Here is a 63,872-nt window from a genome sequence, read left to right as displayed (position 1 = left end):
CCCCCTTCCCTGCCCCACAGCACTTGTGTATATTTGTACATATTTATTATTCTATTTAATTTATTAATGATGTGAATATATCTATGATTCTATTTATCCATTTTGATGCTATTGATGCCTGTCTACTTGTTTCGTTTTGTTGTCTGTCTCCCCTTTCTAGACTATGAGCCCGTTGTTGGGTAGGGATTGTCTCTACCTATTGCCGAATTGTACTTTCCAAGCACTTAGTACAGTGCTCTGCACACAGTAAGTGCTCAGTTCATATTCAATCATATTTATTGAATGAATGAATGAATGAATAAATGAACATTAGGGGGTCTCGGTTTCATACTAATAATAATGGTATTTGTTAAACACTTACTATGTGCCGAGTACTGTCCTAAGAGCTAAGCACTGTTCAGGGCTCAACATTCAAACTGTTGGTGTAGGCAAGGAGAGGAAGGGGTGTCCTTTTTTTAATGGTATTTTTAAGTGCTTACTAGGTGCCAAGCACCTAGGGCATCTACCTGCAGGATGGGGCAGATGACAAGGGCAATCCAGGTGGCTGCTACCTAACTCCCTGATACAGCCGGAAGAGCCCTGCTTCCTCCCACACTTCGCGACTCTCCGACCCGGGTGAAGAGGGTCAGGACGCCCTGGGCCAGGCCAGGCCAGGCTAGACCAGACCAGACCTGATCCGCCCGCCATTCGGACTGCTGCGATCCTGCCCCTGCCTGGAGGACGCCCTAGGCCTTCTCTCTCCCAGCAGCCCGGAGACCCAGCACCGCTGGCCGCATCCTGGCGCCTCACGTATCAATCAATCAATCAATCAATCAATCGTATTTATTGAGCGCTTACTATGTGCAGAGCACTGTACTAAGCGCTTGGGAAGTACAAATTGGCAACACATAGAGACAGTCCCTGCACCACAGTCTGGTCCAGCATCCCAGAGCCGGCCCCGGTGCCGTGGACGAGGACGGAGAAAGGACCTGGGAGGAGGAGTGGCCGCCCGCCCGCCGAGCTCAGGCAATGCGCCAGCCCCTGCACTGGCCATCGTACTCCCCGCTCCCTCCTGACCCCCAGGCAGCACCCCAACCTCCCCCTCCGTGTGTTCGTTCTCGTTCTCTCTCTCGTTCTCTCTCTCTCTCTCTCTCAATCTCTCTCACATACACACACACACACACACACACTGCCAAGCACACGCTCTAACATATGCATGCAGACAGATATACTCCTCAGCACACATAGCTCCTCGCGGATGACCACAGTCAATTGCCGTCGTTGATACTTAAGAGTACCAGACACGTGTCGGCCGAACATCCCTCCCAGCCTCAGCCCAGACAGACCAGCTTAAAAATCGTACGTCTGGTGTAGGGCGAAAGACCTTCCAATTTACACACTGAGGCTCACTACTACACATAGCCAGAGTAACCCACAGGCCCCCGCAGTTACACACACACGTGGACATCCTTATTGGCACACTCACGCTGACCAGCTTAGGTACAAATCCCCCAGACAATGACAGATGCATATATATGCGCACGCGCACACACACACACACACACACACACACACACACACACACACACACACACACACACACACACACACACACACACACACACACACACACACACACACACACACACACACACACACACACACACACACCCCTCCCGCGGCCGTGGGCCAGTGAAGAGGGGGAAGTCGGGGGAGGGAATCGAGGATGAAGGGGAAGGGGCTGGGCGGGAGGTCGGGGGGGGAAGGGGCCCAGGAGGTGGAATCGGGGCGGGGTAGGGCCGAGGGAAGAGGGAGGCTTGGGGAGGGGCAAGGTGGATTTGGGAGAAGGGCCCAGGAGGGAAGGAGTTTGGGGGGAGGCTGAGGGGATGGGGGGGTGGGGGGGAATATGGAGAGACGGGACCGAGGGGAGAGACAGGTGGGAAAGGGGGATATAAAGGGCGCCCGGGGTTAGAGGGAGGGGCTGGGGACAAGGTTGGGAGACGGATGGGGAGGTAGGAATCTGGGGGGATAGGACTGAAGGGAGAGGGGAGGCTGGGGGCGGGAGCGGGAAGGGGCAAAGCAAACCGGGGTCCGCGGCATACCCCGCCGCTCGGACCTGTGGGACAGCGTCGCCCGAGAAACCAGGACCGGCCACCAGCAGGGCCGGCGCAAGCTCCAACGCGTCTTCCCACTGGCTTCCCAGAGCTCAGGGGCCCGTCCCGTCCCGTCCCGTCCCCTCCCGTCCCCTCCCCAGCCCTGAAATCATTTCCGCCCGGAGCACCCGTGGGCATGGTACCATCACTGTCTGTCCCCAGCCAAGCGCCCAGCCCGTGTGCCTCCGTGCCCGACTCCGGCTTCGGCTCCACTGCCGAGGCCGCGCTCCAACTGGAGAGATGATTGATCCCGCGACTCCCAAGCCAAGCCTCCTTACTCCGGGGGCGCCGCGGCTGATGCCTCCAGGTTCCCACCTGCTTCCTCTGGACACCCGGGACGCACTCCCAGTCCAGCTGACCCCCGATTTTCAGCAAGTCCTGAGAGTTTCCGTGATGGCTCATTTCAATCAAAACTGGACTTATCTCACCCAATTATCTTCGAGGCCTGTCAGCTGCTCCTGATCCCTGACTCAATGGCTAGACACCCCCAAACGTCACCTCTGATGTCTAAATGAGATAGTGGAACCTTCACCTTCAGCCTCAATACGATCCAGCATTGCCTCCAAGGGTCTCTATGTTGGCCCCTCCAAGCCTGTCCAAGATCCTCTGTTCAGGGATCTATCCCTTAGAAAGCTTCCTAGGCAGACTCTTTGAGTAATAAAAGTAATTGTAGTATTTGTTAAGTGCTGGCTATGTGCCAAGCATTGAGTTAAGGTAGATACAATCCAAACAGATACTACAGTCCCTATCCCACACAGAGCTCACAGCCTAAGGGAGAGGGAGAAACGGTATTAAATCTCCATTTTACCAGATGAGGCAAGGAAGCACAGAGAAGTTGAGTGTCATGCCCAAGGTCACACAGCAGGTAAGTGGCAGAGCCAGGATTAGGACCCAGGTACTTCTGACTCCCATGCTCCTGCTGTATCCACTAGGCAACACCACTTCTCTGGAGAAGCAGCGTGGCCCAGTGGAAAGAGCCCGGGCTTTGGAGTCACAGGTCATGGGTTCAAATCCCAGCTCCACCAGTTGTCAGCTGGGTGACTTTGGGCAAGTCACTTTACTTCTCTGGGTCTCAGTTCCCTCATCTGTAAAATGGGGATTAAGACTGTGAGCCCCACATGGGACAACCTGATTACCTTGTAACATCCCCAGCGCTTAGAACAATGCTTTGTACATAGTAAGCACTTAATAAATAACATTATTATTATTATTATTATTATTATTACTTTCATTCATTCATTCATTCAATCATATTTATTGAGCACTTACTGTGTGCAGAGTACTATACTAAGCACTTGGGATGTACCAGCGTGGCGCAGTGGCAAGAACTCGGGCTTTGGAGTCAGAGGTCATGGGTTCAAATCCCGGCTCCACCATTTGTCAGCTGTGTGACTTTAGGCAAGTCACTTCACTTCTCTGGGCCTCAGTTACCACATCTGTAAAATGGGGATTAAGACTGTGAGCCCCCCGCCATGGGACAACCTGATCACCTTGTAACCTCCCCAGCGCTTAGTACAGTGCTTTGCACATGGTAAACACTTAATAAATGCCATCGTATTATTATTATTATTACAAGTCGGCAACATATGGAGACGGTCCCTACCCAACAATGGGCTCACAGTCTAGAAGGGAGAGACGGACAACAAAACAAAACATGTAGAAGGTGTCAAAATCGTCAGAACAAATAGAATTAAAACTATATGTACATCATTAACAAAATAGAATAGTAAATATGTACAAGTAAAATAGAGTAATAAATCTGTACAAATATATACAAGTGCTGTGGGGAGGGGAAGGAGGTAGGGCAGGGGGGATGGGGAGGAGGGGAGGAAAAAGGGGGCTCAGTCTGGGAAGGCCTCCTGGAAGAGGTGAGCTCTCAGTAGAGTTTTGAAGGGAGGAGGAGAGCTAGTTTGGTGGATGTGTGGAGAGAGGGCATGAGAGTAACAATATACTGCTACTACTAGCACCACTACTGCTGCTACTATTAGTGCTATTCTACTTCTATTGCTACTGCTCCTTCTATCAATCAATCTATGGTATTTATTGAGCACTTACTATGTGCAGAGCACTGTTCTAAGCACTAGGAAGAGTACAATACAAGAGAATTAGCATACACTTTTTGTGGTATTTGTCAAACACTGTTCTAAGTGTTGGAGTAGACAGAAATTAATTAGGTTGGACACAGCTCCTGTCTTATATGGGGCTCACAGTTTAAGTAGGAGGGAAAAGAGGAGAATTGAGGCACAGAGAAGTTTAGTGACTTGCCCAAGATCACACAGCAAGCAATTGGAACTAGGTCCTCTGACTCCTAGGCCTGTACACTTTCCACTAGACCATGTTGCTTCTCTATAATGTTCCCTGCCCATATCGAGCTCATAGTCTAGAGGAGGAGATAGATTTCAATAAAAATAAATAAGTAATTTGTAGTGTACAATTTAAAGGTATGTATACAAGTGCTGTGGGGCTGGGGGTGGGACTCCTCCTCTAGAATGTGAGCTCGCTGTGGGCAGGGAATGTGTCCGATATTATATTGTACTCTCCCAAGTGGTTAGTACAGTGCTTTGCACACAGTAGATGATCAATAAATATAATTAACAGTAATAATATCAAATGCAGAAAGGACACAGATTCAAGTGCATAGATGCTGAAGGAAGAGCCAGCCAGGGAAAAGAGGACTTAACAGGGGAAGTTCTCTTGGAGGAGATGTGACCTTAATAATGCTACAAAGGTGAGGAGAGTGGTGATCTGGCATAATTGGAGGAGGAGGGAGTTCCAGACTAAGGGGAGGATGTAGGAAAGCTGAAAGGGGTCAGAGGCGAGGTAGATGAGATCAGGGTACAATGAGTAAACGGGCACCAGAGGGGCAGAGTGTGTGCTACTACTTCTACCACTATTGCTAGTTCTACTGCTATGACTTCTACCATGATTGCTATTACTGCTACCACTACTGGTACTATAGTACCAGTACTACAGTACTGCACTACAGTACAGTGCAGTACTACTACAACTATTACTGCTACTACGTCTACTACTGCTGCTTCTGCTACTACTACCACTACTACCGCTGCTACTGAGAAGCAGCATGGCATAGTGGATAGAGCATTCATTCATTCAATCGTATTTATTGAGCACTTACTGTGTGCAGATCACTGTACTAGGTGCTTGAGAAGTACAAATCGGCAACATATAGAGTCAGTCCCTACCCAACAACGGTCTAGAAGGGGGAGACAGTCAACAAAACAAAACACCTAGACAGGTGTCAAAATCATCAGAATAAATAGAATTATAGCTGTAATAATAATGATAATAATAATGACATTTGTTAAGCACTTACTATGTGCAAAGCACTGTTCTAGGTGCTGGGGAGGATACAAAGTGATCAGGTTGTCCCAAGTGGGGCTCACAGTCTTAATCCCCATTTTACAAATGAGGTAACTGAGGCATAGAGAAGTTAAGTGACTTGCCAAAGTCACACAGCTGACACATCATTAACAAAATAAGTAGAATAGTGAATATGTACAAGTAAAATAAAGGATTAAATCTGTAAAAATATATACAAGTGCTGTGGGGAGGGGAAGGAGGTAGGGTGGGGGGGGATGGGGAGGAGATGAGGAAAAAGGGGGCTCAGTCTGGGAAGATCTCCTGGAGGAGGTGAGCTCTCAATAGGACTTTGAAGGGAGGAAGAGAGTTAGTTTGGTGGATGTGTGGAGGGAGGGCAAGGGAAGGATGTGGGCCAGGGGTCGTTGGCGGGACAGGTGAGAATGAGGCACAGTGAGGAGGTTAGTGGTAGAGGAGTGGAGGGTGTGGGCTGGGCTGGAGAAGGAGAGAAGGGAGGTAAGGTAGGAGGGGGCGAGGTGATGGAGAGCCTTGACGCCTACAGTGAGGAGAAGTAGACTAAGGCCGGGAGGCAGAGGGAGTCCAGGGCCAAGAGGAGGGAGGTGACCAGGGCAGGGAGGCAGAGGGGAACCCGGGCTGGGACGCAGGGGTGTGCCTGGGCAGAGAGACAGGGGGACCAGTGCCAGAAGGTAGAGGGGATCCAGGGCCAGGATGAAGAGAGACCCAAGGGCCTGGAAGTAGAGGAAAACTAGGGCCCGAAGGCACAGGGTTACCAGGGCCTGGAGGCACCGAGGGACCAGGGCCACGAGGCAGATGGGGACCAGGGCCAGGAGGCAGAGGGGTACCTTGGCCGGGAGGCAGAGGGGGACCAGAGCCAGGAGGCAGAGGTGCACCTGGTCTGGGAGACAGGGTCCAGGGCTGGGAGGCAGAGGGGAACCAGGGGCAGGAGGCACTGCGGTACTTGGGCCGGGAGAAAGACGGGGACCAGGGCCGAGAGGCGGGGGGTACCAGGACAGGGAGGCAGAGGGGGACCAGGGCCGAGAGGTGGAAGGTACCAGGACTGGGAGGCAGAGGGGACCCAGGGCCGGGAGGCAAAGGGGTACCTGGACCAGGAAATAAAGGGACCAGGGCTGGGAGGTAGTGGGGTACCTGGATCGGAAGTCATGGGGACCAGGGCCGGTTGGTAGAGGGGTCCAGGGCTGGGAAGGAGAGAGGGCCCAGGGCCTGGAGGTAGAGGGAGACCAGGGCCGGGAGGCAGAGAGGGACCAGGGCTGGGAGGCAGACGGGGACCAGGGTGGGGAGGCAGAGGGGGACCAGAGCCGGGAGGCAGAGGAGTACCTTGGTCAGGAGACAGGGGGATCAGGGCAGGGTGTCAGGGGGACCAGGGCTGAGCGGCAGAGGGGTACCAGAGCTGAGAGATGGGGGGGACCAGGGCAGGGAGGCAGAGGGGGACCAGGGCCAGGAAGTAGAGGGGCACCCGGGCCGGGAGACGGGGGACCACAGCCAGGAGGCAGAGGGGTACCTGGGCCGACAGTCAGGGGGACCAGGGCCGAGCAGCAGAAGGAGACCAGGGCCACGAGATGGGGGGGACCAGGGCCGGGAGACAGGGGACCCAGGGCCGGGAGGTAGAGGGGTACCTGGACCGGGAAACAAAGGGACAAGGGCTAGAAGGTAGTGGGGTACCTGGGCCGGAGGTCATAGGGCCCAGGGCTGGTTGGTAGAGGGGAACCAGGGCTGTGAAGGAGAGGGCCCAGGCCCTGGAGATAGAGGGACACCAGGGCGGGGAGGCAGAGGTGTTCCAGGGCCAGGAGGCAGAGGGGTACCTGGGCCGGTAGATGGGGTCCACAGCTGGGAGGCAGAGGGGTACCTGGGCCAGGAGATGGGGCCCACGGCCGGGAGGCAGAGGGGTACCTGGGCCAGCAGTCAGGGGAACCAGGTCGGAGTGGCAGTGGGGGACCAGTGCTGAGAGACGGGGTGGGGGGGACCAGGGCAGGGAGGCAGAGGGGGACCAGGGCCAGGGGGAAGAGGGGTATCTGGGCCAGGAGATGGGGGGACCAGAGCCAGAAGATAGAGGGGTGGCTGGGCTGGGAGATGGCCGACCAGGGCTGGGAGGCAGAGGCGGATCAGGGTCAGGAGGCAGCGGGGTACCTGGGCTGGGAGGCAGAGGGGTACAGGTGCTGAGAAGTTCGGGGGGGGGGGGACCAGGGCAGGGAGGCAGAGGGGGAACCAGGGCCAGGAGGCAGAGGGGTATGTGGACTGGGAAAAGGGGACCAGGGCCGAGAGGTAGAGGGGTACCTGGGCCGGGAGGCAGAGGGGTAGACATGCTGAGAAGTGGGGGGGACCAGGGCAGGGAGGCAGAGGGGGACCAGGGCCAGGATGCAGAGGGGCACCTGGACTGGAAAACAGAGAGATCAGGGCCGGGAGGTAGAGGGGTACCTGGGTCTGGAGACAGGGGGACCAGGGCCAGTAGATAGAGGAGACCCAGGGCCGGGACCGAGAGAGCGGCCAGAGCCTGGAGGAAGAGGGAGACCAGGGCTGGCAGGCACAGGGGGACCAGGGCTGGCAGGCTCAGGGGGACCAGGGCCTGGAGGCAGAGGGGCACGAGGGCCAGGAGGCTGAAGTGTTCCAGGGCCGAGAGGCAGAGGGGTACAGGTGCTGAGAAGTTGGGGGGACCAGGGCAGGGAAGCAGAGGGGGCTCAGGGCTGATAAGCAGCGGGGACCAGGGTATGGAGGCAGAGGGGTACCTGGGCCGGGAGACAGGGGGACCAGGGCCGCGAGGCAGAGGGGTCCCAAGGCCCGAATTGAGAGACACTCAAGGGCCTGAGGGTAGAGAGAGACCAGGACCAGGAGGCACAGAGGGACCAGGGCTGGGAGGCAGAGGGGGATCAGTTCCAGGAGGCAGAGGGGTACCTGAGCTGGGAGACAGGTAGACCAGAGGAGGGAGGCAGAGGGGTACCTGGGCTGGGTGATAGGGGGACCAGGGCCAAGAGGTGGGGGGGGGGGACCAGGGCCGAGGGGTGGGGGGGATGGGACTAGGGCCAGGAGGCAGAGGTGGACCAGGGTGGGTAGGCAGAGGGGAACCAGGGCCAAGAGGCAGAGGGGGACCAGGGCTGGCAGGCAGAGGTATACTTGCACTGGGAAACAGGGGGACCAGGGCCTGGAGGTAGAGGGGTACCTGGACCGGGAGACACAGGGACCAGGGCCGGAAGCTAGAGGGGTACCTAGGCCGGGAGAAGGCCGACTAGGGCCGGGAGGCAGAGGGGAACCAGGGCCAGGAGGCAGAGGGGCACCTGGGCCGGTAGATGGGGTACCAGGGCCGGAAGGAAGAGGGGGACCAGGGTCAGGAGGAAGAGGAGTACCTGGGCCAGAAGGAAAAGGGGGAACAGGGTCAGGAAGCCGGGGGGGACAAGGGCAGGGAGGCAGAGGGGGACCAGGGCCAGGAGACGGAGGGGTACCTGGACCAGGAGATGGGGCACCAGGGTCAGGAGGCAGAGGGGGACCAAGGCCAGGAGGCTGCGGGGTACCTGGGCCGGGAGGCAGAAGGGTACAAGTGCTGAGAAGCCGGGGGGACCAGGGCAGAGAGGCAGAGGGGCAGCAGGGCCAGGGGAAGAGGTGTATGTGGACCGGGAAACGGGGACCAGGGCCAGGAGGTAAAGGGGTACCTGGGCCGGGAGACAGGGGGACCACGGCCGGAAGGTATAGGGGACCTAGGGTCGAGAACGAGAGAGGGACCAGGGCCTGGAGGTAGAGGGTGACCAGGGCCGGGAGGCAGAAGGGGACCAGGGAGGGGAGGCAGAGCGGGGCCAGGGCAGGGTGGCAGTGGGGGACCAGGGCCAGGAGGCAGAGGGGTACATGGTCTAGCAGACATTGGGACAAGGGCAGGGAGGCAGAAGGTTACAGGTGCTGAGAAGCGGGGGGGACCAGGACAGAGAGGCAGAGGGGCATCAGGGCCAGGGGCAGAGGTGTACCTAGACTGGGAAACGGGGACTAGGGCCAGGAGGTAAAGGGGTATCTGGGCCGGGAGACAGGGGGACCACGGCCGGAAGGTATAGGGGACCCAGGGCTGGGAATGAGAGAGGGACCAGGGCCTGGAGGTAGTGGGTGACCAGAGCCGAAATACAGGGAGGGACCAGGGTTGGGAGGCAGAGGGGGACCAGGGTGGGGAGGCAGAGCGGGGCCAGGGCAGGGCGGCAGTTGGGGACCAGGGCCAGGAGGCAAAGGGGTACATGGTCCAGCAGACATGAGGACAAGGGCAGGGAGGCAGAGGGGTACTCGGGCTGGGAGACTTGGGCTGGGAGACAGGGGACCAGGGCCAGGAGGCAGAGGAGTACCTGGGCCGGGAGACGGGGGGACCAGGGCCTGAAGGTAGACAATGGGTCCAGGTCCACGAGGTAGAGGGGACCCAGGGCGAGGATGGAGAGAGACTCAAGGGTCTGGAGGTAAAAGGAGACCAGTGCCTGGAGACACTGAGGGACCAGGGCCGGGAGGCAGAGGGGGACCAGGGCAGGGCGGCAGAGGGGTACCTGGGCTGGGAGGCAGAGGGGGACCAGGGCTGAGAAACAGGGGGGACCAGGGGCTGGAGGTAGAGGGGGAGCAGTGTGGGGATGCAGCTTGGGATCATGGCGGGAAGGCAAAGGGGGACAAGAGCCAGGAAGCAGAGGGGTACCTGAGCTAGGAGACAGGGGGAGCAGGGCCGGGTGGTAGAGGGGTTCCAGGGCTGGGATGGAGGGAGACCCATAGGCCTGGAGGTGGAGGGAGACCCAGGCCAGGAGTCAGAGCAGAACCAGGGCCAGGAGGCAGAGGGGTACCTGGCCTGGAGGTAGAGGGAGATCGGGGCCAGGGGGCACAGAGGGACCAGAGCTGAGAGACAGAGGGGGACCAGGACCAGCAGAGGCAGATCAGGTCCAGGAGGCAGAGGGGTACCTGGACCGGGCAGCAGAGGTGGACCAGGGCCGATAAGCAAGGGGAACCAGTGCAGGGAGGTAAAGGGGGAGCAGGGCCGGGAGGCAGATGGGAGACCAGAGACAGGAGGCAGAGAAGGACCAGAGCCACGAGCCTCTGCCAGGGCCAGGAGATGGGGGACCAGGGCCGGGAGGTAGAGGGGACCCAGGGACGGGACGGTGAGTGACCCAAGGGCCTGGAGGTAGAAGTAGACTAGGGCCTGGAGGAAGAGGGGGACCAGGACCAAGAGGAGCGGGGGACCAGGGCAGGCAGGCAGAGGTGGACCCGAGTCAGGAGGCGGGGGGAACCTGGGCAGGGCGGCAGAGGGGGACCAAGGCCAGGAGGCAGAGGGGTACCTGGGCCAGGAGATGGGGAGATCAGGGAGGGAGGTAGGGTAGACCCAGGGCCGGGACAGAGAGAGACCCAAGGGCTTGGAGGTAGAATGAGACCAGAGCCAGGAGGCACAGAGGGACGAGGGCCGGAAGGCAGAAGGGGACCAGGGCCAGGAGGCAGAGGGGTACCTGGGCCAGGAAACAGCGGGACCAGTGCCAAGAAGTAGGGGAGACCAGAGTAGGGAGGTAGAGGGGACCTTGGGCTGGTCTGGAGAGAGGCCCAATTGCCTGAAGGTAGAGGGAGACCAGGACCAGGAGGCACAGAGGATCCAGGGCCAGGAGGCACAGAGGGATCAGGGCCAGGAGGTAGAGTGGGATTAGGGCCTGGAGGCAAAGGAGGACTAGGGCCTGGAAGTAGAGGGGTACCTGGGCCAGGGGACAAGGGGACCAGGTCCAAGAGTCAGAGGGTGACCAGGGCTGAGAGGCTGGGGGGACCAGGGCCGGGAGGTAGATGTGGACCATGGTGGAGAGGCAGAGGGGAATCAAGGCTAAGAGGCAGAGGGGTACCTGGGTCTGGAGACAGGGGACCAGGGATGGGAGGTAGAGGGGACCCAGGGCGGGAGGTACAAGGTGAAGAGGGCTGGGAAGAACTGTGGTACCATGCTGGTAGGCAGAGAGGGATCAGGTCCAGGTGGAAGATAGGGACCAAGGCAGGGAGGTAGAGGGGACTTAGGGCTGGAGGGAGAAGGGGACCAGGGCCAGAAGGCAGAGGGGTACTGGGGCCAGGGGACAGGGGGACTAGGGAAAGGAGGTAGAGGGGACCCAGGGCTAGGAACAAGAGAGTGACCAGGGCCTGGAGGTAAAGGGAGACCAGGGCCAAGAGGGAGTTGGGGGAACAGGGCCGGAAGGCAGAGGGGGACCAGGGCTGGGAGGTAGAATGTTACCTAGGTCCGGAGACAGGGAGACCAGGGCCTGGAGGCAGAGGGGACCCAGGGCCGGGACGGAGAGAAGGGCCAGGCCCAGGAGGTAGAGGGAGATGAGGGCTGGCAGGCACAGGGGGACCAGGGCCAGGAGGCAGAGGGGGACCAGGGCCCGGGGGTACAAGGCGACAAAGGCTGGGAAGAACTGGGGCATCATGCTGGTAGGCAGGGAGGGACTAGGTCCAGGCGGAAGATGTGCTCCAAGGCTGGGAGGTAGAGGTGAACTAGGGCCGGAGGGAGAAGGAGACAAGGGCCGGAAGGTCGGGGGGGGGGGGGCGTGACCAGAGCCAGAAAGTTAAGTGGGACCAGGGTTGAAAGGCAGAGAGGGACAAGGGCTGGGAGGCAGAGGGGTACGCGGGCCTGGAGGTAGAGGGGGACCAGGGTCAGGAGGCAGAGTGGTACCTGGGCCGGGAGACGGGGGACCAGGGTCGGAAGGCAGAGAGGTACCAGGGTCGGGAGGCAGAGGGGGACCAGCGCCTGGTGGCAGAAGGGCACCGGAGGCAGAGGGAGACCAGGTCCAGGAAGCTGAGGGGTCCCTGGGCCAAGAGGCTGAGGGGGATCAGGGCCAGAAGGCAGAGGGGTTCCTGGGCCAGGAGGCAGAGGGGAATCAGGCCCGATAAGCAGGGGGGACCAGGGTACGGAGGCAGAGGCGAACCTAGGCCGGGAGGCAGATGGGGACCAGGGCCGGAAGGCAGAGGGGTACCTGGGCTGTGAGACAGGGGACCAGGGCCACGGGGTAGAGGGGACCCAGGGCTGGGAGGCAGAGGGGTACCTGGTCCGTGATACAGGGAACCAGGGCCAGGAGGTAGAAGGGACCCAGGGCTGGGACGGAGAGAGACCCAAGGGCCTGAAGGTAGAGGGAGATCAGGACCACGAGGCACAGAGGGACCAGGGCCCAGAGGCAGAGGAGGACCAGGGTCGGGAGGCTGGGGGGGACCAGGGCCAGGAGGCGGTTGGGGGGGCAAGGCCAGGAGGAAGAGGGGTACCTGGGCTAGTAGGTAGATGGGGGACTTGAGCTGGGAGGCAGAAGGGGACCAGGGCTGAGAAGTAGGGGGGACAAGGTCAGGGAGGCAGAGGGGGACCAGGGCCGGGAGGCAGAGGGGTACTTGGGCCAGGAGACGGGGGACCAGGGCAGGGAGGCAGCGGGGGACCAGGGCCAGGAGGCAGAGGGGTACCTGGGCCGAGAGGTGGGGCATGACCAGGTCAGAGAGGCAGAGGTTGGCCTGGGCCGGAAATTTGACAGAGACCAGGGCAGGGAGGCAGAGGCGACCAGGGCCGGGAGGCAGAAAAGGACCAGGGCTGGTAGACACGGGGTCCAGGATCGGGAGGTCGAGGGGCCCCAAGGCCGGGACGGAGAGAGACCCAGTGGCCTGGAGGCTCAAAGGGACCAGGGCTGGGCGGCAGAGGGGGACCTGGTTCTGGAGGTAGAGGAGGACTAGGGCCAGGAGGCAGAGCGGTACCTGGGCGGGGAGACTGGGGGACCAGGTTAGGGAGGCAGGGGAGGACCATGGCCAGTAGGCAGAGGGGTACCAAGGCCGGTAGATGGGGGACCAAGGCCAGGAGGCAGAGGGAGACCAGGGCTGGTAGAACAGGGGGACCAGGGCTGGAAGGTAGAGGGGACTCATGGCTGGAATGGAGAGAGACCCAGTGGCCTGGAGGTAGAGGGAAACCATGGCTGGCAGAACAGTGGGACAAGGGCCAGGAGGTAAAGGGGACCCATGACCGGGATGGAGAGAGACCCAATGGCCTGGACGTAGTGGGAGGCCAGGGCCTGGAGGTTCAAAGGAACCAGGGCCGGGAGGCAGAGGGGGACCAGGTCCTGGAGGTAGAGGGGGAACGGGGCCAGGAGGCAGAGGGGTGCCTGGGCTGGGAGATGGGGGAGCAGGGTCGGGAGGCAGAGGGAGACCAGGGCTGGGATGCAGAGTGGGACCAGTGGGGACCAGGGCCGGCAGGCAGAGGGTTACCTCTGCCTCCCTTCCTTTATCACGCCCCTGCTTCTTGGAAGTAAAGTGGAACTAGGGCCTAAAGTCAGAGGGGGACCAGGGGACGAGAGGTGGGGGGGACCAGGACAGGGAGGCAGAGGGGGTCCAGGGCCAGGAGGCAGAAGTGGACCAGGGTGGGGAGGCAGAGGGGGGCCAGGGCATAGTGGCAGTTGAGGACCAGGACCAGGAGGCAGGGGGTACCTGGGCCTGAAGACAGGGGACCAGGGCTGGGAGGCAGATAGTGAATCAGGGCCTGGAGGTTGAGGGACCCAGGGCCGGGAGGCAGAGGGGGACCATGGAAGGGTAGCAGTGGAGGACCAGGGATAGGAGGCAGAGGGGTACCTGGGCCAGGAGACGGGGAACCAGGGCCGGGAGGAAGAGGGGGACCAGGGCCGAGAAGCTGGGGAGGACAATGGAAGGGAGGCTGAGGGGGACCAGGGCCTGGAGACAGAGGGGGACCAGTGCCAGGAGGCAGATGGGTACCTGGGCCAGGAGATGGGGTACAAGGGTCAGAAGGCAGAGTGGGACAAAGGCAGGGAGGCAGAGGGGGACCAGGGCCGGGAAACAGGGACCAGGCCCGGCAGGCAGAGGGGTTCTTCTGCCTCCCTGCCCTTGTCCCCCCCTGTTCTTGGAAGTAAAGGGGAACTAGGGCTGGCACTCACAGGTGAACCAGGGATGTGAGGCAGAGGGGGACCAGGGCAGGGTGGCAGGGGGGACCAGGGCCAGGAGGCAGAGGGGTACCTGTGCTGGGAGACAGTGGGACTAGGGCTGAGAAGTAGAGGGGTACCAGAGCTGAGAGGCAGGGGGCGACCAGGACAGAGAGGCAGAGGCTGGCCAGGGCCAGGAAGCAGGGGAGACCAATCAATCAATCAATCAATCAATCGTATTTATTGAGTGCTTACTATGTGCAGAGCACTGTACTAAGCGCTTGGGAAGTACAAATTGGCAACACATAGAGACAGTCCCTACCCAACAGTGGGCTCACAGTCTAAAAGGGGGAGACAGAGAACAGAACCAAACTACCAACAAAATAAAATAAATAGGATAGAAATGTACAAGTAAAATAAATAAATAAATAAATACATAGAGTAATAAATATGTACAACCATATATACATATATATGTATATATATATATATGTATATATGTATATGGGAAGGCATAGGGGGACCAGGGCCAGGAGGCAGAGGGGTACCTGGGCCAGAAGATAGGGTGACCATAGCTGGGAGGCAGAGGGGGACCAGGGCTGGGAGACAGCAGGACCAGGACCAGGAGGTAGAGGGGACCCAGGGCTGGGAACGAGAGAGTGACCAGGGCCTGGAGGTAGAGGGAGACCAGGGCCTTGGGGCAGGGGGTGACCAGGGCCGGGAGGCAGAGGGGGACCAGTGTGGGGAGGCAGAGGTGGACCAGAGCCAGGAGGTAGAGGGGTACCTGAGTCTGGAGACAGGGGGACCAGGGGCTGGAGGTAGAGGGGACCCAGGGCCGGGACGGGGAAAAGGGCCAGGGCCAGGAGGTAGAGGGTGATGAGGGCTGGCAGGCACAGGGGGACCAGGGCCGTGAGGTTCAAGATGACAATGGCTGGGAAGAACCGGGGCACCATGCCGGTAGGCAGAGGGACCAGGTTTGGGCGGAAGATGGCGACCAAGGCAGGGAGGTAGAGGTGAACTAGGGCTAGAGGGAAAAGGGGACCAGGTCCGGAAGGTCGGGGGGGCGGACCAGAGCCAGAAAGTAAAGTGGGACCAGGGCTGAAAGGCAGAGGGGCACAAGGGAGGGGAGGCAGAGGGGTGACTACAGTCGAGAAGCTTGAAGGGGGGGGACCAGGGCCAGGAGGCAGAGGGGTACCTGAGCCTGGAGGCAGGGGGGGGACCAGGGCAGAGAGGCAGTGGGCGACCTAGGGCCGGAGGGAGAAGGGGAACAGGGCCAGTAGGCAGATGGGGACCAGGGCAGGTAGGTAGAGGGGTACCATGGCCGGGAGGCAGAGGGGTACCTGGACCGGGAAACAGGGGGAACCAGTGCCAGGTGGTAGAGGGATACCTGGGCCAGGAGACAGGGAGACCAGAGTGGGCAGGTAGAGGGGACCCAGGGCTGCAACGGAGAGAAGGACCAGGGCTTTGAGGTCGAGGGAGACCAGGGCCGGGAGGCACAGAGGGACCAAGGCCTGGAGGCGTTCGGTGATCAGGGTGGGAAGGCAGAGGGGTTCTTGGGCCGGGAGACAGGGGGACCAGGCCTGAGAAGCTGAGGGGGCCAAGAGGCAGGGGGCAACCAGGTCAGAGAGGCAGACGTGTACCAGGGCCAGGAGGCAGAGGGGTACTTTGGCCAAGACAGGGGGACAAGGGCAGGGAGGCAGAGGGGGACCAGGGCCAGGAGGCTGAGGGGGACCAGGGCCAGGAGGCCGAGGAGGAGCAGGGTCGGGAGGCTGATGGGGACCAGGGTAGGCAGGTAGAGGGGGACTAGGCCCACAAGGCAGAGTGGTACCTGGGTCGGGAGTCAGAGGACCAGGGCCGGGAGGCAGAGGTGGATCATGGCCATGTCTCTCACTCTCCTTCTCTTCCTCCCCAGATGAGGAGCTTTGAGGACAGTCATCCCATTTTCTTGTCCCGAGCTCTGGCGTATGCCAACTGCCCCAGCCAGATGTGAAATTTGTGGCTGTGCTCTTCCTTGGTGAGTGGGGAGTGGAGGGTGCCGAGGAAAGAAACAAAAAAAAAACCCCCAAACCAACAAAAAACACCTCATGCTGTGGCCTGGCCCCTTTCTTGGCCGGACCCCAGGGGGGGCCCGTCTTGGCTCCTCCTCCCTGCCTCCAGGGACTGGACATGGAAACTGACCAGCGGTAGTCACTCCAGAAAGCAGGTGGACGGATGGATTTGCCGGCTATCCTGGGTCTCCTGGGGACGGGTGCCCCTCGGATTTACACATCCACTTTCGTCCATCTTCTGCATCTGTGTGTCTATCTTTAGTGTATTTCTCTGCCTACCTCAACTGTTAGAATGGAAGTTCCTTGTGGGCAGGGAACATGTCGTGGTGCTGCTGTACATTCCAAGTGCTTAGAACAGTGCATATCACTCATTATAGGCTCAATAAATACTGTTACTCCTCCTCTCCCTTCTCCCATATCTCACCTGTTGGAGGGGCCCGGAAAATGCCACAATAAGCCTTGGGAGCAGCCAGTGGGCTGGTGTGAATCACAAAATGTAGGTTGCCGCTCGGAGTGGTATCAGTAGTTCTTGAGCGCACTGTATTGAATGTTTGGGAGAGTACACCAATAGCACAGTGCACATTACCTGCTCCCAATCAGCCAGTGGATGGAGGATATTTGAATGCTTTTCAGTGTTGGGAATACTACTAATTGCTTGGCAGAGTAGAATGAATAGATGTGAATGTTGCCCTTCGAGAGCTTACACCCTTACACTTAAAAAGCATTAAGTGCTTTTTATGAGCCAGGCACTGTACCAAGTGCTGGGGTAGAGACAAGATAATCAGCTTGGACACAGTCCCTTCCCAATGTGGGGCTCACGGTCTTAATCCCCATGTTACACATGAGGGAACTGAAGCACAGAGAAGTTGTGAAATGACAAAGGTCACATAAAAGACTTGTGGTGGAGCCGGGATTAGAACGCAGGTCCTTATGGCTCCCAGGCTCCATTTTCTATCCACTAGGCCACTTGGGAAAGTGCAACAGTGCTTTGCACATAGTAAGCGCTTCTACAGCCCAGCCCGCACCCTCCGCTCCTCCGCCGCTAATCTCCTCACCGTACCTCGTTCTCGCCTGTCCCGCCATCGACCCCCGGCCCACATCATCCCCCGGGCCTGGAATGCCCTCCCTCTGCCCATCCGCCAAGCTAGCTCTCTTCCTCCCTTCAAGGCCCTGCTGAGAGCTCACCTCCTCCAGGAGGCCTTCCCAGACTGAGCCCCTTCCTTCCTCTCCCCCTCGCCCCCCTCTCCATCCCCCCATTTTACCTCCTTCCTTTCCCCACAGCACCTGTATATATGTATATACGTTTGTACATATTTATTACTCTATTATTTTACTTGTACATATCTATTCTATTTATTTTATTTTGTTAGTATGTTTGGTTTTGTTCTCTGTCTCCCCCTTTTAGACTGTGAGCCCAATGTTGGGTAGGGACTGTCTCTATATGTTGCCAATTTGTACTTCCCAAGCACTTAGTACAGTGCTCTGCACATAGTAAGCGCTCAATAAATACGATTGATGATGATGGATGGGCAAACAAGAAAATCACGGCTCATTTCCTTCCCCCCAGCATGTGCCAGCACCATCACTCCAGAAAGTCCGCTGCTCTCTGACCAGACTTAGAAAGCCTTTCCCAGAGTGAGTCCCAAACGTAGAAACTTTCCTTCTCTCCCGCTCTCTCTTCTCTCACCATGCTCTGTGCTTCCTCCTCTGTCTTGCTTTTCTCCGCCATTCGCCTTTCTGAATGCTTGCCCTCTGGGCCTCTAGCAGCTATTTCCCCTTAGACTCTCAGCTCATTATGGGCAGGGAGATGTGTCTACTCATTCTTTAGGACTATATTGCCCTATATTGTTCTTCTGATGGCTCCCAGCCAGTGGGAGAAGAAGCCTAGGAGGACGAGGCAGCATCAGGACGGTCCTTGGGCCCCAGGTCCGGAGCAGTGCGGTTGCCTTGGGTCATGCCTTTGGTTCCGGGCCCAGAAGAATGGAGATATCTGATCCAGGCCCCAGAAATCCAGGTGAGGGAAGGAGGCTCAGTGGGCCCAGCTCTGCTCCAAAAGCCCCCTCTTTTGCTCTGGCCACCTCCGGGATTAAGGAGGCCAGGATGGGCATGGAACCTAACCCCAGGACTCCAGGACAGTGGGAACTGGACCGAGCCAGAGGCAAAACTCTACCTCTTTCCCGGGCTGGGCCCACCTTTCCTTCAGCCAGCGGAGTGGTAGGAGTTGGGGGCTGAGACTGAACCTCCACTGGAGTCTGGGGATGGGCCAGGGAGGTGGAGACCCGCCAGCCCTGGATGGCTCAGCCCCCAGGCTTCTGGGATTCTGCTCCTCAGGCCCCTTGGCCACAGGCTAGAAGGGTAGATTTTTCCTACTGAGCATGGTGGGGTCCAGAGTGGGGAGGAAGTTCAAGGGGGAGGAGGACTGGGAGGTGGGGGAGGTGTCAAAGAGCTCCTGGGCCAGAAGGCTCTGAGAGGCTGGAAAGGAGATTCATGAGGCAGTATGGGTGGGAATGGAACCTTCCCAACCCTGTTTTTGGGGGTGGGGTTGTGGGGGCAACGGTATGCAGGGGACAGGGGGAGAAAGACCAGATCTTGGCACAGAACACGGCCAGAGGCAGAGCAAGCAGCCAGGTTCCCCTAGGCAGGTTGAGCCTCCATCCCCGCTCTGGAAGCAGGAATGAAGAGAACTTGGACTCAAGTCAAATATGGAAGGCAAGATTTCAAACAATTCAGCTTTTTTAAAAAAGGGAAAACAGTATAAATTTGACAACTTGTTTCAGAATAGGCATCAATGCTCTAATAGCAAAAATCACAGTTATGAAGTTTCATACTGATAGAGAAGCATAGATTTGGGCAAAAAAAATCAGTGGACTTATTTGAATAACTAAATCACATAATACCGTGTATCCTCTTGAAAACAACCATACTAAAGAATAATTTATTAGCTCAAAAACACCTTTTCACTTGATTTAGCAATTCAAATGCTAATTGATGCTATCTTTCCTGAAAATGTCTTTTTGTTATTTTCTCCAGCGAGGGGAGAGAGAGAAACATCCAGAGGGCATGGCCAAGCGATCTCTTCCCTTCACAAAAGCCAGCAGAGGAGAGAGTGGTGGCTTTGTTACGTTCCCCTCCGAATTCAGCTCAGTCCGCCTAGAAATGCTTTGGCAAACAATCGATTGATTCCACGCTTTGGCAGTGTGGAAGCCATGGCACAGGTGCCAGGAGGGTGTGAAAGTGAAGGCTTTAAGCAAGTAAGACAACTATGTCAGTGTGTTTGGGGGCCAGCCAAGACAGGTAACTGGGTCCTCTTTTTTACTAGAAAACCAGGAACCTGCTAGGGCACAAGACTCCTGCTCCTCCCCTCTTGCTTTATACCCAACAAACCAAGTCCACAAGGTCAGGTCAAAGAGTGGCCATTTTAATCTTGAACGGAATAGGTCAAAGCCACGTAAAAGAGTAACAATTTTAAGTCACCTGGGAGGAAACATTAACTTTTGTGGACCCCCACCGAGTACCCTAGAGGAATAACTGGACGCTGGTGTGAGTTCGGAGACTTCAAAACACAGACACATGCGTGCGCACGCCCACACATACGTCCCAAACTGGCTCAAACTGGGACATCCATCTAGTTGGGCATGGAAACCATTTCTACATTTCACAAAGTCCAGTTCCTTCCTCAGGCTTGTGTCATAGGTCTTCTCGCTGTCTGGCAGCACTGTTGCTTTCCTTGGAAGACTTAGACTTGGGGCCTCCCTCCTTCTTCTTTTTCTCTGGCTTGATTTGGTTTCTGTCCTTGTTTCCTCCCCCTTTCCCAGGGTACACCTGGCCCTCCAGGGTGACATCCGCACAACGATCCTGATTGACCAGGAAGTCTTTGATCTCCCATGCGTAGCTCCCATCCCGCAGCATGAAGATGGCCCGATCGGCCCCCACGATGAACCTAGGTGGAAACAGGGTGGCATGAACCTGGGCCCTCAAAACTGTGATGATGACTATGTTGGGGGGCTTTGGGGGAAATGGTAGCTTCAGCACTGAACCAGGACCCACTCTTTACTGGCCTGTTCAGCCACGAGGGAAGAGTCTAAACTCAGCAATTCTCCACTGGTGAGGCTAAATTAGCGTGGATATGAATCGGGATGCTTCTGAAATCATTCTTCCTCTACAGGTTGAGGAAATATGATTCCTCTACTTTTATGTGGTGCTATTGGGTTAAATGGGGAAAATGCCCATGCCTTGTTCCCAAAGTCACTCTTCACTGCACAGGTTGGCATGAAAGCTGGCATTCTTCTGCTTCACTATAGGTTGCAGTACGACCGTTATCTAACTAAGGCGATGAAAACTTACAGTGAGAAATACTCCCACACAGTACTCACTGTTCAGCCTTTAAAGAAGGAACCCCCCCCGAATCTGATCGAGGAGTCCATTTTAAAGGGGCTTATCTGTACAAAAAATAAAACATTTCCCACAAGGGAAAAGTGAGTGAATTTCTGGGAACAGAGCCGTTAGTGCCTCTTTTCCCATTTAATAGTGGAAAATATCAATATTAGGAAAATGTCTACAAGACAAATGTCTATGAGTTCTCGGAGCCAGTTGGCCCGAAACTTTGGCCTGGGCCTGGTAAAGCCTGCCATGTAGAGCCTGGATGCTTTGAGCACTGGGCTCGGGTATGCTTCTGGTGAGACCACAGGTGCCCCAGCAGGGGGATGGAGTTGCACTTAAGCTGAGCCCAGACCTGGTTTCCAGCTTGCCCATTCAAAGCCATCTGGAGAGGATTCTTTTTGGTGATATTTGTTAAGCACTTCCTGTGTGCCAGGCACTGTACTAAGCACTGGGGTAGATACAAGATCAGGTTGGATGTGGTCCATGTGCTTCACGGGACGGTCTTCATCCCCATTTTCCAGATGAGGGAACTGAGGCACAGAGAAGTGACACATCCAAGGTCATACAGCAGACAAGGGGCAGAGCCGCAATTAGAACCCAAGTCCTTCTGACTGCCAGGCCCAGGCTCTAGCCACTAGGCCACTCTGCTTCTCTTGCGCAGAGAGGATGGCCCTCCCACTTTCAAAGGACTATGCAGCTGCCTTCCAACAAACCCTCCTCCCCATAGGATGGACGGGATTGGGACACAGCAGGGGGAGGGTGAAGAGGCAAGACAGAAAGTTGGGGGTATCAGGACCAGTAAGGAATAGCAAGGGGAAATGGATGAAGGTGAGCTGGTATAGGTTACCTTTGCACGTCGTAGTTGGCATTGAAGAGACTTCCCTGCCATAAGCTAGTTATCTCTTCAGTCTCCTTTTCTGTGGGGTTTCCTGACACGGTTGCAAACATCATAAGGGTTTTCCCTTTTTTGGTCATTTTTAATATACTCTCAGGTTTCCCTGGATCGATCTGGGAGAAGTCTATTGGTGCTGATGGTCTTTTATGTTCAGGAAGGTCACCCTCTTCTATGTCATCATCTTTCTGTTTGGAAAGAAAACACAAGCATGCCTTCCATTTTCGTCCATTGCTTACTTCTTTTACCCTAGTAATTGAGAAACAAGGTGAGAAACTGAAGCAGATTGCTTTCAAAACTGAGATCATGTTTATCTGGGAGGCATAGTTGGAAAAAAAAATAGTCTTTGAACTTGAAAACAGCGTTACTGATGGAGAGGGAGAGGGAGAGGGAGAGAGAGAGGGAGAGAGAGAGAGAGGGAGAGAGGGAGAGAGGGAGAGAGGGAGAGAGAGAGGCAGAGAGGGAGAGAGAGGGAGAGAGGGAGAGAGAGGGAGAGAGAGAGAGAGAGACAGAGAGAAAGACACACCTCTAGACTGTAAGCTTGTTATGGACAGGGAGCGGGGCTGCCAATTCTGTCATATTGTACCCTCCCAAGTGCTTAGTACAGTGCTCTGCACATAGTAAGTGCTCAGTAAATACCATCGATTGCTGTTGGACCTACAGGTTCAAAAATACACACACACACACGTGCACATACCTCTGCTGTGCTGTTGTATCTTAGTAGAATTCACGTCTTCACACTAATGCTCCTATTAACCCATTAGTCTTAACATGATTTGCTCCCAAATTCATATGTGGTTTTGAAAGCTTGTCACCTCACCAAAGTTCTGGGGGTGGCGAAAGAGGGGGCTGGGCCAGAGTCGATGACTGAGGGCAGTCCCCATTAAGGAAAAATAAGTCAGGTATGACCACCCCCAATGGTCTTGCTAATGTCTTTACTGACAAAACTGAAATGGCTGACTGTGACTTCCCCCTTCCCCAGAACCACTCTTGCACACTTTGGCCATGGCCAACTCTGAAGAGGAGATCTCTTGACTGCTTTCAACATCTACCCCCTTTGTTTGTGACTCCAACCCCATCCCCTCTCACCTTCTAAAAAGCACTGGCCCCACAGTTCTCTGCTCCCAACTCTGGTGGCTCCTTCCCTTCTGCCTTCAAACATGTTCCCATCTCCCCTAGTTGTAAAATAAAAAAAAACTTTTCTTCTGGATTTTACCCTCCAAATATCACCCAATCACCCTCTTCCTGTTTCTGTCCAACTCGTTGAATTAACTGTCCACGCCTGCTGACTCTCTTTCCAACTTCCTTCTTGAACCCCCTACACCTTCTTCACTTGACCCGCTGAGAACACTCGCATGTTCTCTCATGTTCCTTCTCTCTCTCTCTCCCTCTCACATCACCAATGACTGCCTACCCTGCCCAGTCCAACATGAAGTATTGCATCCCCCTTATCCTACTTCCCCTTATCTGTAACTTATTTTAGTGTCTGCCTGTACATAAGCTTTTTCAGGTCAGAGATGACTACTAATTTCTACTGAATTGTTATTGTTATTATATTTGTTAAGTACTTACTATGTGCCAGGTATTGTTCTAAGCGCTGGGGTAGATACAAGCCAATCAGGTCAGACACAGTCCCTGGCCCGTGAGGGGCTCAGCAGACGAGTGGTGGGGACAGGATTGGAATCCATGACCTAACTCCCGGGCCCATGCTCTAGCCACTGTGCCATGCTGCTTCTCTGCCCAGGTCCTTCTGACTCCCAGGCCTGGGCTCAATCTACTAGGTCACGCTGCTTCTCAAGTGGTAATCTCCAACCGGTACTAACTTCTACTGGCCTAACAGGCTAGGGCCAATGGTAAAAGGCTATTGATTAAGAACAGAGACATAGAGAGGTAAGACACGACAAGCCAAAGAGTTATCATGATAAAGTTTAAACTTGAAAGTTCCTGAAGGATACAGGAAACAGTCTAGCAAAGCTTTGTGGCAAAGGTAAATTCTAGTGGAGACAATAGCTGCATGCAAAAGGTTAAATCCCTGAGAAGTAGCATGGCGAGGATAGAGGATAGAGCCTGGGTGTCAGGTCATGGGTTCTAATCCCCACTCCACTTGTCTGCTGTGTGACCCTGAGCAAGTCACTTCACTTCTCTATGCCTCAGTTGCCTCCTCTGTAAAATGGGGGATTGAGACAGTGAGCCCAATGTGGGATGGGGACTGTGTCCAACCCAATTTGCTTGTATCCACCCCAGCACTTAGTACAGTGCCTGGCATATAGTACTTAACAAATACATTATTATAAATTGGGGCCTGTTTTCCCTCTTTGATTCTTCTACCGTAAGATATTGAAAAATGCACTTAATAGGCATTGGCAACTCCTAAATTCAGAAGGGTTTGGGGTAAATAATAATTGTTGTACTTGTTAAGCTCTTTTGTGTCTAGCATTGTTCTAAAAGTTGGGGTAGATATAAGATAATCAAGTTGGGCATAGACCCTGACCCACATGGGGCTCAGTCCTCAACGTCATTTTATGAAGTAAAAGGCCGAGAGAAGTGAAGTGACTTGCCCAAGGTCACACAGCAGACAACTGGCGGAGTTGGAATTAGAACCCAGGTCCTTCTGACTCCCAGGCCCGTGCTCTATCCGCTAAGCCACGCTGCAATTCAAAAGGAAGCATGATGGGGGTATTAGGAACCTGGATCTGTGTCTTTTAAGGATGAGGATTTATCCCACCCTCAGTCCCATAGCACTTGTGCACTTATCTGTACATTATTTATATTAATGTCTGTCTCCCCCTCATAAGCTTGTTGTGGACAAGGTATGTGTCTAACAACTGCTTTGTATTATACTCTCCTATGAGCTTAGCACAGTGCTCTACACAGAGTAAGTGCTTCAAAAATACCACTGATTGATAGGGTAGTGACTAGACAAGGCTCAAAAAAGACCAAGAAAGAGCACAGCTGAAATCCCTCCAGGGTTTTGAAATTTTCCGTTGTTCAGCTGTGAAATTTTAAACACTGTACTGCCACTGATCCTTGGCCTTTGGTGGTCACCTAATTCATCTTGCAACAGCCTTTCTCTTGCTCCGGCTTCTGTTAGTCAACCAGTGCTTTGGAACTAAGCTCGTTATGGGCAGGGAACTTGTCTGCCAATTCTGTTAAACTGAACTCTCCCAAGCGCTTAGTACAGCGGTCTGCACACAGTAAGCGCTCAACAAATCTCAGGACTGTAAGCTCGTTATGGTCAAGGAACGTGTCTACCAACTGTTGAACTGTACTCTCCCAAGGGCTTAGTACAGTGCTCTGCACACACTAAGCGCTCAATACATCTCTAGACTGTAAGCTTATTATGGGCAGGAAATGTGTCGACCAACTCTGTTGCTCCCCCAAGCCCTTAGTAATAATAATTCATTTATTCAATCGTATTTATTGAGCACTTATTGTGTGCAGAGCACTGTACTAAGCACTTGGGAAGTACAAGTCGGCAACATATAGAGACAGTCCCTACCCAACAACAGTCTCACAGTCTAGAAGGGGGAGACAGAGAACAAAACAAAACATGGAGACAGGTGTCAAAATAATAATAATGTTGGTATTTGTTAAGTGCTTACTATGTGCCACGCACTGTTCTAAACATTGGAGTAGATACAAGGTAATGAGGTTGTCCCACGTGGGGCTCACAGTCTTCATCCCCATTTTACAGATGAGGTCACTGAGGCACAGAGAAGTGAAGTGACTTGCCCGAGGCTACACAGCAGATGAGTGGCGGAGCCGGGATTGGAACCCACAGCCCTCTGACTCCCAGGCCCAACTTCTATCTATCCTCTGTACCATGCTGCTCTGCACTCGGTAAACGCTCAATAAATCTCTGGACTGTAAACTTGTTATGAGCAGGGAACATGTCTACCACCTCTAACAATAATAATAATAATGGTATTTGTTAAGCGCTTGCTATGTGCCAAGCACTGTTCTAAGCACTGGGATAGATACAAGATTATCAGGTTGTCCCACTTTGGGGCTCATAGCCTTGATCCCCATTTTACAGATGAGGTAACAGGCACAGAGAACTTAAGTGACTTACCCAAAGTCACACAGCTGACAAGTGATGGAATCATAATTAGAACCCACAACCTCTGACTCCCAAGCCCGTATTCTTTCCGCTAAGCCACGCTGCTTCTCCACAATATTACTGTATTGTGACCTGCATACAGTAAGCGCTCAATAAATCTCTGGACTGTAAATTTATGGGCAGGGAACATGCCTACCAACTGTTATACTTTGCTCTCCCAAGCACTTAATACAGTGATCTACACACAGTAAGTACTCAATAAATCGTCAGACTACATATTTGTTATGGCCAGGGAACTTGTCTACCAACCCAGTTATACTGTAGTCTCCCAAATGCTAAGTACAGCGTTCTGCACAGAGTTATCACTCGACTCTCTATCTGTTGCCGACTTGTACTTCCCATGCGCTCGGACCAGTGCTCAGAACACAGTAAGCGCTCCATAGATACGATTGAATAAATGAATAAAAACCCTCGATGAATGGTATTTATTAACTAATAAGGATTACTAATGAAGTCCCAGGGCAGAGGGGAGACTGGGGGGGTCTCACGGTCCAGGCCCCCACCCTTCTTCTGCCCTAAACGGGCCTGGGGGCCCTAGTCGAGGGGTGGGGTGGGATGGGAGGGATTCATTCATTCAATCGCATTTATTGAGCGCTTACTGTGTGCAGAACACTGTACTATTTGCTTGGGAAGTACAAGTTAGCAGCATATTGAGACGGTCCCTACCCAACAATGGGCTCACAGTCTAGAAAATGGGGGAGGAGGGGTGTGTGCAGCAACAGCGTGGCTCAGTGGAAAAAGCCCGGGTTTAGGAGTCAGAGGTCATGGGTTCTAATCTCGACTCCGCCACTTGTCTAATGTGTGTCACCTGGATATATGTATATATGTTTGTACAAATTTATTACTCTATTTATTTTACTTGTACATATGCATTCTATTTATTTTATTTGGTTTATATGTTTTGTTTCGTTGTCTGTCTCCCCCTTCTAGACTGTGAGCCCGCTGTTGGGTAGGGACCGTCTCTATATGTTGCAAACTTGTACTTCCCAAGCGCTTAGCACAGTGCTCTGTATACAGTAGGCGCTCAATAAATACGATTGAATGAATGAATGAATGAAAGTGTGACTCTGGGCAAGTCACTTAATTTCTCTGGGCCTCAGTTACCTCATCTGTAAAATGAGGATTAAGGCTGTTAGCCCCATGTGGGACAATCTGATTACCTTGTATCCCGCCCAGCGCTTAGAACAGTGCTTTGCACATAGTAAGCGCTCAACAAATGCCATCATTATTATTATTATTATTATCGGGGGGGGGGTCGGGGGCCGTGGTCAGGGGTCCGGGCAGGGCGCCACCGACCTCCCACTGCTCCAGGAGGCGCGCCATGTCGGCATCGTTGTAGTCGCGGATGTCTTTCTTCTTGGGGGCCCGCGGCGACTTCGGGGCCGGGGCCGGGGCCGGGGCCGGGGCGGCGCTCGGGTCCCCGGGGGCGGCGTTGGAGGCGGCGGGGAGCAGCAGATCGCAGACACAGAGCAGGAGGAGGAGAAGCGACACGACCACGCGGGCTCGGCGGGACGCCGCCATCTTCTGCCCGCCTCAGGCCGCCCGGCAACGCCGAGGGAGGGGGAGGGGGAGGGGGCGGGGACTCCGCTGCTCCGACCCCCTCGGCACGGGAGGCCCCCGCTCTGTCCCGCCTCCGCACTTTCAAGTCTGACGGCAGCCACGCCCCTCCCCCCTCTTCCCTTCTCCACGCAGCCACGCCCACTTTCCCTCCGACCGCCTTCTTCCAGCCACGCCCACCTCCACACATCCACGCCCACTTCCTCTCCAACCGCCTGACGCCAGCCACGCCCCCTCCCCCGCCCGCCTCCACACGCACGCGCGCGCACACACACACACACACACACACACACACACGCGCGCGCGCACTTTCCCGCCTGCCGCTACCCACGCCCCCCCACACAGACACGCCCACTTTCCCTCCCACCGCCTTCCTCCAGCCACGCCCCCTCTACGGAGACACGCCCACTTCCCCTCCCGCCTCCTGCACCAGCCACGCCCCCTCCACCTTCCCCCCCCCCCGCTCGCCTCCACACAGACACGCTCACTTTCCCTCCCGCCCCAGCCACGCCCCTTCCCCTTCCCGCCCGCCTCCACTCAACCACGCCCACTTTCCCTCCCGCCTCCACTCAGCCACGCCCACTTTCCCTTCCCCGTCTGCCGCCAGCCACGCCCTTTCCCCCTCCCCCGTCCCCTTCCACTCAGCCACGCCCAGTTTCCCCATCCGCCTCCACACAGACACGCCCACTTTCCCTCCCCCATCCCCCAGCCCGCTTCCACACCCACTTTCCCATCCGCCTCCACACACTTTCCCTCCTTTCTCCACACAGCCACTTCCCTCCTTCCTCCACACAGCCACGCCCGCTTCCCCTCCCGACCGCCTCCTCACAGTCACGCCCGCTTTCCCTCCCCTGCCTGCTTCCAGCCACGCCCCTTTCCCCTTCCCGCTTCCAATCAGCCCGTCCCCTTTCCCTCCTGCCTCCTCACAGCCACGCCCCATTTCCCTCTCCCGCCTCCACACAGCCACGCCCACTATCCCTCCCCTCCCCTACCCTCCTCCACTCAGCCACACCCACTGTCATTCATTCATTCATTCAATCGTATTTATTGAGTGCTTTCTGTGCGCAGAGCACTGTACTAAGCGCTTGGGAAGTACAAGTTGGCAACATATAGGGACGGTCCCTACCCAACAGCGGGCTCACAGTCTAGAAGGGGGAGACAGACAACGAAACAAAACATATAAACCAAATAAAATAAATAGAATAAATATGTACAAGTAAAATAAATAAATAGAGTAATAAATATGTACAAACATATATACGTATATACAGGTGCCGTGGGGAGGGCTGTCCCCATCCGCCTCCACCCCGCCCCCTCCTCCTCCAAACGGCCTCCGGCTGCGTGCCCCGCCCCCTTCCATGCGGCCAACTCGAACTGCTTGCGTCCATCCACCCGAGCGCTTAATACAGTGCCTGCCACACGGTAAGCGCTTAACAAATACCACAGTCATTATTATCATTAGTTCCCTCATCTAAAATGGGGAATACTTTAATAAATTAAAACGTAATACTTTGAGACCGAAGAGGGACATGGATGACGTCCAACCTCCTTCCCCTCCCCACAGCCCTTGTATATGTATCTGTACATTCATTCATTCAATCGTATTTATTGAGCTCTTACTGTGTGCAGAGCACTGTACTAAGCGCTTGGGAAGTACAAGTTGGCAACATATAGAGACGGTACCTACCCACCAGCGGGCTCACAGTCTAGAAGGGGGAATTTATTACTCCATTTTACTTGTACATATTTACTATTCTATTTATTTTGTTAATGATGTGCATAGAGCTTTAATTCTATTTGTTCTGACGATTTTGACAGCCGTCTGCATGTTTTGTTTTGTTGTTGGTCTCCCCTTTCTAGACTGTGAGCCCGTTGTTGGGTAGGGACCGTCTCTATATGTTGCCGACTTGTACTTCCCACGTGCTTAGTACAGTGCTCTGCACACAGTAAGTGCTCAATAAATACGATTGAATGAATGAATGATCAGCTTGTAGCTTTCCCAGCGCTTAGAACAGTTCCTGGCACATAATAAGTGCTCAACAAATATCATTAAAAAAGAAAACAAAAAAAACCCACTAGCATCTGTAACTTTCTAAAGCTGTGCTGACCCTCAGAGGTATTGCTTGACACCTCCTCTAGACTACAAGCTTGTTGTGGGCAGGGAATGTGTCTGTTTAGTGCGGTATTGTCATCTCCTAAGCGCTTAGTACAGTACTGTGCTTATAGTAAGCTCAATAAATTCGATTGACTGACCCCAGCGCTTAGTACAGTGCCTGATACATGGTAAGCGCTTAACAAAATACCATCATTATCTTTATTGCTGAATTGTACTTTCCAAGCACTTGGTAAAAGTGCTCTGCAAACAGTAAGTGCTCAATCTTCATCCCCATGTGACAGATGAGGTTACTGAGGCCCAGAGAAGTGAAGTGACTTTCTCAAGGTCACAAAGCAGACAAGTGGCAGCACTGGGATTAGAGCCCAGGTCCTCCTGACACCCAGGCCTGTGCTCTCTCCACTAGGCTACGCTGCTTCTAGGCTGATAAACTGACTTCTTTCCCTGAGACTCAGGTATTTTTGCTACTTTCTGTAAACTGAGCATGTCTTGGTCAGGTTTAGGTTAGAGAAGCAGCCTGGCTCAGTGGAAAGAGCACGGGCTTGGGAGTCAGAGGTCATGGGTTCAAATTCTGGCTCCACTTTTCAGCTGTGTGACTTTGGGCAAGTCACTTCACTTCTCTGTGCCTCAGTTACCTCATCTGTAAAACGGGGATGAAGACTGGGAGCCCCACGTGGGACCACCTGATCAGCTTGTGTCCTCCCCAGTGCTTAGAACAGTGCTTTGCACATAGTAAGCGCTTAACAAATGCTATCATTAATTAATTAATATGATTGAATGAATGAATGATTATTATTCACACCTCCTTCCACGAGCACTGCACGCTTCCTCCCTGTGCAACCACCATAGCCCCAACCCCAGATCCACAGACCACAGTGGCTGGGTGGTCTGTGGTGGCCCGGGACCCGGCCTGGACCGGCCCGGCCTCCTGTCACAGCCCCTGGTCGGAGGCAGGGTTTCCGCCCTCAGGCCCCGCTGATGACCCCTGGCCCTTTTAGCCGGGGTCTCGGCTTCCTGCCAGGGGGCACAGAGGGAAGGGCCCATCTGTCATTTTCTCCCCCTTGCTCTCTGCCACGTGGTGCCTTGCTCTCTGGCGCCCTGGTCTCATGGGACAAGGAAAAGCTGAGGGTCCTCGGGACTCTCCCTCTTCCCCTTTAGACTGTAAACTCGTTGTAGGCAGGGAATGTATCTGTTGTGTCATTTATTGTACTCTCCCAAGCGCTTAGTATAGTGCTCTGCACACAGTAAGCATTCATTCCATGTTTCCCCTCTCAAGAACCTCCAGTGGCTGCCCATCCGCCTCCGCCTTAAACAAAAACTCCTCACCATTGGTTTTAGAGCACTCTATCACCATTAGAATCATGGGTTCTAAGCCCAGCCCCACCACATGTCTGCTGTGTGACTGTGTGACCTTGGGCAACTCACTCCACTTCTCTGTGCCTCAGTTACCCCATCTGTAAAATGAGGATTGAGACTATGAGCCTCATGTGGGACATGGACCGTGTCCGATTTGATTTATGTGTATCCACCCCAGCTCTTAGGACAGTGCCAGGCACATAGTAAGTGCTTAACAAATACCATCATTATTATTATTATTGTCCCCTCCTATGTCACTGTACCTCAGTCTCACCTATTTCGCTGCTGACCTCTCACCAATATCCTGCCTCTGGCCTGGCTGACCTTGAGCAAATCACTTATCCTATTCCTCCGTGATTGCTATATCAGTCTCCTTGCTGACCTCCCTACTTCACTCTGCTGCTGGGTCATTTTTCTACAGAAACATTCACGAGATGTTTCCCCACTCCTCAAGAAACTCCAGTGGTTGTCCATCCACCTCCAAACAAAAACTCCTCACCATTGTTTTTAAAGTACCCCATCACCTTGTCCCCTCTCACCTCACCTCGCTGCTCTCCTACTCCAACCCAGCCCACACACTCCACTCCTCTAATGCTAACCTTCTCACTGTACCTCGATCTTGTCTACCTCACCACAAACTTCTTCCACACATTCTGCTTCTGGCCTGGAATGCCTTCCCTCCTCATATCTGACAGTCAATTACTATGTCCAACTTCAAAGCCTTATTGAAGGCCCATCTCCTTCAAGAGGCCTTCCCTGACTAAGCCCGACTTTTCTCTTCTCCCACTCCTTTCTGCGTCTCCCTGACTTGCTCCCTTTACTCGATCCCCTTCCCCGCCCCACAGCACTTATGTCCATAACAGTAACTTATTTATATTAATGTCTGTCTCCTGCTCGAGACTGTCAGCTCACTGTGCACAGGGAATGTGTCTCTTTTTTGTTGTATTGCACTCTCCCAAGTGATTAGTACAGTGCTCTGCACACAGTAAGTGCTCAGTAAATACGATTGACTGACTGATTGACTGAAGCTAACGCCCTCATGGAACCTGTTACCTGCATCATTGTTTGCAGTTGAGGAAATTCCTGGACATAGGGAGTCAGGGAGTAAAAAACAGAACACCCCAAGAGAAACGGACTTTTTACAGTTGATTATTAAGAAAGATTCTTAGGGTCTGTCGCGCACCTGCGGGGTGGCCTGGGACCTTAGCAGTGAGCAGCCGTGGCCCACAGCCATAAGTCGCACTGAGAGATAGATTTATCTCTATTGCTGTATCGTACTTTCCGAGAGCTTGGTACAGTGACCTGCGCACAGTGAGCACTCAGTAAATATGGTTGAATTAATTGAATGAATGAATGAAGAGATGGGTAAGACTGAGGACGCTGGTGCTCTCTGGTGGTTGGATGAGAATGGTTAAAAAAATAATAATAATAAAAAATGGTATTTGTTAAGCACTTACTATGTGCCAGGCACTGTACTAAGCGCTGGGTTTAGTGGAGCCTGATCAGTAAGTCAGTCAATTGAGCGCTTACTCTGTGCAGAGCCCTGTACTAAGGATTTAGGAGAGGTCAATAGAACACGTAATCCCACCCCAGCCCACGAGACACCCGGGCGCTAGCCACTAGGCCATGCTGCTTCTCACCCGGGGGGGGCCTGGGATCACTTGGGAAAGTGTCCCTCAGTTTCTGCTTCCGGACCTGGGTTTTAATCCCAGCCCCATCCCTTGTCTGCTCTGTGACCTTGAGCAAGTCACTTCATTTCTCTGGGCCTCCGTTGCCTCATCTGTGGGGTGGGGGTTGGGACCGTGGGCCCTGTTTAGGGCAGGAACTGTGTCCAACCTGACTGGCATGGATCTGCCCCAGCACCTGGTTCAGTGCCTGACACATAGTAAGCAATTAATACTATATATTCTCCCCCCTTCTAGACTGTGAGCCCATTGTAGGGTAGGGATTGTCTCTATTGGTTGCCAAATTGTACTTTCCAAGCACTTAGTGCAGCGCTCTGCACACAGTAAGTACTCAAAAAATACAACTGAATGAATTGAATGAATCAAAGGTAAGAGTTAGAACACCAGTGGCTTGTTACTTAGTTACATCTCCCACTGAGAAACAATAGTTGCTAGTGTGTAAGCTCTTTGTGGGCTGTGAACATTAATAATAATAGTTATGGTATTTGTTAAGTGATTACTATGTGCCAGGCACTGTACTAAGTGATGAGATAGATTCAAGCAAATTGGGATGAACACAGTCCCTGACCCCTATGTAGCTCACAGTCTCAATCCCCATTTTACAGATGAGGTAGCTGAGGTACAGAGAAGTCTGAAGTGACTTGCCCAAGGTCACACAGCAGACAAGTATTGGAGCCGGAATTAGAACCCTTGACCTTCTGACTCCCAGGCCTGTGCTCTATCCACTAGGCCGTATCACTTCTGTACTTCCAGGTGCCTAGTACAGTGTATGGCACAAAGTGAGCACTCAACTAATACTACTATTACTACTACAACTACTACTACTACCTCTACTGGAGAAGCTGCCCTTGAAGATAGGAAGGTTTAGCGCTTAGTACAGTGTGTTGTACACAGTAAACTCTCAATACAGATGAATGGTAGATTGTTTAGCTTTGGTGTGGGGAGAAATTGGGAAGAAAGTGAGAGAGGGCTATCAATCAATCCTTCTAGACTGTGAGCCCACTGTTGGGTAGGGACTGTCTCTATATGTTGCCAACTTGTACTTCCCAACAGCTTAGTACAGTGCTCTGCACACAGTAAGCTCTCAATAAATATGATTGAATGAATGAATAAATCAGTCAATCCCTCAATCGATAAATGGCATTTATTGAGCACTTAAAAGCTTACAGTCTAGTTTGGGGAGATAGACATTAAAATGAATTACAGGTAAAGGAAGCAATAGAGAATAAGGATATGAACAGAAGTGCTGTGGGGTTGGGGTGAGTAGGGGTATAGTGATGCAGAAGGGAGGGGGAATTGGGATGAAGAGATGAGAGAAGCAGCTTGGTGTATTGATAGACCACAGGCCTGGGAATCAGAAGGAGTTGGATTCTAATCCCAGCTCTGCCATTTGTCTGCTGTTTAAACCTGGTGTGGGCAGGGATTGCTGAATTGTACTTTCCAAGTGCTTAGTACAGTGCTCTGCACACTGTAAGTGCTCAATAAATATGATTGAATGAATGAATGAGCTAGGACACGTCACTTCATTTATCTGTGCCTCAGTTACCTCATCTGTAAAATGGGGATTGAGACTATGAGCCTCATGTGGGACATGGACTGTGTCCAACCTGACCATCTCGTATCTACCTCGGCACTTAGAACAGCACATATTGTAAGCCCTTAACAAACACCATAAAAGACAGAGAGAGACTTTAGTCGGGGAAGGCTTTCTGGAAGAACTGATCATTTAGTAGGGCTTTGAAGATGGGGAGAGCACTATCTGGTAGATGTGAAGGAGGAGGGAGCTCAGGAAGGAGGGAGGCAAGGAGTTCATTCATTCAATCGTATTTATTGAGTGCTTACTGTGTGCAGAGCACTGTACTAAGCACTTGGGAAGTACAAGTTGGCAACATATAGAGACAGTTCCTACCCAACAGTGGGCTCACAGTCTAGAAGGGGGAGACAGAGAACAAAGCAAAACATATTAACAAATAAAATAAATAGAATAAATATGTACAAATAAAATAAATAAATAAATAGAGTAATAAATACATACAAACATATATACATATATACAGGTGCTGTGGAGAGGGGAAGGAGGTAAGGCGGGGGGGATGGGGAGGGGGAGGAGGGAGAGAGGAAGGAGGGGCTCAGTCTGGGAAGGCCTCCTGGAGGAGGTCAGCTCTCAGTAGGGCTTTGAAGGGAGGAAGAGAGCTAGCTTGGCCGATGTGCGGAGGGAGGGCATTACAGGCCAGGGGGATGACGTGGGACGGGGGTCGACGGCGGGACAGGCGAGAACGAGGCACGGTGAGGAGATTAGCGGCAGTGGAGCGGAGGGTGTGGGCTGGGCTGTAGAAGGAGAGAAGGGAGGTGAGGTGGGTGGGGGGCGAGGTGATGGAGAGCCTTGAAGCCGAGGAGTTTTTACCTGATGCATAGGATGATTGGTAGCCACTGGAGATTTTTGAGGAGGGGAGTAACATGCCCAGAGCATTTCTGGACAAAGACAATCCGGGCAGCGGCATGAAGTATGGATTGAAGTAGGGGGAGACAGGAGGATGGGAGATCGGAGAGAAGGCTGATACAGTAATCCAGACGGGATAGGATGAGAGCTTGAATGAGCAGGGTAGCGGTTTGGATGGAGAGGAAAGGGGCGGATCTTGGCAATGTTGCGGAGGTGAGACCGGTAGGTTTTTGTGATGGATTGGATGTGAGGGGTGAATGAGAGAGCGGAGTCGAGGATGACACCAAGGTTGCGGGCTTGTGAGATGGGAAGGATGGTAGTGCTGTCAACACTGATGGGAAAGTCAGGGAGAGGGCAGGGTTTGGGAGGGAAGACAAGGAGTTCAGTCTTGGACATGTTGAGTTTTAAGTGGCGGGCAGACATCCAGGTGGAGATGTCCTGAAGGCAGGAGGAGATGCGAGCCTGGAGGGAGGGAGAGAGAGCAAGGGCAGAGATGTAGATTTGGGTGTCATCAGCGTAGAGACGATCGTTGAAGCCGTGGGAGCGAATGAGGTCACCAAGGGAGTGAGTGTAGATTGAGAACAGAAGGGGACCAAGAACTGACCCTTGAGGAACCCGTACAGTAAGGGAATGGGAGGGGGAGGAGGAGCCCACAAAAGAGACTGAGAATGAACAGCCAGAGAGATAAGAGGAGAACCAGGAGAGGACGGAGTCTCTGAAGCCAAGGTTGGATAGCGTGTTGAGGAGAAGGGGGTGGTCCACAGTGTCGAAGGTAGCTGACAGGTCGAGGAGGATTAGTATAGAGTATGAGCCGTTGGATTTGAGAGGGCAGTTTCCATGGAATGTAGGGGACGGAAGCCAGATTGGAGGGGGTCGAGGAGAGAGTTGTCATTGAGGAGTTGACAGTGAGAGAGACAAGAGCGAGGTACAGTAAGTAGGCTAGTGTCAGAGAAGAGAAGTGTGTGGTCTGGGTTGCAGGGCGAGAGGAGTGAGGACTGGAAAAAGGGAGGGAGCCGATTGAGTGTTAGGAGACAAAGTGAAAAAAGGATGAAAGTGGAGAAACAAAGATGAAATAGTTGGGTTGCAGTGAGATTAGTTGGAGACCCTCCTGAACTCTAGTCAAAGGATTCATAATATGGATTTCGGCACTTAGAACAGTGTTTGGCACCTAGTAACCACTTAACAAATACCATCATTATTATTAGAGGGGGAGACAGACATTAATATAAATAAATAAATTCCAGATATGTGCATAAGTGATATGGGGCTGGGAGTGGGGATGAAACATAGTAAGTGTTTAACAAATACCATAAGAAAAATTATTAAAAAATAATTGGGCTAGTTTAAACCCTCCTTTACCTATTTATCCTGGTCATCTGCTTGTTAGTCGGGGAGGTGAGCAGGATTCAAGCTTTGAGGAGCCATGTAACCAAGAAGGGAGAGAAAAGATTGAGATCTCTCCTCCCTAAGACAATCTCAGTTCCAGAATGCTGCCTGGGAGGACTGCACTCACGTTTAAACTATTGGCCTGGAAGGGGACACTGCTCCTCACTGGAAAGACTAACCCAAGATAGTTGCCACTGAATCCAGTGTCATTCTGGGACGCCTGTGCCAGTGTGGTCAGAACCTGCCAGACTCATGTCATTCCAGTGTATGCTGCACATCAAGCGGCCTGTAATGAATTTCCAATAAAGAGTGCCTGGTGAACAGAAACTTCTCACCATCAGCTTTAAAACAGTCCACCCCTTTGCCCCCTCCTGCCTCACCTCGTTGCTCTCCTACTACAACTCAGTCCTCATACTTTGCTCCTCTAATGCTAACCTTCTCACTGTACCTTGGTCTCATCTCTGGCCACCCACCACTGGCCCCTCGTCCTACCTCTGGCCTGGAACATCCTTGAACATCCTCCCAGTGTCTTCACATCTGACAGACAATGACTTTCCCTGGCTTCAAAGCCCTATTGAAGGCCCATCTCCTCCAAGAAGGCTTCCCTGACTGAACCCTCCTTTCCTCTTCTTCCACTCCCTTCTGCCTCACCCTGACTTGTTCCCTTTATTCACCCTCTTTTCCAGCCCCACAGTATTTATGCCCATTTCTGTAGTTTATTTATTTCTACTAGTGTAGAAATAGAGAAGCAGCGTGGCTCAGTGGAAAGAGCATGGGCTTTGGAGTCAGAGGTCATGGGTTCAAATCCCGGCTCCACCAATTGTCAGCTGTGTGACTTTGGGCAAGTCACTTCACTTCTCTGTGCCTCAATTACCTCATCTGTAAAATGGGGATTAAGACTGTTAGCCCCCTGTAGGACAACCTAATCACCTTGTAACCTCCCCAGCACTTAGAACAGTGTTTTGCACATAGTAAGTGCTTAATAAATGCCATTATTATTATTATTATTATTATTATTATGTCTCTCCCTCTTGACTGTAAGCTTCTTGTGGGCTGGGAATGTGTCTTTTTATTGTTGTATTATACTCTTCCAAGAACTTAGTTCAGTGCTCTGCACAAAGTGAACGCTCAATAAATATGATTCACTGACTGATTCCGCTCTGAAAAGACTAAGCCACGTTGGTTGCAGCTGAGTCCAGTGGCATTTCTGGGACGCCTGTGCGAGGGTGGCCAGAACTTGCCAGGCCCATCTCCAGGCCCGTGTCTATCCACTAGACCACATTGCTTCTCTAGGCCTATCACGATGGCAGCCTATCAGTCCTTCAGCTGAGTTGCTATTTATAACAATCGATAACCATAGACAGACTGCATTGCCTGGTGGCTAGAGCATGGACCCAGGAGTCAGAAGGACCTGGGTTCTAATCCTGGCTCTGCCACTTGTCTGCTGTGTGACCTTGGGCAAGTCACTTACCTTCTCTGGGCCTCAGTGACCTCATCTGTTAAATGAGGATTAAGAGTGTAAGCCCTATGTGGGACACGGACTGTGCCCAACCTGATTAGCTTGTATCTACCCCAGTGATTAGAACAGTCTTTGGCATATAGTAACCACATAATAATAATAATAATAATAATAATAATAATAATAATAATGGCATTTGTTAAGCGCTTACTATGTGCCAAGCACTGTTCTAAATGCTGGAGTAGATACAAGGTAATCAGGTTGTCCCATGTGGGGCTCACAGTCATAATCCCCATTTTACAGATGAGGTAACTGAAGCACAGAGAAGTTAAGTGACTTGCCCAAAGTCCCATAGCTGACAAGTGGCGGAGCGGGGGTTAGAGCCAACGTCCTCTGACTCCCAAGCCCATGCTCTTTCCACTGAGCCTCGCTGCTTTCTCTAAGAAATATGGTAAAAAAAATTTCACAAATGACAATGAAATTAATCAGTCAGTCGTAGCTAATCTGAAATTGAGTTCCCCTTCCATTAAGAAAAGAGCAGCTGCCTCACCCAAGAGCATCTGTCAGCATTCATGGAGAATCCAGTCTTTCAATGTCTGGTTATTTGTTTGTTTTATGTTATTTGTTAAGTGCTTACTATGTGTCAAGCACTGTTCTAAGCGCTGGAGTAGTTACAAGTCAGTTAGGTTGGACACAGTCCCTGACCCACATGGGACTCACAGTCCAAGTAGGAGGGAGAACAGAACTGAAGCACAAAGAAGTGAAATGACTTGCCCAAGGCCACACAGCAGAGCCGGAATTAGAACCCAGGTCCCCTGTTTGTAGTTTTCTGGTTCCTGTGGAGGATGAGGGACCCACAATTCTCTTTTCCAGCTACTGAGGCTATTTTAGTTTCAGCATCGCATTCGTCTTGAAGAAAAATAAAATAGTGACCAGATTAAATGCTGGGTCTGTGTCTGAATGTGAAATACCCTTGAGGAAGATTGTGTGAATACCAGCATAACAAATGATAATATAATGATAATCATAACAATAGGGAGGCCCAAACCCTTATAAAGTCTGGCTCTTCCAATTTCTCATCCCATGTAACCGAGGCACTAGACCTATTGACAATTAGATAGAATGAGAATCAAATCCATACTATTAAATCTTTGTACAAAACTCAAATTGGGACCTCAGTTTCCTCAACCCCACAGCGTGGCCTAGTGGATAGAGCATGGGCTTGGGAGTCAGAAAGTCATGGGTTCTAATCCCGGCTCTGCCACTTGTCTGCTGTGGACCTTGGGTAAGTCACTTCACTTCTCTGTCCCTCAGTTACCTCATCTGGAAAATAGGGATTAACACTGTGAGTCTGATGTGAGACACGAACTGTGATCAACCTGTTTTGCTTGTATTCCCCCCAGCACTTGGTACAGTGCTTGGCACATAGAAAGCATTCAACAAATGCCACAATTTTTATTATTTTGAATTTTTGGTTCTGAGGCAACTTCTCTGGGGCACCATTCATTAGTGAGTGAAGATTGCATCTTTTACAGTTTCCCAGGGTTAGCTTCCATTTGACCATTTTTTTTTTTTTGGCATTTAGTCATTTTTTCCAGGAGGAGAGTATGTGCAAATTGCTTGTTAAGACCATTTTCCCACACTTTTGGACTTGATCCTTATCCCTTTTCTGAGATTTATACCCTCCCCTTGTGTATTTGCAGTACAGATGCATGTCTGATAATACCGTTTGAAAATTGTCTATCAGAAAGATTTAGACTTAGCTTTGGCATGGAAAGTACACCAATTTTGAATTCTATCCAGTAGCTTTGACAAAAACAACTTATTATACTCTGGAAGCCTACTACAAAAGGAAATTTATATGGTTTTCTGTGCCATAAAAACTAACTCAGCTGACATTATTAAATCTTGATGTTCTGATCCATTTCATTTAGCATTTTAATATTTAATATTAGTATTTAATATTTTACATATTTAATAATAAAATTATTTAATAGCATAATTATCAATACTTAATAATTAATTATTAATAAAAATTTAATGGTAATATTATTATTTAATATTTAATAATAAATATTTAATAATTTAATAGCTTGACATTTCCTAGTCAATTCTCCCTTCTCTGAGATGAGAGTGTTATATCGGCCCAAAAGTCCTAGAACATTTCACATTAATAAAATAACATGCAAACTATTCACGTGATACTATTCACATGATTCTTAAATAGATCGACCTCTGGGATTAATGAGCAGATTGCAGTTTTAAACAAAAAATTATGTTTCATTTGAATAAGACCGCTTATGTAAGACGTACCCGCACTAGCAAATGAAGTCTTATGGGGAGATTCAAACATTTCCATGTTAAGGTACATTTTAAAAGAGAAAATAGTTTGAAAAACATTTGCACTTAATAGTCTACAAGCCTTATTATTATTATTACAAGCCTTATATAAACTTTTTTTAATCAGAGAGCACTTTCTAATTAAAAATAACGAATGGAAAGGTTTATAAGTACTTGGGCAATCTAGCCACCCTAAGCCATGTTTTAACCATGATTGTGGTAATAAATGTTTATCTTTTTCAAAATGCTTTCTGGTAAAACAAACATTTTGACTGTGGAAAAAACACTTGAGCAATTCTGATGCTCTCAAATTGTATTTTTTTCTTCCTTAAATATATGTTTTTTGGGCTTTTTTTTTTTTTACAAAATAGTTGTCCCTGTAGATAAGAACACATAAATAAGGTCAGTACTACATGAGTAAATTATCTGAACATTTCTGGTGAAAAAGTATGTTTTGTCCTCAGTTTTCCACAATTTCATGATTTTTTTTTAAAACCAGGAATGTTAGATAATTGATGTTAGAGTGAACTTTTTACTCAAACTGCTTGGAGATTTTTGTCTGGGGAGAGCAAGGCAAAGTAAAATGAACCCATATTGCAATGGCTCCAAGACACCAAGGCCTTATTATTCTTAAGAAAATGAAAGCTTAATTATTTATACATATTTATACATATTTATTTATACATATTTAAAAGAAGGTGCTCAGCAAAAGCAATATTTCGTCATCTCTAATGATGGAAATGACTTATTTATTAGCCCAAAAGGAAAACTTTCCCCTATTTCCCCATATTCCTTGAAATAAGTCTATGATGAGCAGGGATGTGTCTGCTAATTCTGCTGTATTGTACTCGCCGAAGCACTTAGTACAGTGCTTTGTGCAGAGTAAGTGCTCAATAAATATCATTGATTGATTATTTCATCTAGCTACTGATCTAGCTTATCTCTGCTAGTTTTAGGAAAGTATTTTTATGGTATTTGTTAAGCTCTTACTATGTACCAGGCACTGTTCTAAACACTGGGGTAGACACAAGTTAATCAGATTGGTCACAGTCCCTGTTCCACACGGGGCTCACAGTCTTAATTCCCATTTTACAGACGAGGGATCTGAGGCACAGATAAATTAAGCGACTTGCCCAGGGTCACCCAGCAGACAAGTGGCAGAGTCGAAATTAGAACCCAGTGGAAAGAGCACGGGCTTGGGAGTCAGAGGTCATGGGTTCAAATCCCTGCTCCGCTAATTGTCAGCTGTGTGACCTTGGGCAAGTCACTTAGCTTCTCTGTGCCTCAGTTACTCGTCTGTAAAATGGGGATTAAGACTGTGAGCCCCACATGGGACAACCTGATCACCTTGTATCCTCCCCAACTCTTAGAACAGTGCTTTGCACATAGTAAGTGCTTAACAAATGCCATTATTATTATTATTATTATTATTATTATTATTATTATTCCTGAGTCCCAGGCCCGTGCTCTATCCACTAGGCCATGCTGCTTCCCAATTTTGTAATTTTGTAATCTCAGTACTAAAATTTACTTCAAATCTAGAAATTATAATTTCCAGTCCCTGTGTTTCTCTGATTCTGCCATGTTTGTGTCATTACTGTAAAGGGTAGCATAAAATAGTCAGTGGTGGTAATAGGGCACATTAACAGAGGGTAATAGAGAAATCAGCATGACTTAGGGAAAGCAACATTTCCTAGTGGAAAGAGCATGGGCCTGGGAGTCCTAGGGCCTGGGTTCCAATCCTAACTCCATCACTTACCTGCTGGGTGACCTTGGGTAAGTCACTTTACCTTCTCTTCTGTGCCTCAGTTCTCTCATTGTCAAATTTGGGATTCAATACCCATTCTCCCTCCTACTTAGATTGTGAGCCCCATGTGGGACAGGGACTTTATCCAACCTGATGATCTTATATCTTCCCCAGTTCTTGGCACACAGTAAGGACTTAACAAAAGCCACAATTATTAGTACACATGGGCAGCGAATGCTTCTACCAACTCTTTTATATTGTTATAGTGTACTCTCCCAAGAGCTTAGTTCAGTGCTTTGCACACAGTAAGTGCTCAATAAATACGATTGCTTGATTGATGGATGTGAGGTATGAAAAAATTGCAAGAGCAATTCAGTTTCAAATCCTCCTAATTTAAAAGCATGTAAATCATTAAGCAGAAAAAATATTATTTTAAGTTTAATACTTTAAGTTCCCAGAGAAAATACATTTTATACTCCTACCCTCTGAGCCACAAATGTGTTTCTGTGGGGTTTCTAAATGCTTCCCATAAAATTTAATCAAGTGCTATGTTCCCTAGCAATCTCTTAAAATAACAAGCCCTACCAAAGTAGATATATGTATTAGAAAATAAACTAATTTTAATTTTTTTTGTATATTCAGTTAGTGAATAAATTACTCCTTTGGTGAAAATTGTAAACCCATAAAATGAGATCACTAGGGTACCTTTTTTAATGGCATTTTATAAGAATTTACTAAGTGCCAGGCACTGGACTAAATGCTGTGGTAGATACACGCTTATCAGGTTGGACACAGTCCCTGTCCCACATGGGGCTCGCAGTCTTCATCCCCATTTTACAGATGAGAAATGAAGTCCAGAAAACTGAAGTGACTTGCTCAAGGTCACACAGCAGATGAGTGACAGAACCAATATTAGAACTTGTCCTCTGACTCCCATGACCATGTTCTTTCCGCCAGGTCACCCTGCTTCTCCCCTTTTCATATATTCAGTGAGAAATTTTGCCCCATTAATGAGATAAATGATAACTAGTTATCAGAGGCAGTTGAGAATGGTAATCAATGAAGTATGTGATTGGTTGAATGGGATTTGGGGGATCCTTGAATATCAGAGGGGGCACCCTGATCTTTTTTTTTTTAAGGTGGCATTTTATTAAGTGCTTACTATGTTCAAAGCACTGTTCTAAGCACTGGGGAGGTCACAAGGTGATCAGGCACGGGGGGATCAAAGTCTTAATCCTCATTTTGCAGATGAGGTAACTGAGGCACAGAGAAGTTAAGTGACTTGCCCAAAGTCACACAGCTGACAGTTGGCAGAGCCAGGATTTGAACACATGACCTCTGATCTTGAAGCAAGAGTCAGAACTGCAGTGGAAAGCTATTTCCTGTAGGAATCTTAGAGATACCCTGCCTTTTTCCCTTTATACTGAGTCTTCTGTAATATTCATAATAATAATGGTATTTGTTAAGTGCTTACTATGCCCCAAACACTGTACTAAGCCCTGGGGTTTATATAAGATAGTCATGTCCCACATGGTGCTCACAGTCTAAGTAGGAGGGAGAACATGCACTGAATCCCCCTTTTGCAGAACGAGGGAACTGAGGCCCAGAGAAGTCAAAAGCTTTAAACCATCTTTCCTCCAACTTGGTTGTTAGACTAGAGTCTGAGCATCCAGGCTTACTTTTTCCAGACCAAACCTTGGCTTGTAACAGTAAAAACTATTGGTAATCCAAATAAAATCTTATCCAGCGCACTGAAAGCAAAATTGGATGGAGGAACGAAATTGGTTGCAAAACCCACAGTTTGATAATAATTGTGGAATTTGTTAATCGCTTACTGTGTGCCAAGCACTGGGGTAGGTACAAGATAATCAGTTCGGACACAGTCTCTGTCCCACATGTGGCCTTCAGTCTGAGTCAGAGGGTGGAAAATTTAATCCCCATTTTACAGATGAGGTAACAGACACAGATACATTAAGTGAGGCTCACAGTCAAGAAGGGAGAATAGGGATTGAATCTCTGCTTTACAGGTGAGGAAACTGAGGCCGAGAGAAGTCCTGTAAACTCCTTGAGGGCAGGGGTAATGTCTACCAACTCTGTTGTACTTTTCCAAGTCCTTAGGACAGTGCTCTGCCCATGGTAAGTACTTAAAAACCACTGATTCACTGAAGTGACTTGCCCACAGTCACACAGCAGCCAAGAGGTAGAGCTGGGATCAGACCCAAGTCCTCTGACTCCGAGGCCTGTGCTTTTTCCACTAGACCACGTTGCCTCTCACAGTTTTTTGGGGTGATCTTGCTTTGACTGGCAGTTTGAGATTTGGTGGAAGGAAGGAACTAATATGATACAAACCTCCAAGGCTGAAAAAGGACTTGGGGACAGCATGGCCTGGTGGACAGAGCCCGGGACTGGGAGTCAGAAGAACCTGGGTTCTAATTCTGGCTCTGCCACTTGCCTGAAGGGTGACCTTGGGCAACTCACTCAATTTCTCTGTTCCTCAGTTCCCTCATCTGTAAAATGGGGAGTCAGATTGTGATCCCCATGTGGGATATGGGCCTGATTAGCGTGTATCTACCCCAGCGCTTAGTACAGTGCCTGGCACATAGTAAAAAAAAATGGTGACATCGGGGGCCTCACACTATATATCATGGGCATCATAACGTTAATAACATATACATTTTACCAGACAAGTGACAGTCCTTACTCTGAAATCTCCATGAGTAGAAATTCCAGTCAATCAAACAATCAATGGTATTTATTTAACATTTACTATGTTCAGGGCACTGTACTAAGCACTTCAGCGTGGCTCAGTGGAAAGAGCCCGGGCTTTGGAGTCAGAGGTCATGGGTTGAATCCCCGCTCCGCCGCATGTCTGCTGTGTGAACTTGGGCAAGTCACTTAACTTTTCTGAGCCTCAGTTCCCTCATCTGTCAAATGGGGATGAAGATTGTGAGCCCCACGTGGGACAACCTGATCACCTTGTAACCCCCCCAGTGCTTAGAACAGTGCTTTGCACATAGTAAGCGCTTAACAAATGCCATTATTATTATTATTATTATTATTATTATTATTATTAGGAGAGTACAGTTCAAAGGAGTTAGCAGTCATGTTCCCTGCCCACAACAAGCTTACAGTCTAGAAGGGGAGACAGACATTAAAATAAATAAGGCATTTATAATATATAATTTAAAGAGCTGTACATAGGTGCTGTGAGGTTGAGGGTGGGTTGAATATCAAATGCCCAAAGGTCACAGATCCAAGTGGGTAGATGATGCAGAAGGGAGAGGGAGCTGGAGAAAAAGGGCTTACCTGGGAAGGCCTCTTGGAGGAGAGGTGGCCATAATAATGTTTTGAAGGTCGAGAGAGTGGTGGTCTGGGAGAGGGGTTTCCAGGCTAGGGGGCGGATGTGACAAAGGGGTTGGAGGCGAATAGATGAGATTCGGCTCTTTCCACTAGGCCATGCAGCTCTGCTTGTGTGACCTTGGGTAAGTCACTTCAGTTTTCTGGGACTCAGTCCCCTCATCCTTATCCCGGCTCCTCCGCTTGTCAGCTGTGTGACTTTGGGCAAGTCACTTAGAGAAGTCACTTAGAGAAGCAGTGTGGCAGAGAAGCAGCATGGCTCAGTGGAAAGAGCCCGGGCTTTGGAGTCAGAGGGCATGGGTTCAAATCCCGGCTCCACCACTTATCAGCTGTGTGACTTTGGGCAAGTCACTTCACTTCTCTGGGCCTCAGTTCCCTCATTTGTGAAATGGGGATGAAAACTGTGAGCCTCCCCATGGGATAATCTGATCACCTTGTTAACCTCCCCAGTGCTTAGAACAGTGCTTTGCACATAGTAAGCACTTAATAAATGCCATTATTATTATTATTATTATTAACTTCTCTGTGCCTCAGTTCCCTCATCTGGAAAATGGGGATTAAGGCTGTGAGCCCCACATGGGACAACTTGATCGCCTTGTAACCTCCCCAGCGCTTAGAACAGTGTTTTGCACAAAGTAAGCGCTTAACAAATGCCATTATTATTATTATTATTATTATCCGTAAAATGGGGATGAAGACTGTGAGCCCCACGTGGGACAACCTGATCGCCTTGTAACCTCCCCAGCACTTAGAACAGTGCTTTGCACAAAGTAAGCACTTAACAAATGCCATTATTATTATTATTATTATTATTATTATTATTATTATTATTATTATTATTTGCGCACAGTGTTTAAGCTGGCACTAGCGGAGCAGAGTGTGCCGGCTGGGCTGTAATAGGCCATCCATGAGGTAAGGTAGGATGGGGCAAGCTGACTGAGTGCTTTTAAAGCTGATGGTAAGGAGTTTCTGTTTGATGCAGAGGTGGATGGTCAGCCGTCGGAGGTTCTTGAGGAGTGGGGAGACATGGACTGTACGTCCCATACCGGAAAAATACAAACGTGAGAGTAGGGGTGTACTTTAGATTGCTCAACAAAGTTAAGGAAATGTTAGACTAGATTGCAAATGATGCATCAGTAATAATAATTAGAAATTGAAGTTATTCCCAAAGAGATTGGAAGCATTTAATAATGATGGTATTTGTTAAGCGCTATGTGCCAAACACTGTTCTAAGCACTGGGATAGATACAAGGTCATCAGGTTGTCGCACTTGGGACTCACAGTCTTGCTCCCCATTTTCCAGATGAGGTAACTGAGGCACAGAGAAATGAAGTGACTTTCCCAAAGTCACCCAGCTGACAAGTGGTGGAGCCAGGATTAGAACCCATGACCTCTGACTCCCAAGCCTGGGGCTCTTTCCACTGAGCCATGCTGTTTCTCATCAGGAAGAGGAGAAGTAACATTTTAGATACTTTTCTAATGATGCCCCTCATACTCATCTTCCCCCACACTGTCCACTAGACAGCGTGGCCTAGTGGATAGAGCATGGGCTAGGGAGTCAGAAGAACCTGGGTTATAATCTTCTCTCCACTGGTTGTCTGCTGTGTGACTTTGGGCAAATTACTTAACTTTTCTATGCCTCAGTTACCTCATCTGTAAAGTGAGAATCAAGATTGTAAGCCCTGTGTGGGACGTGGACTGCATCCAACCTTGTATCTACCCTGGCTCTTAGTACAGTGCCTGGCACAGAGTAAGCGCTTAACAAATACCATTTAAAAAAAAAACCCCAAAATCCTCTCAGCCTGTCCCATAAACTCACTCCCATCCAACCCCTCCCCACACTTCATGACATTTTCTCCCCTCTTCCCCCACAACACAGGCCTATCAAATACCCACTCCATCATGGGGAGTGGGCTCACAGTCTAAAGGACTGTGAGCCCACTATTGGGTAGGGACTGTCTCTATATGTTGCCAACTTGTACTTCCCAAGTGCTTAGTACAGTGCTGTGCACACAGTAAGCGCTCAATAAATATGATTGATGGTGATGATGATGATGATGATGATGGGGAAGCCTTCCTTCATCCTTGACCCGCTCCTGACCCAATCACTGCTTCTCCTCACCATTACTAACACCTGACTCTCCCCAAATGACCCAGTCTCCCCTGCTGCACTCTCCAGAGGGGGTATCATCTTCTTCCACTCCCCAAGACTCACTGGGAAAGGGGGAGGAGTTGGATTCCTTCCTGCTCCTCAGTGCCGCTTTCACACCCTCCCATCTCCTCCATCCCTCCCTTCTTTTTTATAATGGCATTTATTAAGTGCTTACTATGTGCAAAGCACTGTTCTAAGCGCTGGAGAGGTTACAAGGTGATCAGGTCGCCCCACGGGGGGCTCCCATTTTACAGATGAGGGAACTGAGGCCCAGAGAAGTTAAGTGACTTGCCCAAAGTCACACAGCTGACAATTGGTGGAGCCGGGATTTGAACCCATGACCTCTGACTCCAAAGCCCGTGCCCTTTCCACTAAGCCATGCTGCTGCTTCTTCCACTGAAGCCCATATCAACCATCTGGTCCAGTACCTAGCCGTGACACCTATTTCCCCCAGTCCCCTCCAACTTTCTGAACCATTTTGAGTCCTTTCTCTCATTCTGTTGTATTGAGCTCTCCCAAACGCTTAGTACGATGCTCTGCACATAGTGAGCGCTCAAGAAATACCTTTGATTGATTCCTTCTCACTTTCTTAATCCCCTCATTGATCCTTCTTGTCTTATGCCGTTGAGTCGTTTCTGACCCATGGCGACACCTTGGAGGCATCTCTCCCAGAACGCCCCACTCTCCATCTGCAATCATTCTGGTAGTGTATCCATAGAGTTTTCTTGGTAAAAATTCGGAAGTGGTTTACCATTGCTGCCTTCCAGCCAGTAAACTTGAGCCTCCACCCTCAACTCTTTCCCCTGCTGCTGCTGCCCAGCACAGGTGAATTTTGACTTGTAGCAGATTGCCTTCCACTTGCTAGGCACTGCCCATGCTAGGAATGGAATGGTTATGCCTCTGCTTGACTCTCCCTCCCACAGCCGAGACTGGTAGAATACTGGAAACTCTCCAGGTGTGACCTTGAGAGGGGCATTGATCTTTAGGGACTTCAATATAATAATAATGATGGTATTTCTTAAGTGTTTACTATGTGCCTGGCACTGTTCTAAGCACTGGGGTAGATACAAAGAAATCAGATTGGACAAAGTCCATGTCCCACGTGGGGATCACAGTCTTGATCCTCATTTTACAGATGAGGTAACTGAGGTCCAGAGAAGTTAAGTGACTTGTCCAAAGTCACATAACAGAGAAGTGCTAGTGCCGGAATTAGAACCTGTGTCCTTTTGCTTCTCTTGCCCTTGCTCTACCCACTAGGCTATGCTGCTTCTCATCCATGTGGATGTTCCTAACAACGTTTCCACTCTGCCCTCTGATTCCTCACTCAACTGAACCTCCTCACTCACTCGCCAACTTGGATACACACTCAATCTCCTCATCTTTAGCCACTGTACAATCTCTACTCTCACCAATTCTGAAAATCCTCTATATGAACACCACCTCCTCACCTGCCTTCTCCCCAATACGCCCTCTTACCACAAATAATAATAATAATAATGATAATAATAATGGCATTTGTTAAGCACTTACTTCGTGTGAAGCACTGCTCAAAGTGCTGGGGGGGGTGGGGGGTTCAAGGAGATCAGGTTGTCCCCTGTGGGGCTCACAGTCTTAATCCCCATTTTACAGATGAGGTAACTGAGGCTCAGAGAAGTTAAGTGTCTTGCCCAAAGTCACACAGCTGACAAGTGGCAGAGCCAGGATTAGAACACATGACCTCTGACTCCGAAGCCCAGGCTCTTTCCACTGAGCCACGCTGCTTCTCAAATCTGTTCTGTCCTCTCACAGAGACCAGTAATCTTTTTACTCAATACTTTTCTCAAGTTATCCAGCCCCATTTGATCTCCATACTCAAAATGCCTTCTCTTGACTCACAAATCAACCCCCTCAACAATACTCTCTTCACTGAACTGAACTCTCTTGCTCTCCTGTCCCTGCACCAATCTCATACCACCAAAACACATCCCTTGATCATCTCCACAGGATACTTCCTCTGCTCCTGTGTACGAGCTGTGGAATGCTACTGGCAGAAATCCAGAGATCAGGCGGACCTCATGCATTCATTCATTCATTCAGTCATATTTATTGAGTGCTTGCTGTGTGCAGAGCACTGTACTAAGCGCTTGGGAAGCAGTGTGGCTCGGTGGAAAGAGCACAGGCTTTGAAGTCAGAGGTCATGGGTTCTAATCCCAGCTCTGCCAACTGTCAGCTGGGTGACTTTGGGCAAGTCACTTAACTTCTCTGTGCCTCAGTTACCTCATCTGTAAAATGGAGATTAAAATTGTGAGACCCCCGTGGGACAACCTGATCACCTTGTAACCTCCCAAGCACTTAGAACAGTGCTTTGCACATAGTAAGCGCTTAACAAATACCAACATTATTATTATTATTACATGTTGGCAACATATAGAGACGGTCCCTGCCAAACAATGGGCTCACAGTCTAGAAGGGGGAGACAGACAACAGAACAAAACATGTGGACAGGTGTCAAGTCATCAGAATAAATAGAAGTAAAGCTAGATGCACATCATTGACGAAATAAATAGAATAGTAAATACGTACAAGTAAAATAAATAGAGTAATAAATCTGTACAAACATATATACAGGTGCTGTGGGGAGGGGAAGGAGGTAGGGTGGGGGGGATGGGAAGAGGGAGAGGAAAAAGGGGGCTCAGTCTGGGAAGGCTTCATCCTCATCCATTTTAATGCTGCCCTCTCCTCTGTCTGGCAACATTATTTATCCATCCTTATTAACTCCCATACCCATTGCAGGTGCCAGCTGTTTCAGATACTCAACTCCTTCCTCAATTCCCTGTGCCCCCTGCCTCCCCCATCTCTTTCCCCTAATGACCTGGCCACATACATTTTTGATAAAATTGAAAAAATCAGGCTTGATCTCCCTAAAATCTCTCTTGCTTCTCTCTGTCCCTCCCTCCTCCTTCCCCGTCTTTGACTCTCCTGTCTTTCCCAGGAGTATCTCAAAAGGCGCTCTTCCGCCTCCTCTCAAAATCTACCCCCTCCACCTGCACCTCTAACTTCAACCCTTCATACCTTAACAAAACACTTACCTTCTCCTGGAAATGTTATCCAATCTTAACTTCACTGGCACTGTTCTCTCCTGGTTTCCCTCCGATCCCTCCGGCTGTTTATTCTCTATCTCTTTTGTGAACTTCTCTACCTCCTATGCTCTAACTGTGGGAGCCTCTTTGGCATAGTCATTCATTCATTCATTCATTCATTCGTATTTATTGTGCATTTACTGTGTGCAGAGCACTGTACTAAGCGCTTGAGAAGTACAAGTTGGCAACATAAAGAGATGGTCGCTACCCAACAACGGGCTCACAGTCTAGAAGGGGGAGACAGACAACAAAACAAAACATGCATTAATAAAGGCATATAGACTTCTTCTTCATACTCAGAAAAAGATACCACTGACTGTAAATCATCTGTGGGGTGTATGTGATTGAAAAGACCCACGTGGGGATGCCCACTCTCAACCATATTATACATACACAAAGACTGTCCCTTGTTGTGCTGACAAATTTGTTGTTTGCTGTGCTTGGCGTTGTTTGTGCCTTTGTCTCTTTGTTTCATGATTCCTGTTAAGCTTCTCCTGAAACACAGTCACTTCTTTCTTGATTGCAGTGCCGTTGCCCATTTGTCTGCAGCAATTGACTCTCGGTTTTCAGCTTACTGTGTCCTTGACGTGTTTCTTCTGTCCTTCTTACTTTCTGTTTCCCAATTTCAGCTCATCATATGATAGAGCACGGGCCTGGGAATCGGAAGATCTTGAGTTCTAATCCTGGCTCCACCACTTGTTCGCTGTGTGGCCTTGGTCAAGTCACTTCACTTCTCTGGGCCTCAGTTACCTCATCTGTAAAATGGGGATTGAGACTGTGAGCCCCATATGGGACAAGGACCGTGTCCAACCCTATTTGCTTGTATTCACCTCAGTGCTTAGTACAGTGCCTGGCATATAGTAAGCACTTAACAAATACCACAGTTATTATCATTATTATTATTATTCTGTATCTACATCCATTCCCTTGGAAAACCCACTCATCCCCAGGGCTTCAACTACTATCTCCCAAATCTACCTCTCCAGCCCTGACCTTTCTGCATCTTTGCAGTCTTACATTTCTTCCTGCCTTCAGGACATCTCTACTTGGATGTCCTTCCAACTGCTCAAACCTGACAGGTCCAAAACAGAACTCTTCATCTTCCCACTGTGCTTCCTTTGTCTTTCCCATCACTGTAGACAACACCACTTTCCTTCCTGCCTCACAAGCCTGTAACTTTGGCATTATTCTTACTGATGTCTTTCATTCAATCCATCCATTCAATCTGTCACCAAATCCTGTCAGTTCAACTTTTGCAACTCTGCCAAAATCCTCCCTTTTCTTTCCATCCAAATTTCTACCATGCTGATCCAAGCACTTATCCTATTCCTCCTCAACTACTGCATCAGCAGTAGATTGTAAGCTCCTTGTGGGCAAGGAATATGTCTGCTAACTTAGTTATAGTGTGCTCTCCCAAGGGCTTAGTACAGTGCTCTGCACACAGTAAATCCTTAATAAATACCATTGACTGATTGATTCAAAGCCTTGTAAAAATCACATCTCCCCCAAAAGATTTTCCCCAAATAAAACCTCATTTCCCCCTCTCACTCTCCCTTCTACATCAACTATGCATTGGGATCTGTATCCTTTAAGCACTTAACCCTCACCCCACCCTCAGGCCCAAAACACTTATGTACACATTAATAATTTATTTCAATGCCTGTCTCCCCTTCTAGACTGGAAGCTCCTTGTGGGCAGGGAACATGACTAACAACTCTGTTGTGCTGTATTCTCTTACACACTCAATACAATGCTGTACACACAGTAAAGCAGTGCTCAATAAATACCATGGACTGATTGATTTTAGAGAATAACTAGTTCTAAAGGCCATAGGGAATGATAATATGCTGGAATTCTGAATCATGGAAAGAACTGGGGATAGAAAATATATTTGGGAATGTCAGTCCGTAATAGTGATCACCAGGTTATTAAATTTAACATTTATGATGGCTAATGGAGAATACTTGTAAGGATTTGTTAACTTCTTGCCTCACTTATTCACTGCAGAAATTCACCAGGGGGGCTGGAGGAGAAAATCATTGGGGCCATTGGATGATCCCAATGTAAAATATAATGATAATAATATTAACAATAATAATAATAATGGAATTCTTTATGGTTTACTATGTGCCAAGCACTTTATTATTATTATTATTAGTAATAATAATAATTGTGGTATTCGTTAAACACTAAGTGCCAAGCACTGTAGTAAGCCCCGGGGTGGCTGCAAACAAATCAGATTGGACACAGTCCCTATCCCACATGGGACTCACAGTCTTAATCTCTATTCTACAGATGAGGGGACCGAGGCCCAGAGAAGTGAAGTGACTTGCCCAAGGTCACACAAGCAGACAAATGGCAGAGGCAGGATTAGAATCCACATCTTCTGACTCTCAGGCCCCCGATCTTTCCGCTAGACCATGCTGTTTTCCTGTCTACCAATTCTACTGTTTTGTACTTTACCAGGCACTTGTATAGTGCTCTGCACATAGTAAGCTCTTAATATTTACCACTGAATGACTGAGACTAGAAAAGATGCACAAGTGTACATTTTTATGGAGAGTAGTATTTACTGAGCACCATAAGGTGTGATGCTCTGTATTAAGCACTTGGGAAGTATGCAAAACTGGCAAATTATTTGAGGTATGTCCGATGTCTGTCTCCAAACTCCTTTTGGGCATTGAGGGAGGGAGGGAGGGAGGGAGGGGGAGAGAGAGAGAGAGAGAGAGAGAGAGAGAAATTGTATAGAGTCTGTGTATGTGTAGTACAGTGCTCTGCACACAGTAAGCGCTCAATAAATACGATTGAATGAATGAATGTGTGTGTGTAAGGTGGTCTCAAACACACTCACACTCTCACCGTAGCCTTGGGAACTGTCGGGGCAAGACTGAAGTGGTATCAGCCCTCTTGCAGTCAGAGAAGCAGTGTGACTCAGTGGAAAGAGCCCGGGTTTGGGAGTCAGAGGGCATGGGTTCTAATCCCAGCTCCACCACTTGTCAGCTGTATGACTTTGGACAAGTCACTTAACTTCTCTGTGCCTCAGTTACCTCATCTGTAAAATGGAGATTAAGATTGTGAGCCCCCCGTGGGACAACCTGATCACCTTGTAACCTCCCCAGCGCTTAGAACAGTGCTTTGCACATAGTAAGCGCTTAATAAATGCCATCATTATTATTATTATTATTATTATCTGTTCTCTCCAGAAACAGGGCTACAGAAAGGGGAGGCTGAGCCAGGAAACTGACCCCACCTTCACTGTGCCCCCCACTCCAGCGAACTGCCTTCTCGGAATGATCTGAAGAGTGATTGGATATCTCTCAGCTGAGGACCCATTGCAAATTACAATGCGATGCCAATGTAAACTGAATGATATAAATCGATAAATTTTGAGAACTAGGGGCCTGGGAGTCAGAAAGACCTGGGTACTAATCCTGGCTCTGCCAACTTGTCTGCTGCTTTGTGACTTGGGTCAGGTCGCTTTACTTCTCTGTCCTCATCTGTAAAATGGGGATTAAGACTACGATCCCCATGTGGGACAGGGACTGTTTCCAACCCACTTAACTTGTATCTACCCCAGCTCTTAGAATGGTGCCTGGAACATAGTAAGTGCTTAACAAATACCAAAGTTATTATTATTATTATATACATGTATATCAGTCTCCTCTCCCCCTCTCCATCCCCCCCCAACCTCCTTCCCCTCCCCACAGCACCTGTATATATGTTTGTACAGATTTATTACTCTATTTATTTTACTTGTACCTACTTACTGTTCTATTTATTTTGTTAATGATGTGCATCTAGCTTTATTTCTATTTGTTCTGAAGACTTGACACCTGTCCACATGTTTTGTTTTGTTGTCTGTCGCCCCCTTCTAGACTGTGAGCCTGTTGTTGGGTAGGGACCGTCTCTATATGTTGCCAACTTGTACTTCCCAAGCGCTTAGTACAGTGCTCTGCACACAGTAAGCGCTCAATAAATATGATTGAATGAATGAATGAATGAATATTTATTTAGTGGATAGACTATGAGCCTGGGAGTCAGAAGGACCTGGGTTCTAATTCTGGCTCTGCCACATATATGCTATGTGGCCGTGGACAAGCCCTTTAACTTCTCTGGGCCTCAGTTACCTCACCTGTAAAATGGGAATGAAGACTGTGAGCCCCAGGTGGGAGAGGGATTGTGTCCAACCTGATTACCTTGTATCTACCTCAGAGTTTAGAACAGTGCTTGGCACATAGTAAGTACATAACAAGTACCATAATAATAATAATAATTATAATATATTATTACAGCATGTTCTTCTTCATTTAATCTTTTGTTAATTTGCATGAATGTGAAAAGAAAAAAATAAAAGAGGCAGCATTACCCTGGATGACATCAACAGTACACAGTTTCAGATGCCCTGTTATTTTAAATTCTCTTGCACTGAATATATGATGTGGATTGCTTTCAAATATGTTATCTTAAGGGATTCTTTTGTGGTTTTTTTAAAATCAATTTGCAACTGAATTGATAATCATTTGGGTTTCTGGTGCAGGAAATTCACCAAATATAAAAATGAGCTATTTTTACTGGAATCACATGGCAAAATATGACACTCTGTCTCCTCTACTAGAAAGCCAACTTTCCACCCAATGGCTCCGAGCCTATTCAGTTGCAGTCATACTAGAAAGCATGTGCAGCTGGGACTTGTCATTTGTAAGGCTGGGAGAAATGCCATTTGCAATTTGTTTTCCCATCTGGCAAGTTAAGGTACAAATCTATAAGAATTGCCTGCTCCGCCTGCCCAATCAATCAATCCATGGTATTTATTGAGTGCTTACAGTGTGCAGAGCACTGTACTAAGCACTTGGGAGAGTATGGGCAAGCAGTGTCTAGTGATAATAGTAATTGTGGCATTTGTTAAGTGCTTACTATGTGCCAGGCACTGTAACAAACCCTGGGGTGGGCACAAGTAAATCGGGTTGTACACAGTCCCTGTCCCACATGGGGCTCACAGTCTCTATCCCCATTTTACAGATTAGGTAACATGCCCAGAAAAGTGAAGTGACTTACCCAAAGTTACACAGCAGACAAGTGGCAGAGCTGGAATTAGAACCCATGACCTTCTGACTCCCAACCTGTGCTCTATCCACTATGCCAGTAATGACAGCCATCTTTTCTGGGATTAAGTGAACAGATTCAGTTGAGGAGCAGTGTGGCTTAGTGGCTAGAGCCTGGGCCTTGAAGTCAGAAAGGCCTGGGTTCTAATCCCAGCTTCATCACCTCTTTTTCCTATCGAATGCTTACCATGTGCAGAGCACTGTACTAAGGAGAGTACAACAGAATAATATAACAGACACATTCCCCACCCACAGTGATCTTACAGTCTTGAGTGGGAGGCAGACATTCATATAAATAATATTATCTACTTGTCTGCTGTGTGATCTTGGGCAAGTCATTTCACTTCTCTGTGGCTCTGTTACTTCATCTGTAAAATGGAGATTAGGCAACTTTCGATCTAATGAGGGAGTTAGGAAGATATTAATTATTTGCTAACAGTGAGAGCAGGGAGATATACAAAGTTTCCCCTGGGAATAACATGATTTTGGAAAGATGGAATTCTGGAATAATAACTAATAAATTAGTAGTATATGGAGATTCTCTCCTGTGGATCGATGGCAGGAAAGTTCGCTTACACCAATGAAGCTTAGAGCTATGCCACTGAGAGATACTCTCTCCCCATGGTTAATAATAATGATGGCATTTATTAAGCACTTACTATGTGCAAAGCAGTGTTCTAAATGCTGGGGAGGTTACAAGGTGATTAGGTTGCCCCACAGGGGGCTCACAGTCTTAATCCCATTTTACAGATGAGGTAACTGAGGCATAGAGTAGTTAAGTGACTTGCCCAAAGTCACACAGCTGGCAATTGGCGGAGTTGGGATTTGAACCCATGACCTCTGACTCCAAAGCCCGGGCTCTTTCCGCTGAGCCACGCTGCTTCTCATTCTGGTTACCCGGGATGGAAAGGGCTAAGCTGAAGCATTAACGTTGATTCACCCATGCTGAGTGGCAGCAGAATGGGGAAGAGTCAAAGGAGGATCAAGTGATCAAAACCTTCATCAAAGACAACGGCAGAGACTTAAGTTTTTACTGCACAGAAGAAGGCAATAGTAAACTACTTCCATATTTTTTACCAAGAAAACTCTGTGGATTAATCCACAAAGTCACTATGAAAGGGAAACGAGTCAATAGCATTTGAAGAAAAATAAGATATGGAGACTGATCCTACCACTGTTTGTTCACTTGTCTCCCCCACTAGACTGTGAGCTCGTTGTGGGCAGGGAATACATCTGTTATATTGTACTCTCCCGGGCATTTAGCTCCCAGTAAGCACTGATCGCCTGTTTGATTGATATACATATATCTGTGCTGGGCTTTCTGGAAGTCCCTAAGAGTTAAGAGTGGCTGTTGACTGCTGTTGGGTTGGTGTGAGTTGTGGATGGGTATTTGGGCAATGCATCTTCACAGAAATAGAATTTAAGGAGGTTTTCAAGATGGGGAGAGCAGTGGAATGGTGGACTTCGATGGGAAATGAGTTCCAATCAGTCAATCAAAAATCATCCCTCCCCCTCCTCCATCCCCACCTCCTCTCAGCCCCCTTTGCAACTTTCTCATCCTTCCCAGCAGTATCTTCAGAGGAGATATCCTGCCTCCTCTCAAGTGCCATCCTCCTCCACTTGTGGATCGGACCCCATTCCTTCACACCTTATAAAAACTCTCGCCCCTTCCCTCCTCCCCTCCTTAACGTCCATCTTCAACCGTTCACTCTCCACAGGCTTCTTCTCCTCTGCCTTCAAACATGCCCACATCTCCCCCATCCTAAAAAAGCCCTCCCTCGACCCCACACCCCCCTCCAGTTATTGCCCCATCTCCCTCCTACTTTTCCTCTCCAAACTCCTGGAGTGAGCCATCTACACTCACTCCCTCCAATTCCTCTCCTCCAACTCTCTCCTGGATCTCCTCCAATCTGGCTTCGGCCCCCTCCACTCCACTAAAACTGCCCTCTCACAGATCATCAATGACCTCCTTCTTGCCAAATCGAACGGCTCCTACTCCATCCTAATCCTCCTCGGCCTCTCAGTGGCCTTTGACACTGTTGACCATCCCCTTCTTCTAAACACGTTATCCAACCTTGGCTTCACTGACTCCATCCTCTCCTGGTTATCCTCATCTCTCTGGGCATTCATTCTCAGTCTCCTTCACAGGCTTCTCCTCCCCCTCCCATCCCCTAAATGTAGGGGTTCCTCATGGGTTTGTTCTTGGTTCCCTTCTGCTCTTCATCTGTACTCACTCCTTTGGTGAACTCATTTGCTCCCACGGCTTCAACTATATCTCTACGTGGATGATACCCAAATCTACATCTCCTCCCCTGTTTTCTCTCCCTCCCTCCAGGCTCGTATCTCTTCCTGCCTTCAGAAGATCTCCACATGGATGTCCTCCTGCTACCTAAACTCAACATGTCCAAGACTGAGTTCCTTATCTTCCCTCCCAAAAACCATCCTCTCACTGACTTTCCTGTCACTGTGGATGGTACTACCACCCTTCCCATCTCACAAGCCTGCAACCTTGGTGTCATCCTTGACTCCGATCTCTCATTCACCCCACATATCCAATCTGTAACCAAAACCTGCCTGTCTCACCTTCACGACAATGCCAAGATACGTCCTTTCCTCTCCATCCAAATTGCTATCACGTTAGTACAATCACTTATCCTATCCCTCCTGGATTACTGCATCAGCCTCCTTCCTGACCTCCCAACCTCCTGTCTCTCCCCGCTTCAGTCTATACTTCACTCTGCTGCCTGGATTATCTTTCTACAGAAACGTTCTGGGCATGTTACCCCCCCTCCTCAAAAATCTCCAGTGGTTGCCTCTCAACCTCCTTATCACACAAAAACTCCTCACTATTGGCTTCAAAGCTCTTCTTCTCCTTTACCCTTCTTTCCTCACCTCCCTTCTCTCCTTCTGTATCCAGCCCATACATTCTGCTCCTCTGGTGCTAACCTTCTCACTGTGCTTCGTTCTTGCCTGTCCTCTGGCCTGGAATGCCCTCCTTCCTCAAATCTGCCAAATAATCACACTTCCCCCCCCTTCAAAGCCCTACTGAAGGCTCACCTCCTCCAAGAGGCCTTCCCAGTCTAAGCTTCAGTTTTCCTCAGCTCCCCCTCCCCTCGACGTTGTCCCAACTCACTATCTTTGCTCTACCCCCTTCTCCCCACCCCATAGCACTTGTGTATTTATGTACATATCTATAATTCCATTTATTTATATTTATGCCTGTTTACATGTTTTGATCTGTATATATCTATAATTGTATTTATATTGATGCCTGTTTACTTGTTTCATTGTTTGCCTCTCCCTTCTAGACTGTAAGCCCGATGTGGGTAGGGATTGTCTCTCTTTATTGCTAAATTGTACTTTTCAAGTAGTTAGTACAGTGCTCTGCACACAGTAAGCGCTCAATAAATATGACTGACTGAATGAATGAATGACTAGATGTTCTTGAGGAGTGGGGAAATATGAACTGAATGTTCTTTTTCAAAAAAAATGATCCAGGCAGCAGAGTGAAGTATGGACTGGAGTGGGGAGAAACAGGAGGCAGGGAAGTCAGCAAGGAGGCTGATGTCCTCGTGGGATAAGATAAGTGGTTGGATCAGTGGAGCAACAATTAGGATGGAGAGGAAAGGGCAGACCTGAGCAATGTTGTGAACTGACAGAATTTGGTGACAGATTGAATATGTGGGTTGAATGAGTGACATGAAGCTGCATGGCCTAGTAGAAAGAGCACGAACTTGGGAGTCAAAGAACCTGGGTTTTAACCCCGGATCCACCACTTGTCTGCTGTGTGACCTTGGGTAAGTCACTTAACTTCTCTGGACCTCAGTTACCTCATCTGTAAAGTGGGGATTAAGACCGTGAGCCCCAAGTGCGACATGGACTGTGTCCAACATGATTAGCTTGTATCTACTCCAGTGCTTATACAGTAAGTGCTTAACAAATACCATTAGAAAATGAGTCAAGGATAATGCCAAGGTTACAGACTTGTGAGACAGGGAGGATAATTATGTTGCCTACAGTGATGGGAAGAATAGCAGGAAGGCAGATTTTAGGTGGGAAGATGAGGAGTTCTGTTTTGGACATGTTAAGTTGTTGGTGTCTGCAGGACATCCAAGTAGCAAATTCTTGAAGGCAGGAGGAAATGTGAGACTGAAGAGAAGGAGAGAGGTCAGGGCTGGAGAAGTAGATTTGGGATGGTAGTTGAAGCCATGAGAAGCAGCATGGCTCAGTGGAAAGAGCATGGGCTTTGGAGTCAGTGGTCAGGCGTTCAAATCCCGGCTCCAACAATTGTCAGCTGTGTGACTTTGGGCAAGTCACTTCACTTCTCTGGGCCTCAGTTACCTCATCTGTAAAATGGGGATTAACTGTGAGCCCCCCGTGGGACAACCTGTTCACCTTGTAACCTCCCCAGTACTTAGAACAGTGCTTTGCACATAGTAAGTGCTTAATAAATGCCATTATTATTATTATTATTATTAAATGAGTTCCCCAAGGGAGTTGGTGTAGATGGAGAATAGAAGGGGACCCAGAACTGAGCCTTGAGGGACTCCCACAGTTTGAGGGCGGGAGGAGGAGGAGACCATAAAAGAGACTGAAAATGGGTGGCCAGAGAGATAGGAGAACCAGAAGAGGACAGTGTCAGCAAAGCTGAGGTTAGATGTATAGTTAGAGGTATGAGATCAACGGAAAGATAGGGGCACAAGTGAGTTGAGTGGTAATTTTTAGGGTGTCAATTTGTGTGTCAAGGGAAGGGCAATCAGTCAGTCAGTTGTATTAAGAGCTTGGGAGAGAACAATAAAGCAATATAACAGACACATTCCCTGCCCAAAGGAGATGGACATTAATATACATAAATACAATTAAGATATGGACATAAGTGCTGTGTTTCTGTGCAAGGTGGTGAATAAAGGGAGCAAATTAAGGCTGCTCAGAAGGCAGCGGGAGAAGAGGAAAGGAGGGCTTAGTCAGAGAAGGCCTCTTGGGGGAGACATGGCTTCAATAAGGTTTTGAAGAGAGGGAGAGTAATTGTCTGTTGGATTTGAGGAGGGAGGGCTTTCCAGGCCAGAGACGGGATGTGGCCAAGAGGTCGGCTGTGACAGAAGAGATCAAGGTACAACAAGAAGGTTAGCATTAGATGAATGAAGTTTGCGGGTTGCGTTGTAGCGGGAGAGCAGCGAGGTGAGGTAGGAGGGGGCAAGGTGATGGAATGCAAATCACTTCTCTGTGCCTCGTTCCTTCATCTGTAGAATGGGGATTAAGACTATAAGCCCATGTGGGAAGGGACTCTGTCCAATCCAATTATCTTGTATCTACCTCAGTGCTTAGAACAGTGCCTGGCATGCAATACTATTATTATCATTACTATTAACAACCTGATATAAAGTTCATTTATTATTAAAATCCTTGCATGAAGTTTAAGATTGTTATTGAATCGGCTCCTCTTCATGTTAAATAACATCGATTCCCTCTTTATCTTTTCTCAATCTATCCCTTTATTTGATCACTTTTATCCCCCTTCATTGGACAAAATATCCTCATCCTTTCTCATTTCTTACTTAGAAAAAAGTCACCTTGCGCTAACATACTAGAGATCTGCCATTACCTAATGCTAAATTGAAATGGGTTTTCATCCCTGTATTCAAATACAGCTCCACAGAGCGCCCTCTAACCCAGTCATTGACAGGGACTGTAATAATTGCCCACAGAGAGAGTCTTTTCACACAAAGTACAAGAAGTGTCAATGCTAACCTGAAATCCTGAAGTGGATTTGCAAGAGATAGCTTTTTTTTAAATGGTATTTGTTAAGTGCTATGTGCTAGACACTGTTCTAAGCATTGTGGTAGACACAAGGTAATCAGGTTGGACATTGTCCATGTTCCACATGGGGCTCATAGTCTTAATCCCCAGTTTTACAGATGAGGGAACTAAGGCAGAGAGAAGTGAATTGACTTGACCAAGATCACACAGGAGAAAGTGAAGAAAATGTCCAGCCTTCAGTAGGGGAGTCCATTCCACAGGTACTTGAAGAGGCAGGAAGTGGTCAGTGAGTCCACAGTTGCTGCTTCGATGCTAATTGACCAGTACCCCCCTTCAGCTTCTTCAAGGCACTGTTTTGGAATTTAAGGCAGTTGGCAACAATGCTTGAAAAGGCAGGATTCCAGAGCTCCTGTTTCACTTACATCTCCTGCTTATGAAGGGGATAGCTATTGGTGGAATTACTCCTGTTTCTCTGTGGATACAGGTGCCCAGAGAAGCAGCATGGCCTAGTGTCACCCCCCTCCTCAAAAATCTTCAGTGGTTGCCTATCCAAATCCATATCAAACTAAAACTCCTCACCATTGGCTTTAAAACACTCCATTACCTTGCCTCCTCCTACCTCATCTTACTTCTCTCCTTCTACAACCCAGTCTGCACACTTGGCTCCTCTATTGCTAACCTTCTCACTGTGCCTCCATCTTGCCTGTCTTGCCGCCGACCCGGGCCCACATCCCACCTCTGCCCTGGAATGCCCTCCCTCCTCAAATCAGCCATACAATTACTCACCCCATTTTCAAAGCCTTAGGGAAGCAGCATGGCTTAGTGGAAAGAGCATGGGTTTGGGAGTCAGAGGCCGTGGGTTCTAATCATGGCTCCGCCACTTGTCAGCTGTGTCAGCTTCTCTGGGCCTCAGTTACCCCATCTGTAAAATGGGGATTAAGACTGTGAGCCCCACGTGGGACAAACGGATAACCTTGTATCTATCTCAGTGCTTGGAACAGTGCTTGACACATAAGTGCTTAACAAATACTATTATTATTATCATTATTATTATTAAGGCCTTCCCAGACTAAGTCCCACTTTTCCTCATCTCCCACTCCCTTCTGTGTCACCCTGACTTGCTCCCTTTACTCTTCCCCCCTCCCAGCCCCACAGCACTGTATATATCTATATTTTTATTTACTTAGGTTAATGTCTGTTTATTTGTATTGATGTCTGTCCCCCCGTCTCTAGACTGTGAGCCCACTGTGGACAGATTGTCACTCTTTTACTGTTCTGCTGTGTGACCTTGGGCAAATCATTTCTCTGGGCTTCAGTTACCTCATCTGTAAAATGGGATTGAGGCTGGGAGCCTTATGTGGGGACAGGGATAGTGTCCAACTCGATTATCTTGTATCTACCCCTGTGCTTCGTACAGTGCCTGATAGATAGTAAGCACTTAACAAATACCGCAATTAGTTCTATTATTACTAATAATAATGGAAAGGACTACAGGACTGTGAGTCAGGAGACCCAAGTTTTAGTTCCAATGCAGCCACTGCTCTGCTGAGTGATCTTGGGCAAGTTACTTAACCTCTCTGGCCCTCCATCTTCTTCTTTAAAATGGGGAGAAGGTAATATTAATAATGGCATTTGTTAAGCACTTACTTTTTCATGTATTTGTTAAGTGCTTATTATGTGCCAGGCACTGTACTAAGCACTGGGATAGGATAGATTAAAAAGTTATTGGGTTAGACCCAGTCCCTGTTCTTCATGGGGTTCACAGTCTTAATCCCTATTTTAAAAGATGAGGTCACTGTGGTACAGAGAATAATAATAATAATGATGGCATTTATTAAGTGCTTACTGTGTGCAAAGCACTGTTCTAAGCGCTGGGGAATTTACAAGGTGATCAGGTTGTCCCACGTGGGGCTCACGGTCTTAATCCCCATTTTACAGAGGAGGTAACTGAGGCCCAGAGAAGTGAAGTGACTTCCCCAAAGTCACACAGCTGACAAGTGGCAGAGTTGGGATTTGAACCGATGACCTCTGACTTCAAAACCCAGGCTCTTTCTGCTGAGCCACACTGCTTCCCTACTTCCCAAGTGCTTAGCACAGTGCTCTGTTGCCCAAGGTCACATAGACAAGCAGCAGAGCCAGGATTAGAACCCAGGCCTGTGCTTTTTTCACTAGGTCATACTTCTTCTCTAAAAGATAATTAGGTCCCACATGAAGTTCACAGTCAAAGTAGGAGGGAGAACAGGTATTGAATCCCAGTTACTATGTGCCAAGCACTGTTCTAAGCACTGGGGTAGGTGCAAGGTAATCAGGTAGGGCAGAGTCCCTGTCCCACATGGTACTCACAGTCATAATCCCCATTTTCCAGGTGAGGTAACTGAGGCCCAGAGAAGTGAAGTGACATGCCCAAGGTCACACAACAGACGAGTGGCCGAGCCAGGATTAGAACCCAGGTCCTTCTGACTCCCAGATCCATGTTCTTTGGGACAGAGACTTGGTCTGATCTGACAGTCTT

At 49.5% G+C, this 63,872-nt stretch overlaps 1 protein-coding gene and 1 non-coding gene across 2 annotated transcripts; both read right to left on the bottom strand.

The window, feature by feature from the left end:
• Positions 1-19,800: 19,800 nt before the first annotated feature.
• Positions 19,801-27,326, bottom strand: MESD (mesoderm development LRP chaperone). The gene is made up of 3 exons (XM_038767611.1): positions 27,087-27,326; positions 21,626-21,858; positions 19,801-20,338 (listed from the first exon to the last, which is right to left on the bottom strand). Exons 1-3 carry the CDS (start codon positions 27,309-27,311, stop codon positions 20,086-20,088), a joined length of 711 nt encoding a protein of 236 aa, XP_038623539.1. The 5' UTR covers positions 27,312-27,326; the 3' UTR covers positions 19,801-20,085.
• Positions 27,327-48,217: 20,891 nt separating this feature from the next.
• LOC119946245 lies at positions 48,218-48,355 on the bottom strand. Its single transcript, XR_005456353.1, has one exon. It is a non-coding gene; the product is annotated as a small nucleolar RNA SNORA7 (small nucleolar RNA).
• Between the last annotated feature and the right edge of the window lie 15,517 nt (positions 48,356-63,872).

The sequence above is a fragment of the Tachyglossus aculeatus genome, chromosome 26 (genome assembly GCF_015852505.1).
Source record: "Tachyglossus aculeatus isolate mTacAcu1 chromosome 26, mTacAcu1.pri, whole genome shotgun sequence".
Lineage (NCBI taxonomy): Eukaryota > Metazoa > Chordata > Mammalia > Monotremata > Tachyglossidae > Tachyglossus > Tachyglossus aculeatus.
The sequence above is the reverse complement of the archived record's forward strand: the minus strand, read 5'-3'. Positions and strand labels throughout refer to the sequence as shown.

What these genes read in the sequence shown, in the direction of transcription:
- MESD (XM_038767611.1), bottom strand. Translation starts at nt 27,311, where the DNA reads ATGGCGGCGTCCCGCCGAGCCCGCGTGGTCGTGTCGCTTCTCCTCCTC. An exon ending in GCCTCCTGGAGCAGTGGGAG is followed by an intron (nt 21,859 to 27,086) that starts GTCGGTGGCGCC and finishes CTTTCCAAACAG; the next exon opens with AAAGATGATGACATAGAAGA. An exon ending in GCCAACTACGACGTGCAAAG is followed by an intron (nt 20,339 to 21,625) that starts GTAACCTATACC and finishes GTTTCCACCTAG; the next exon opens with GTTCATCGTGGGGGCCGATC.